Source organism: Salmo salar, chromosome 01 (assembly GCF_965601325.2).
Source record: "Salmo salar chromosome 01, fSalSal1, whole genome shotgun sequence".
NCBI lineage: Eukaryota > Metazoa > Chordata > Actinopteri > Salmoniformes > Salmonidae > Salmo > Salmo salar.
Window position 1 is genome coordinate 182,702,839 of NC_138291.1, and position 72,089 is coordinate 182,774,927.

At 45.4% G+C, this 72,089-nt stretch overlaps 1 protein-coding gene across 1 annotated transcript; it reads right to left on the reverse strand.

Annotated features, from left to right (window-relative positions):
* Positions 1-783: 783 nt before the first annotated feature.
* LOC106572488 (paralemmin-1) lies at positions 784-39,082 on the reverse strand. The gene is made up of 6 exons (XM_082957065.1): positions 38,509-39,082; positions 33,144-33,274; positions 18,836-18,950; positions 15,657-15,675; positions 13,315-13,527; positions 784-3,896 (listed from the first exon to the last, which is right to left on the reverse strand). Exons 2-6 carry the CDS (start codon positions 33,263-33,265, stop codon positions 3,052-3,054), a joined length of 1,314 nt encoding a protein of 437 aa, XP_082813191.1. The 5' UTR covers positions 33,266-33,274; positions 38,509-39,082; the 3' UTR covers positions 784-3,051.
* Positions 39,083-72,089: the final 33,007 nt, after the last annotated feature.

Genomic DNA, 72,089 nt, shown 5'->3' on the forward strand with positions numbered 1-72,089 from the left:
TCCCTGTGTTAGTCATGTTCTCCCTGTGTTAGTTAGACATGTTCTCCCTGTGTTAGTCATGTTCTCCCTGTGTTAGACATGTTCTCCCTGTGTTAGTCATGTTCTCCCTGTGTTAGACATGTTCTCCCTGTGTTAGACATGTTCTCCCTGTGTTAGACATGTTCTCCCCGTGTTAGTCATGTTCTCCCCGTGTTAGACATGTTCTCCCCGTGTTAGACATGTTCTCCCCGTATTAGACATGTTCTCCCCGTGTTAGTCATGTTCTCCCTGTGTTAGTCATGTTCTCCCTGTGTTAGTCATGTTCTCCCTGTGTTAGACATGTTCTCCCTGTGTTAGACATGTTCTCCCTGTGTTAGTCATGTTCTCCCTGTGTTAGACATGTTCTCCCTGTGTTAGTCATGTTCTCCCTGTGTTAGACATGTTCTCCCTGTGTTAGACACAGTGAGACACTAGTACTATGCGAATAGAGCTTTAGTTGGCAGTAAGTGTTCTCCACCCTCTGAAATAGGATGGTAGACTAACCTGGGAGAAAGTTTGGCCCCCTAGTTGCTCCAAGGCATTTAAATAGAGAAGAGAGAGGAGACAGGGAGAGAAAGATTGAGAAGAGAGACATAGAAATATCGAGAAGAGAGAGAGAGACAGACAGAGAGAGAGAGACAGAGACAGAGCGATATACAAATATGGAGTTTGTCAGAAACCTGAAAACCAGCTGCTGATCTGAGTTGAGTCGTAACACTGAGTGGTTCTGCAATGAGGATATCTATCTATCTATCTATCATCTATCTATCTATCTATCTATCTATCTATCTATCTATCTATCTATCTATATCTATCTATCTTCTAGTTCTCTGTGGTTTCACAAGTCGTTTCAATGGCCTTTCAATACATTCTGTTCAAAAACATTCAAATACAGTAAATCTAATATCATAATAGAGTTCCCTCCTTCACTCTGAAACCCTGGTAGTTCCCTCCTTCACTCTGATACCCTGGTAGTTCCCTCCTTCACTCTGATACCCTGGTAGTTCCCTCCTATACTCTGATACCCTGGTAGTTCCCTCCTTCACTCTGATACCCTGGTAGTTCCCTCCTATACTCTGATACCCTGGTAGTTCCCTCCTATACTCTGATACCCTGGTAGTTCCCTCCTATACTCTGATACCCTGGTAGTTCCCTCCTTCACTCTGATACCCTGGTAGTTCCCTCCTTCACTCTGATACCCTGGTAGTTCCCTCCTATACTCTGATACCCTGGTAGTTCCCTCCTATACTCTGATACCCTGGTAGTTCCCTCCTTCACTCTGATACCCTGGTAGTTCCCTCCTTCACTCTGATACCCTGGTAGTTCCCTCCTATACTCTGATACCCTGGTAGTTCCCTCCTTCACTCTGATACCCTGGTAGTTCCCTCCTATACTCTGATACCCTGGTAGTTCCCTCCTATACTCTGATACCCTGGTAGTTCCCTCCTTCACTCTGATACCCTGGTAGTTCCCTCCTATACTCTGATACCCTGGTAGTTCCCTCCTTCACTCTGATACCCTGGTAGTTCCCTCCTATACTCTGATACCCTGGTAGTTCCCTCCTTCACTCTGATACCCTGGTAGTTCCCTCCTATACTCTGATACCCTGGTAGTTCCCTCCTATACTCTGATACCCTGGTAGTTCCCTCCTATACTCTGATACCCTGGTAGTTCCCTCCTTCACTCTGATACCCTGGTAGTTCCCTCCTATACTCTGATACCCTGGTAGTTCCCTCCTATACTCTGATACCCTGGTAGTTCCCTCCTTCACTCTGATACCCTGGTAGTTCCCTCCTATACTCTGATACCCTGGTAGTTCCCTCCTCACCTCTGACATGGTTTGGTTGAGGAGCCTATCGTTAAATATGATAACTTTATGTTTCTGACAGTACAGACAGAAGGTCATAAGTAATGCCCTTCCCAGGATATATCCCAAATGGCACCCTATTCCCCATATAGTGGCACTACTATAGACCAGAGCCCTATTCCCTATGTAGTGAACTACTTTAGACCAGAGCCCTATTCCCTATATAGTGCACTACTTTAGACCAGGGCCCTATTCCCTATATAGTGCACTACTATAGACCAGAACCCTATTCCCTATATAGTGGTACTACTATAGACCAGAACCCTATTCCCTATATAGTGCACTACTTTTTACACACTTCTAAAGATGAATCTGTGATACTGTATTTGGTGTTGTATCAAGGTCGGGGCCACTCTACCCTCAAGGCTCTGGTCAAAATTCATTTTATTACATAGGGAATAAGGTCCAGTGTAGGATGGGCCCCTAGTCTGTTGGATATCCATACAGTCAGATGTCTCTGCTTGAATACGGCAACTAGACAGACCGGTGTGAATACCAACCCGTACTGGCTCATACTAAAATCTCTGCAGGTCATCTTTCTGTTGTTTTCAGGACTGCCAGATGGATATTCATCTGATCCAGGTCTGTAACATCAAACATTCCCTTGGTCAGGATAATAGCTTATTTCTTACAGACCAAATGTATCGTGTATACCATGAAACTAGTGGCTAGCCCAACCCAACCCAAACACTGTGCTGCTCTGTGTTGGAATAGTTGTCCTTGCTCTGGGGTGACGTTTTCCCCTGATCTAGAATCAGCTTCCCCTTCATCCAATCCTGACCTTCATCTGTAGTAGTATAAAATCTAAAACTGACCCTTTATTAGTGTCTAGGGGCAACTTCAACCTCCACCGTTGTCCTACTGAAGGGAGTGACAGAGTGCCTTTACTTTCCCTGGGGAGGGGGGAGGGCATCATCAGGACACAGGCTCACAAAGGTGAGTCAAAGGTCAAAGTTAAAAAGAGTGATGTCAACGCAGCCAAGTTCCAGGGGCCAGAAGGTAAGGTTCTGTTAGTAGCTGTGAGGAGGAAGAGGAAGAGGAGGAGGAGGAGGAGGGTTTCGGGAGGAGGAAGATCAGAGCCTTGATTAACCAATGAGCTCCTTCCTCCCTGCAGTCCCAGGGGGAAAAAACAGAGAGTTGTGGGTAGTGTAGTTAAAGTAATGAGGTTACATGATAGTACAGCAGCGGCAGGGCTTTTTCTTCTCTATACCTGCTGGGGAGGGGAGTTCCTTGGTGGCCGTGGCAGAGCTCTCGTCCTTCCCCTCCGACGACAGTTCGGTGGTGTCGCTGAGCGGCCGCGCGCCAGACACCAGGTCGGCGGCGTTGCCGTCCACGGTGGAGTAACCGTCTGTCACCGTTTTCTCCCGTAGCGACTTCTCATCGTCCTCATCGATCAGGACGATCTCAGCCTTGATGGTGCCGTCGAATCCCAGCAGCCTCTTGGTCTCATCCTGGTCGTCTACATTATGATAACCCATGAAGATCATAGTGATCGGCTTCTCCGCCGTAGCCTGGGGAGCCTCCGTCACCTCACCCTCGTATATCACCTCCTGGCAGGGTGGAGGCTGGGTGGTGATGGGGGCGCTTGGAGCCTGGGGCTTGGGCATCTTGTGGGCCGTGGTGCCAGAGCTAGGGACAGCTGGGGGGGTAGTGTAGGGGGTGTAGTTGGTAGGGAGGTCAGCGGAGGGGTCAGTGGACCTAGGGGAGGTTTTGGGGTCATCAGCGTCGGCGGGGTTGACGGTGACCTTAGCCTTGCCTCCCTGAGCACAGCCAGTGGTCGCCCCGACCCGCTTCATCAGCTCATCCACCTGTTGGGAGCTCCAGCGGTGAACCCCATTGTCCAGGGTAGAGGACCCCCCTGAGCGGACCTCGTAGACAACCTTCCGGCCGTCGTCGAAAACCTTGACCCCGCGGTCAGGCACCTCGTCAGGGCTGACTGCAGAAGCTGACAGGATCCTGGTGTCCCCTGTCTTTCTGTCCTTCTCCACGTTGATCTCCATGGCGTACATCACTGGGTGAAAGACAGACAGGCAGAGAGAGAGAGAGAGAGAGAGAGAGAGAGAGAGAGAGAGAGAGAGAGAGAGAGAGAGAGAGAGAGAGAGAGAGAGAGAGAGAGAGAGAGAGAGAGAGAGAGAGAGAGAGAGAGAGAGAGAGAGAAAAATAAGATATCATGTTACCACTATGGTACATCTCTGGGAGACAGACAGACAGACAGACAGACGAGATATCATGTTGCCACTATAGTACATCGCTGGGTGATTATAGATACTATTTGAAGACAGAGTTTCAGATATTTTTGGAAGATGGGCTCTGCTGTCCTAGCTACAGAGGGAAGATGGGCAGGGACTCTGCTGTTCTAGCTACAGAGGGAAGATGCGCAGGGACTCTGCTGTCCTAGCTACAGAGGGAAGATGGGCAGGGACTCTGCTGTCCTAGCTACAGAGGGAAGATGGGCAGGGACTCTGCCGTCCTAGCTACAGAGGGAAGATGGGCAGGGACTCTGCCGTCCTAGCTACAGAGGGAAGATGGGCAGGGACTCTGCTGTCCTAGCTACAGAGGGAAGATGGGCAGGGACTCTGCTGTCCTAGCTACAGAGGGAAGCTGATTCCACCATTGGGTTTCGAGGACAGAGAAGAGCTTGGACCGAACTTTCCCATCCGGACCTGAGGTGGCAGAAGGGAGTGCTCTGGTTGGGGTGTAGGGTTTGAGCATAGCCTGAATGTAGGGAGGGGCAGTTCCTCTTGCTGCTCCGTAGGCAAGCACCATGGTCTTGTAGTGGATACGAGCTTCGACTGGAAGCCAGTGGAGTGTGCGGAGGAGTGGGGTGATGTGGGAGAACTTGGGAAGGTTGAACACCAGGAGGGCTGCAGCGGGGGAGTCCTGCCAAGAGCAAGTTGCGGTAGTCCAGACGGAAGATGACAAGTGCCTGGATTAGGAACTGCTCTGCTTCCTGTATGAGGAAGGGTGGTTCTATGGATGTTGTAGAGCATGAACCTGCAGGAGAGAGCCACTGCTTTGATGTTTTCAGAGAACAACAGGGTGCTGTCCAGGGCCACGCCAAGGTTCTTGACGTCTGAGATGAAAAAACCATGGAGTTGTCCACCGTGATGGAGAGGTCTTTGAGAGGGCCGGCCTTCCTCGGAAAGAAGAGCAGCTCTGTCTTGTTGTGGTTGAGCTTGAGGTGGTGAACCGTCATCCAAGCGGAGGTATCTGCCAGCCGCAGAGATGCATGTCACTAGGGGGGAATGAGCAAAGTAGTTGAGTGTCATCCGCATTGCAATGATAGGAGAGTGAGGACAAGACAGAGCGGAGTGACTTGGTGTATAGAGAGAAGAGGAGAGGACCTAGAACCGAGCCCTGGGGGACACCAGTCGTGAGAGTGAGTGGTGCAGACACAGGTCCTCTCCACGTCACCTGGTAGGAGCGGCCTGCCAGTTAGGATGCAATCCAAGAGTGTGCAGAGCCTGAGACGCCCAGCCCTGAGAGGGTGGAGAGGAGGATCTGATAGAGCCTGAGACGCCCAGTTTTTTTGGAAAGAAAATAAAGAAGGGATACAGGTCTGTAGTTTTTGATGTCAGAGGAGTCGAGTTTTGGTTTCTTGAGGAGGGGAGCGACACTGGCATTTTGAAGTCAGAGGGGAGGCAGCCAGTGGACAGGGAAGTGAGGAATGGGAGAAGGTCTCCAGAGTTGATCTGGAGAAAGGAAGAGGTGTTGGATTCGAGTGGGTTGTCGGGCTGCTGGACCTCACTAGTCAAAGGATTTCATCTGGAGAGAGAGGGGAGAAAGAGGTCAAGGCGTTTGGGTAAATCTGTGCGAGTGGGACCAATGGACTCAATAGGCTGAGTGAATGAGGAGCAAATGTCGTCGACCTTCTTGTCAAAGTGGTTGACAAAGTCGTCCACAGAGAGGGAGCAGGGAGGGGGAGAAGGATTAAGGAAGGAGGAGAAGGCGGAAAATAGTTTCCTAGGGTTAGAGGCAGAAGCTTGAAAAAGTGGGTTTAGAAGAGTAAGTAGAGAGGAGGGAGAGGAAGGATGATAGGTTCTCCGGAAGTTTAGTTTTCCTCCATTTACACTCAGCTGCCTGCAGCCCTGTTCTGTAAGCTCGCGATGAGTCACTCAGCCACGGAGCAGGGGAGTAGGCGAACAGCCTCTAGTAAAGATGAGGTCAAGTGTATTGCCTGCCTTGTGAGTGGGATGGGACTGGGAAAGGGTCCAAAGGAGGGGAACGAGAGTTTTGGAAAGAAATGAATGGAAGGCAGTCGTCGAGAGGTTGAAGTCGCCAAGTACAAAGAGCAATGAGCCATCTTCAGGAAATGAGCTTATCAAGGTGTCAAGCTCATTGATGAACTCTCTAAGGGCACCTGGTGGGCGATAGATGACAACAATGTTAAGATTGAGTGGACAAGTGACAGTGATAGAATGGAATTGAAATGAGGCGATGGACAAGAGGGGAAAAAAAAAGAAAATCTCCACTCGGGAAAAATGTGTATCAATGTGCCACCAGAGCGATGACCAGATGCTCTCGGATTATGAGCGAAAACGTAGTCAGATGAAGAGAGAGCAGCAGTATTGTCTGAGTTGATCCAAGTCTCCGTCAAAAAGTCAAAGGGACTGAAGGGCAGCGTAGGATAGGATGAACATGGAGTTCTTGACCTTAGATCGGCTGTTTCAAACGCTGCCAGAGACGAAGGAATTCCACATGGGGTTGTGCGTGCAGGGTACACTAAATCAGAAGAGCTGTAGCCAGGGGTTGGGGAGCGTCTGTAAAGCCCACAGGGAGAGGAGCGAACAGGTATAGAAAACACACAGATAGTGAGATCTGTAAATAACTAGATAAGATATTCAAGTGAGAGAGTGATGGGGAGCTACTCTCTTTCCTTCCCGAATAGCTCAGCTGAACGGTATTAGTTTTGCAACCAGACTGCCGCTGAGAAAAACAGAGGAGACTGAAGTACTAATACTATTATTAATTGCCTTGAAGATGAAAAACCCTGATTACAGAAACAAGTCATAAATTGCCCCTCTCCTTAGTCCTGGTTGATGTGTCAACAACTGTCTTCAAGTTGTGAGCAGTCAGCAGTTTACACACACAAAGTAGGTCACTGGGAAGACAGGCAGCACTTAAAGTAGACGGCCCTAGTTAAACTTCTCACTCCTGGAGATATCAGGAGTCTTCTAGCTATAGAATGAAGCATGACAGACATACAGGCAGGGAGGGAGGTAGACAGGCAGACAGGGAGAGAGTCAGGGAGACAGACAAGCAGACAGGGAGACAGGGAGGCAGACAGGGAGGCAGACAGGGAGGCAGACAGGGAGGCAGACAGGCAGACAGGGAGACAGGGAGGCAGACAGGGAGACAGGGAGGCAGACAGGGAGGCAGACAGGGAGGCAGACAGGCAGACAGGGAGACAGACAGGCAGACATGAAGACAGGGAGACAGGGAGGCACACAGGGAGACAGGGAGACAGGCAGACAGGGAGGCAGACAGGGAGACAGGGAGGCAGACAGGGAGGCAGACAGGGAGACAGACAGGGAGACAGGGAGACAGGGAGGAAGACAGGGAGGAAGGGAGGGAGACATGGAGGCAGGGAGGCAGGGAGAGAGACAGGGAGACAGGGAGGCAGGGAGACAGACAGGGAGACAGGGAGACAGGCAGACAGGGAGACAGACAGGCAGACAGGGAGACAGGGAGATAGACAGGGAGGCAGACAGGGAGACAGGGAGACAGGGAGACAGACAGGGAGGCAGACAGGCAGACGGAGGCAGACTTGGAGACAGGGAGACAGGGAGGCAGGCAGACAGGCAGACAGACAGGCAGACAGGGAGACAGACAGACAGACAGGCAGACAGACAGACAGGCAGACAGACAGGCAGACAGACAGGGAGGGAGACAGACAGGCAGACGGAGGCAGACTTGGAGACAGGGAGACAGGGAGGCAGGCAGACAGGCAGACAGACAGGCAGACAGGGAGACAGACAGACAGACAGGCAGACAGACAGACAGACAGACAGACAGACAGACAGACAGACAGACAGACAGACAGACAGACAGACAGACAGGGAGGGAGACAGACAGGCAGACAGGGAGGGAGACAGACAGACAGACAGACAGACAGACAGACAGACAGACAGACAGACAGACAGACAGACAGACAGACAGACAGACAGACAGACAGACAGACAGACAGACAGACAGACAGACAGACAGACAGGGAGGGAGACAGACAGGGAGGGAGACAGACAGGGAGGGAGACAGACAGGCAGACAGGGAGGGAGACAGACAGAAGGCAGACTGAAACAGTGACAGTGCAGTACAGCAGGACATGTGTTTTTCCAATTACCTTAAAAAGTAACTTCATTACAAAATTATCTTCAAGGGATTTTCTCAATATGTTTTGAAATAATAGAGTTTATCTTTTCCATGTTATGTCTAACGTATGGCATTTATTACACAACTCCACGACTTAATTACGGCAAGACGTTCCACTAGCGAGACACCTTGACAACATCCGGTGAAATCGCAGAGCTCGAATTTCCAACTACAGAATTATAAATATTTAACTTTTATGAAATCACAAGTGTAATACATCAAAAATAAAGCTTAACTCATTTTAGATGGAAAACAGATGAAAACTAAACAGTACAGTATTTCACTGTAGATAAGACTGGCTGCTAACAATAGTCAATTATACTGTATTCAACCAACCACCATCTTTGTTCAATTCACTTCTGCTCACTGTGGCACATAGTTACATGGTCAGTGTTAATATATTACAGTCTGTTAGTCCTGTGATCAGAGCCCAGCACATTAATCACTGTTTCAGGAAAAGTGCCGGTTTTAGCATGCCGGCTAATTTGGAACTGGAGTCCCTGGACAGGTTATTAAAAACAATAACAATAACAATACAGACAGACCATGAGGAGTGAGCACATGCAGAGAAACACAGAATAAGAGACACACAGCACGCAGACAGAGAAACAGAGACACACACAGCACGCAGACAGAGAAACATAGAAACACATAGCACGCAGACAGAGAAACATAGAGACACACAGCACGCAGACAGAGGAACATAGAACAGGAAACACACAGCACGCAGACAGAGGAACATAGAAACACACAGCACGCAGACAGAGGAACATAGAAACACACAGCACGCAGACAGAGAAACATAGAAACACATAGCACACAGACAGAGGAACATAGAAACACACAGCACACAGACAGAGAAACATAGAAACACACAGCACACAGACAGAGAAACATAGAAACACACAGCACACAGACAGAGAAACATAGAAACACACAGCACGCAGACAGAGAAACATAGAAACACACAGCACGCAGACAGAGGAACATAGAAACACACAGCACACAGACAGAGAAACATAGAAACACACAGCACGCAGACAGAGAAACATAGAAACACATAGCACACAGACAGAGAAACATAGAAACACATAGCACGCAGACAGAGAAACATAGAAACACATAGCACACAGACAGAGAAACATAGAAACACACAGCACACAGACAGAGAAACATAGAAACACACAGCACGCAGACAGAGAAACATAGAAACACACAGCACACAGACAGAGAAACATAGAAACACACAGCACGCAGACAGAGCAACATAGAAACACACAGCACACAGACAGAGAAACATAGAAACACACAGCACACAGACAGAGAAACATAGAAACACACAGCACACAGACAGAGAAACATAGAAACACACAGCACGCAGACAGAGAAACATAGAAACACACAGCACGCAGACAGAGGAACATAGAAACACATAGCACGCAGACAGAGGAACATAGGAAACACACAGCACGCAGACAGAGGAACATAGAAACACACAGCACGCAGACAGAGGAACATAGAAACACACAGCACGCAGACAGAGAAACATAGGAAACACACAGCACGCAGACAGAGGAACATAGAAACACACAGCACGCAGACAGAGGAACATAGAAACACACAGCACACAGACAGAGAAACATAGAAACACACAGCACGCAGACAGAGAAACATAGAAACACACAGCACGCAGACAGAGAAACATAGAAACACACAGCACGCAGACAGAGAAACATAGAAACACACAGCACACAGACAGAGAAACATAGAAACACACAGCACGCAGACAGAGAAACATAGAAACACACAGCACGCAGACAGAGAAACATAGAAACACATAGCACGCAGACAGAGAAACATAGAAACACATAGCACGCAGACAGAGAAACATAGAAACACACAGCACGCAGACAGAGGAACATAGAAACACACAGCACGCAGACAGAGGAACATAGAAACACACAGCACGCAGACAGAGGAACATAGAAACACACAGCACGCAGACAGAGGAACATAGAAACACACAGCACACAGACAGAGGAACATAGAAACACATAGCACGCAGACAGAGCAATAGCACAAAAAACAACAGTGTTTCCACACCTCACAAGCTACAGACAACAGACAACATGGAAAGCGACAATACACAGCTAGGGATTATGTTCACTAGTCTGATTGACCTTTAGCCATGTCTTCATGTTTTTATGTGAAAGTGTGATAGGTGATGCAGTTATGTGTGTCTGATGGCAGTGTACTCCAGACATGTGAAGCTCTCACAGAGAAAGCAGATTGACTAAAAGTGCTTTTCCTTAAGGGAACTTATACAGTCACCTCTCATGGCAGACCTTGTGGATCTGCTGCCATATGTTTGGGTTTTCTGTTTAACAAAAGTACTGAGTGGAGGGGGAGCCAGGCCATTTAGGATCTTGAATACAAGACATGCGTCGGTGTATTGCACAAGATTTTCCCAACTCAGGAGCTCATGCTTTCTGAGGATGTAACAGTGATGGTGGCTATTGAGCTTCCTATCGAGCACTTTGAGAGCCTGTTTGTAGACAGACTGAATAGGTTTTAATGTTGTACAGCAAGCTTGGGCCCAACTAGTCAAGCCGTATGTTAAGTGGGGAGACTATCATAGATTTGAAGTACAGTTTTGCTACCTCTGTAGTCAAACAATTTCGTATAAATCGGAAATTTGCGAGGTTGAATTTGGTTATTAGAATTACCTTTTTCACCTTCTTTTTAAAAGAGAGATTGGAATAAATTATGATGCCAAGGTACTTAAAATCAGATACCACCTGGAGCTTCTCCCCTGATACACAGACATCTGGTTCAGTAGCATCAGATACCACCTAGAGCTTCTCCCCTGATACACAGACATCTGGTTCAGTAGCATCAGATACCACCTGGAGCTTCTCCCCTGATACACAGACATCTGGTTCAGTAGCATCAGATACCACCTGGAGCTTCTCCCCTGATACACAGACATCTGGTTCAGTAGCATCAGATACCACCTGGAGCTTCTCCCCTGATACACAGACATCTGGTTCAGTAGCATCAGATACCACCTGGAGCTTCTCCCCTGATACACAGACATCTGGTTCAGTAGCATCAGATACCACCTGGAGCTTCTCCCCTGATACACAGACATCTGGTTCAGTAGCATCAGATACCACCTGGAGCTTCTCCACTGATACACAGACATCTGGTTCAGTAGCATCAGATACCACCTGGAGCTTCTCCCCTGACACACAGACATCTGGTTCAGTAGCATCAGATACCACCTGGAGCTTCTCCCCTGATACACAGACATCTGGTTCAGTAGCATCAGATACCACCTGGAGCTTCTCCCCTGATACACAGACATCTGGTTCAGTAGCATCAGATACCACCTGGAGCTTCTCCCCTGATACACAGACATCTGGTTCAGTAGCATCAGATACCACCTGGAGCTTCTTCCCTGATACACAGACATCTGGTTCAGTAGCATCAGATACCACCTGGAGCTTCTCCCCTGATACACAGACATCTGGTTCAGTAGCATCAGATACCACCTGGAGCTTCTCCCCTGATACACAGACATCTGGTTCAGTAGCATCAGATACCACCTGGAGCTTCTCCCCTGATACACAGACATCTGGTTCAGTAGCATCAGATACCACCTGGAGCTTCTCCCCTGATACACAGACATCTGGTTCAGTAGCATCAGATACCACCTGGAGCTTCTCCCCTGATACACAGACATCTGGTTCAGTAGCATCAGATACCACCTGGAGCTTCTCCCCTGATACACAGACATCTGGTTCAGTAGCATCAGATACCACCTGGAGCTTCTCCCCTGATACACAGACATCTGGTTCAGTAGCATCAGATACCACCTGGAGCTTCTCCCCTGATACACAGACATCTGGTTCAGTAGCATCAGATACCACCTGGAGCTTCTCCCCTGATACACAGACATCTGGTTCAGTAGCATCAGATACCACCTGGAGCTTCTCCCCTGATACACAGACATCTGGTTCAGTAGCATCAGATACCACCTGGAGCTTCTCCCCTGATACACAGACATCTGGTTCAGTAGCATCAGATACCACCTGGAGCTTCTCCCCTGATACACAGACATCTGGTTCAGTAGCATCAGATACCACCTGGAGCTTCTCCCCTGATACACAGACATCTGGTTCAGTAGCATCAGATACCACCTGGAGCTTCTCCCCTGATACACAGACATCTGGTTCAGTAGCATCAGATACCACCTGGAGCTTCTCCCCTGATACACAGACATCTGGTTCAGTAGCATCAGATACCACCTGGAGCTTCTCCCCTGATACACAGACATCTGGTTCAGTAGCATCAGATACCACCTGGAGCTTCTCCCCTGATACACAGACATCTGGTTCAGTAGCATCAGATACCACCTGGAGCTTCTCCCCTGATACACAGACATCTGGTTCAGTAGCATCAGATACCACCTGGAGCTTCTCCCCTGATACACAGACATCTGGTTCAGTAGCATCAGATACCGCCTGGAGCTTCTCCCCTGATACACAGACATCTGGTTCAGTAGCATCAGATACCACCTGGAGCTTCTCCCCTGATACACAGACATCTGGTTCAGTAGCATCAGATACCACCTGGAGCTTCTCCCCTGATACACAGACATCTGGTTCAGTAGCATCAGATACCGCCTGGAGCTTCTCCCCTGATACACAGACATCTGGTTCAGTAGCATCAGATACCACCTGGAGCTTCTCCCCTGATACACAGACATCTGGTTCAGTAGCATCAGATACCACCTGGAGCTTCTCCCCTGATACACAGACATCTGGTTCAGTAGCATCAGATACCACCTTTGTAAAGGAGATGTAGACAGTTTATTTTTCACTGAGCCACTTTGTACCTTCCTATTATTGAGTCTGTGGGTTGTCACATTGTACCTCCCTATCTCTCCGCTAGCTAGCTACTACCCGTTACCGCTCCCTGGTCCTAGTACTGTCCTCCCTTGGCTCTGGTCCAAACCTCACAACTCCCCCCCCCCCCCCCCCCCACCCAGCACCTACCAGGTTTCTTTGGCTGCTCCCCAGAGGCAGGTGCTGTTGAGGCTGTGGCCTGATGAGGAGAAGTGGTGGAGGAGTCTCTGATGTCTGGCTGCTGGTCGGGGAGCTGGTCGGGGAGCTGGTCGAGGAGCTGGTCGGGGAGCTGGTCGAGGAGCTGGTCGTGGAGCTGGTCGAGGAGCTGGTCTGGCTGCTGGGGTGAGGCGTTACTCACAGCATCTGGTTGGGGCGGAGAGCAGGAGAGGAAGTCAGACTGGACCCTCCCACCCCACCCCAGCACACACTCAATCTCTCTCTCTTTGTATCGGTCCCTTTCTCACTCTCTCCCCCCTCTCTCTCTCCCTCTCTCCCTCTCTGTATTCCTCTCTCCCTATCTCCCTCTCTGTATTCCTCTCTCCCTCTCCCTCCCCCTCTATCTCTCTTCCCCCCTTTCTCCTCTGTATCTCTCTCTCTGTATTCCTCTCTCCCTCTATCTCTCTCTCCCTCTCTTCCCCCTCTCCCCCCCCCCTCTCTCTCTCTCCCTCTCCATATCTCTCTCTCTGTATTCATCTCTCCCTCCCCCCTCCCATGTATCTCTCTTCCCCTCTCCCCCCTCTCTCTCTCTGTAACTCTTTCTCTTCTTTCCCCCAGCCCAGTGCTACGTTCAGCAGAATGTGTAGAGAGGTGTATTAGAGGGGATCAGAGCGGCCCTGGGTTGGGGGGATTCCCTGTGAATAGGTGGATCAGGGGAAACAAAGTACAGGGCTACTGTCTTATGTTGGAGCAATCAATGGTACCGCTGAGGTAGGAGGGAAACGATCCAAGGGGTTAATGTGGCAGAGAGAGAGAGAGAGAGAGAGAGAGAGAGAGAGAGTAGAGAGAGTAGAGAGAGAGAGAGAGAGAGAGAGGGAAAGAGCAGAGAGAGAGAGAGAGAGAGAGAGAGAGTAGAGAGAGATAGAGAGACAGAGTAGAGATAGTAGAGAGAGAGTAGAGATAGTAGAGAGAGAGAGAGAGAGAGAGAGAGAGAGAGAGAGACAGAGAGTAGAGATAGTAGAGAGAGAGAGAGAGTAGAGATAGTAGAGAGAGATAGAGAGACAGAGTAGAGATAGTAGAGAGAGAGAGAGAGAGAGAGACAGAGAGTAGAGATAGTAGAGAGAGATAGAGATAGAGAGACAGAGAGTTGAGATAGTAGAGAGTGAGAGTTGAGAGAGAGAGAGAGGGAAAGAGCAGAGAGAGAGAGAGAGTAGAGATAGGAAGAGAGAGGGAGAGACCAGAGAGAGAGACCAGAGAGAGAGAGAGAGACAGAGAGTAGAGATAGTAGGGAGAGAGCAGACAGAGAGTAGAGATAGTAGAGAGTGAGAGTTGAGAGAGAGAGAGAGAGAGGGAAAGAGCAGAGAGCGAGAGAGAGTAGAGATAGGAAGAGAGAGGGAGAGACCAGAGAGAGAGACCAGAGAGAGAGAGAGAGACAGAGAGTAGAGATAGTAGGGAGAGAGCATACAGAGAGTAGAGATAGTAGAGAGTGAGAGTTGAGAGTGAGAGGAGAGATAGAGGGAAAGAGGGAAAGAGCAGAGAGAGAGAGAGAGTAGAGATAGGAAGAGAGAGGGAGAGACCAGAGAGAGAGAGAGAGAGAGGGAAAGAGCAGAGAGAGAGAGAGAGAGAGTAGAGAGAGTAGAGAGAGAGAGAGTAGAGAGAGTAGAGAGAGAGATAGTAGAGAGAGAGAGAGAAGAGAGAAGAGAGAAGAGAGAGTAGAGAGAGAGAGAGAGAGTAGAGAGAGAGAGAGAGAGAGAGAGAGAGGGGGAGAGAGAGAGAGAGAGAGAGAGAGAGAGGGAAAGAGCAGAGAGAGAGAGAGAGAGAGAGAGAGAGAGAGAGAGAGAGAGAGAGAGAGAGGGAAAGAGCAGAGAGAGAGAGAGAGAGAGAGAGAGAGAGGGAAAGAGCAGAGAGAGAGAGAGAGAGAGAGAGAGAGAGAGAGAGAAGAGAGAGAGACAGAGAGAGAGAGAGAGAGGGAAAGAGCAGAGAGAGAGAGAGAGAGAGAGAGAGAGAGAGAGAGAAGAGAGAGAGAAGAGAGAGTTGAGAGAGAGAGAGAGAGAGAGAGAGAGGGAAAGAGCACAGAGAGAGAGAGAGAGAGAGAGAGAGAGAGAGAGATTTACAAAGCCCTGTAACAGTGAGGGGGAGTGTTTAAAAACCTTATTTAACCTTTATTTAGCTAGGCAAGTAACGTTAACAGCCAGTAGGAGTGTGTGTGTGTGTGTGTGTGTGTGTGTAGGTGGCACACGGCATGGGGCTGAGTGTTTTCATTGATGCTTTCATGTGCTGTCCTCTGGAATCACTTCAATACAACATCAACAGTATGTAAATAATATATCACTCACCATGCTCATTCTGGAGACTCTGGAGAGAAAAAAGACATGAAGAGACACGATGAGACATGAAGAGACATGATGAGACATGATGAGACATGATGAGACATGAAGAGACATGAAGAGACATGAAGAGACATGATGAGAATGAAGAGACATGAGACATGAAGAGACATGATGAGACATGATGAGACATGAAGAGACATGATGAGAATGAAGAGACATGAGACATGAAGAGACATGATGAGACATGATGAGACATGAAGAGACATGATGAGACATGAAGAGACACGATGAGACACGATGAGACATGAAGAGACATGAAGAGACATGAAGAGACATGATGAGACATGAGACATGATGAGACATGATGAGACATGAAGAGACATGATGAGACATGAGACATGAAGAGACATGAAGAGACACGATGAGACACGATGAGACATGAAGAGACATGAAGAGACATGATGAGACATGATGAGACATGATGAGACATGAAGAGACATGATGAGAATGAAGAGACATGAGACATGAAGAGACATGATGAGACATGATGAGACATGAAGAGACATGATGAGACATGAAGAGACATGATGAGACATGAAGAGACATGAAGAGACATGAAGAGACATGATGAGACATGATGAGACATGATGAGACATGAAGAGACATGAAGAGACATGATGAGACATGAAGAGACATGAAGAGACATGATGAGACATGATGAGACATGAAGAGAAAAGACAAACATTTCTAAATGATTTATAAATTGCTTTACTGATTGTAAAGTGCTTCACCGATTACTGGAATAATTTCAACAATCAGTAAAGCAATTCATAAAGCACCAATAGCTTTACTGACTGTAAAGTGCTTTACTGATTGTATTGACAGTGCATTGAAGCCGAAATCTCAAAAGAAAAGAAAAACTCCCACATGTCAAGTATGACTTTATTGAGCTCATCTATTGGCAACTGGGCATTAAACTTACCATTAACATTATATTGGTTTGATACGATTTCTTTTCATATACAATTGTATCAACTAATACAACACTAGAATATCCTCTATGGGCTAGGTGGGACGCTTGCGTCCCACCTACGTAACAGCCATTTGCAGCCTGTGGCGCGATTTTCAAAACCTTAAAAATCCTATTACTTCAATTTCTCAAACATATGACTATTTTACAGCTATTTAAAGACAAGACTCTCGTTAATCTAACCACACTGTCCGATTTCAAAAAGGCTTTACAACGAAAGCAAAACATTAGATTATGTCAGCAGAGTACCAAGCCAGAAATAATCAGACACCCATTTTTCAAGCCAGCATATAATGTCACCAAAACCCAGAAGACAGCTAAATGCAGCACTCAGATCTTCATCAGATGACACACCTAGGACATTATGTTATACAATACATGCATGTTTTGTTCAATCAAGTTCATATTTATATCAAAAACCAGCTTTTTACATTAGCATGTGACGTTCAGAACTAGCATACCCCCCGCAAACTTCCGGGGAATTCGCTAACATTTTACTAAATTACTCACGATAAACGTTCACAAAAAGCATAACAATTATTTTAAGAATTATAGATACAGACCTCCTCTATGCACTCGATATGTCCGATTTTAAAATAGCTTTTTGGTGAAAGCACATTTTGCAATATTCTAAGTACATAGACCAGGCATCACGGGCTCGCTATTTAGACACCCGGCAAGTTTAGCACTCACCATAATCATATTTACTATTATAAAAGTTTGATTACCTTTTGTTGTCTTCGTCAGAATGCACACCCAGGACTGCTACTTCAATAACAAATGTTGGTTTGGTCCAAAATAATCCATCGTTATATCCGAATAGCGGTGTTTTGTTCGTGCGTTCCAGACACTATCCGAAATGGTAAAGAAGTGTCGCGCGCATGGCGCAATTCGTGACAATAAAATTCTAAATATTCCATTACCGTACTTCGAAGCATGTCAACCGCTGTTTAAAATCAATTTTTACGCCATTTTTCTCGTAGATTAGCGATAATATTCCGACAGGGAATCTCCTTTTCGGCAAACAGAGGAAAAAATCACAAAGGCGGGGGCGGTCGGGTCACGCGCATAAGCCCAGAGTCCCTTGATCGGCCACTTGAGAAAGGCGATAATGTGTTTCAGCCTGGGGCTGGAATGACGACATTCTGTTTTTTCCCGGGCTCTGAGCGCCTATGGACGACGTAGGAAGTGTCACGTTAGAGCAGAGATCCTTTGTAAAAGATAGAGATAGAGGCAAAGAAGTTCCAGAAATGGTCAGACAGGCCACTTCCTGTAAAGGAATCTCTCAGGTTTTGACCTGCCATTTGAGTTCTGTTATACTCACAGACACCATTCAAACAGTTTTAGAAACTTTAGGGTGTTTTCTATCCATATGTAATAAGTATATGCATATTCTAGTTACTGGGTAGGAGTGGTAACCAGATTAAATCGGGTATGTTTTTTATCCAGCCGTGTCAATACTGCCCCCTAGCCCTAACAGGATATGAGCTAGCGTTCCACAGGTCTGCAGTTCGATGAGAGAGCAGTCTGTGGAGTGTTCACGCAGTCACAGGTCTGCAGTTCGACGATAGAGTTGTCTGTGGAGTGTTCATGCAGTCACAGGTCTGCAGTTCGACGAGAGAGCAGTCTGTGGAGTGTTCATGCAGTCACAGGTCTGCAGTGCAACGATAGAGCAGTCTGTGGAGTGTTCATGCAGTCACAGGTCTGCAGTTCGACGAGAGAGCAGTCTGTGGAGTGTTCATGCAGTCACAGGTCTGCAGTTCGACGATAGAGCAGTCTGTGGAGTGTTAATGCAGTCACAGGTCTGCAGTTCGACGATAGAGCAGTCTGTGGAGTGTACCATGCAGTCACAGGTCTGCAGTTCGACGATAGAGCAGTCTGTGGAGTGTTAAAGCAGTCACAGGTCTGCAGTGCAACGAGAGAGCAGTCTGTGGAGTGTTCATGCAGTCACAGGTCTGCAGTGCAACGATAGAGCAGTCTGTGGAGTGTTCATGCAGTCACAGTAGGCAGACACTACTAAGGTTGTGTCCTAAACGGTACCCTAATCCCTAGGCTTCTGGTCCAAAAAGTGCACTATAAAGGGAATAAGGAGCCATTTTCGACTTAGCCTTTAAAGTGATATGTTGTGTTGGTAAATAGATCAATGTTCTCTTACTTTCTGTAGGTCTTCTATGGACCTCTCTGTTTTCCTCAGTCTCTCTCTGAGTGTCTGCTCTTTAGCTGAGATCTGACACTCCTCGCTCTCCAACAGACCAATCTCTGACTCCAACCTAGAATGACAGAACAGGAAGAACAACATCTCTGTTAATACAGATCTATAATATAGAATGACAGAACAGGAAGAACAACATCTCTGTTAATACAGATCTATAATATAGAATGACAGAACAGGAAGAACAACATCTCTGTTAATACAGATCTATAATATAGAACGACAGAAAAGGAAGAACATCGTCTCTGAAAATACAGATCTATAATATAGAATGACAGAACAGCAACAGAACACATTCCCTGTCACTATCATTAACACTGGAAACAATTCATCACAATACCGATCAATTAGATTCATGTACAACACATCTCACTGCTCTGAGTCCTGTAGAACACAGCTCACTGCCCTGAGTCCTGTAGAACACAGCTCACTGTTCTCCTCATAATATGATGTGCATGTGCATGTGCATGTGTTGTTTGTTTGTTTGTTTGTTTGTTTGTTTGTTTGTTTGTGTGTGTGTGTGTGTGTGTGTGTGTGTGTGTGTGTGTGTGTGTGTGTGTGTGTGTGTGTGTGTGTGTGTGTGTGTGTGTGTGTGTAGTCACTGAGACACGTGTAGTCACTGAGACATTGGTGCGATGCCAGAGTTAGAGGTGGCAAAGCTTGACACCAACCAGAGTCACTATCCAAACTTCTACCTGTTCAGACTGGGATAGAGTCCAGTAGACTTCTACCTGTTCAGACTGGGATGGAGTCCAGTAGACTTCTACCTGTTCAGACTGGGATGGAGTCCAGTAGACTTCTACCTGTTCAGACTGGGATGGAGTCCAGTAGACTTCTACCTGTTCAGACTGGGATGGAGTCCAGTAGACTTCTGTTCAGACTGGGATGGAGTCCAGTAGACTTCTACCTGTTCAGACTGGGATGGAGTCCAGTAGACTTCTACCTGTTCAGACTGGGATGGAGTCCAGTAGACTTCTACCTGTTCAGACTGGGATGGAGTCCAGTAGACTTCTGTTCAGACTGGGATGGAGTCCAGTAGACTTCTACCTGTTCAGACTGGGATGGAGTCCAGTAGACTTCTACCTGTTCAGACTGGGATGGAGTCCAGTAGACTTCTACCTGTTCAGACTGGGATGGAGTCCAGTAGACTTCTACCTGTTCAGACTGGGATGGAGTCCAGTAGACTTCTGTTCAGACTGGGATGGAGTCCAGTAGACTTCTACCTGTTCAGACTGGGATGGAGTCCAGTAGTCTTCTGTTCAGACTGGGATGGAGTCCAGTAGACTTCTGTTCAGACTGGGATGGAGTCCAGTAGACTTCTACCTGTTCAGACTGGGATGGAGTCCAGTAGTCTTCTACCTGTTCAGACTGGGATGGAGTCCAGTAGTCTTCTGTTCAGACTGGGATGGAGTCCAGTAGACTTCTACCTGTTCAGACTGGGATGGAGTCCAGTAGACTTCTGTTCAGACTGGGATGGAGTCCAGTAGACTTCTACCTGTTCAGACTGGGATGGAGTCCAGTAGACTTCTACCTGTTCAGACTGGGATGGAGTCCAGTAGTCTTCTGTTCAGACTGGGATGGAGTCCAGTAGACTGAGACAGCTCAGATCGACATGCAGGGTTTTTATATAATGTGTATATAATGTGTATATAATGTGTATATATGCAGGGTGTATATAATGTGTATATAATGTGTATATATGCAGGGTGTGTATAATGTGTATATAATGTGTATATATGCAGCGTGTATATAATGTGTATATATGCAGGGTGTGTATAATGTGTATATAATGTGTATATATGCAGCGTGTATATAATGTGTATATATGCAGGGTGTATATACTGTGTATATAATGTGTATATGCAGGGTGTATATACTGTGTATATATGCAGGGTGTATATACTGTGTATATAATGTGTATATGCAGGGTGTATATACTGTGTATATATGCAGGGTGTATATACAGTATATATAATGTGTATATGCAGGGTGTATATACTGTGTATATATGCAGGGTGTATATACTGTGTATATAATGTGTATATGCAGGGTGTATATACTGTGTATATATGCAGGGTGTATATACTGTATATATAATGTGTATATGCAGGGTGTATATACTGTGTATATATGCAGGGTGTGTATAATGTGTATATAATGTGTATATATGCAGGGTGTATATACTGTGTATATATGCAGGGTGTGTATAATGTGTATATAATGTGTATATGTGCAGGGTGTATATACTGTGTATATAATGTGTATATAATGTGTATATAATGTGTATATATGCAGGGTGTATATAATGTGTATATATGCAGGGTGTATAATGTGTATATAATGTGTATATATGCAGGGTGTATATAATGTGTATAAATGCAGGGTGTATATAATGTGTACATATGCAGGGTCTATATAATGTGTATATATTCAGGGTGTATATACTGTGTATATAATGTGTATATACTGTGTATATATGCAGGGTGTATATACTGTGTATATATGCAGGGTGTATATACTGTGTATATATGCAGGGTGTATATAATGTGTATATAATGTGTATATAATGTGTATACTATGCAGGTGAGTGATTGTATCTGTACTGTCATGTTGAAAACTCTTGATGAAGTTCATGGTCTTTATTTTAGCTGTTCCTATAACTCTACAGAACCTTGAATGTAATTAATCTGAACTGAGCAGGAAAATCCTTTTAGCATGCAACACACACACACACACACACACACACACACACACACATTCCAGATTTCCCAGAGGACCTGGATCTGGGTAATTCTTAATGCTGACAGCCAATCAGGAAGCAGCGTTCGGAGGAATCCGCTCTGCCTCCTCCCTGGTCATTTCCTGCCATTGTTTAGTCCTGGAGGTTCTAGAACACCTCTGAGGTTCCATGGTCAGACATAACAAAGACAAAGGACGCTTCCCACGATATCAACACTCATTCCACACTAAATCGTGAATAGTGGAGAATAGACTATTGTCTCAGCTACTTGACATCGATTGGCTTGTTGATATCTAGTCTGAAGGGGAGGTTGTTGTGGGTTGTAGGCCGTGAACTTTCTCCACGGTGCTGTATTGTGATGTGGTGGCCAGGGTTAATATGATATCTGCACTGTGGGCCATGGTGAAAAGTAGTGCACTATATAGGGCATAGGGTGCCATATAGGACATTACCCATATCAGCTGTCTTGTCTGCCATTACACCTGTCTCTCTGTCTTGTCTGCCATTACACCTGTCTCTCTGTCTTGTCTGCCATTACACCTGTCTCTCTGTCTTGTCTGTCATTACACCTGTCTCTCTGTCTTACATCATGTTTGTCCCTGGTACATGACAAGAAGACAATGAAGCCTGATGGGTTTGTACAAGGGCGATCAGAGGTCTCAGCCAAGACCTTCAGCCCGATGAGAGGTCTCAGCCAAGACCTTCAGCCCGATGAGAGGTCTCAGCCAAGACCTTCAGCCGATGAGAGGTCTCAGCCAAGACCTTCAGCGCGATGAGAGGTCTCAGCCAAGACCTTCAGCCCGATGAGAGGTCTCAGCCAAGACCTTCAGCCCGATGAGAGGTCTCAGCCAAGACCTTCAGCCCGATGAGAGGTCTCAGCCAAGACCTTCAGCCCGATGAGAGGTCTCAGCCAAGACCTTCAGCCCGATGAGAGGTCTCAGCCAAGACCTTCAGCTCGATGAGAGGTCTCAGCCAAGACCTTCAGCCCGATGAGAGGTCTCAGCCAAGACCTTCAGCCCGATCCCTTTCCAAATGACTAGATATCTGACTAGATATATATTTAGTCTCTTCAGCTTGAAGGCTCTACCATGGATGCTTCTCATTAGCTCTGGTCCAGGGCGTTAGTGCAGCTCTACCATGGATGCTTCTCATTAGCTCTGGTCCAGGGCGTTAGTGCAGCTCTACCATGGATGCTTCTCATTAGCTCTGGTCCAGGGCGTTAGTGCAGCTCTACCATGGATGCTTCTCACTAGCTCTGGTCCAGGGCATTAGTGCAGCTCTACCATGTATGCTTCTCACTAGCTCTGGTCCAGGGCATTAGTGCAGCTCTACCATGGATGCTTCTCATTAGCTCTGGCCCAGGGCGTCACCCAGCCCGCTTCAGCCCTGTCCCCATTCACATCCAATCCAAGAGGAAATGCTTTACAATAGATGCTTCCGTTCCTTATGCTTCTAAGATCAACACTGAATGTATCTGCAGTATATTTGTGAATAATGGTATACAGAGACAAAAACAGCAACAGAGACAGAGACAGAAACAGAGACAGAGACAGAGACAGAGACAGAGACAGAGAATTGATGTAAACCCACTGTATAACCTTTTCCCCGTCTCACGTTCACCAGCCATCAGAGACTGACAGGAGATAGACGGCCTCTGCTGCTCTCTAGTGGTGTAACTGGTAACTACTGCTACTCAGAAGCACTTGAGCACCGATGACTAGTCAAACCAGTCAGATGGAGAGAGGACCACAAAGCTTCCTGTGAGAAGCCTGATTAGAAAGGTCTGCAGAGAGAAACCACCTCAATAAGCAGTGTCACATTGTGTATTTAGTGTGTCTTTAACTGGAACACTGAGAGCATAGCTAGAACACTGAGGATACAGCTAGAACACTGAGAGGATACAGCTAGAACACTGAGAGGATACAGCTAGAACACTGAGAGGATACAGCTAGAACACTGAGAGGATACAGCAAGAACACTGAGAGGATATAGCTAGAACACTGTGAGTACATCTAGAACTCTGAGATTATAGCTAGAACACAGTACATCTAGAACTCTGAGATTATAGCTAGAACACAGTACATCTAGAACACTGAGGATATAGCTAGAACACTGAGAGTACATCTAGAACACTGAGGATACAGCTAGAACACTGAGAGGATAGCTAGAACACTGAGAGGATACAGCTAGAACACTGAGGATACAGCAAGAACACTCTGATGATACAGCTAGAACACTGAGAGGACACAGCTAGAACACTGAGAGGATACAGCTAGAACACTGAGATTATACAGCTAGAACACTGTGAGTACATCTAGAACACTGAGATTATAGCTAGAACACAGTACATCTAGAATGCTGAGGATACAGCTAGAACACTGAGAGGATACAGCTAGAACACTGAGAGGACACAGCTAGAACACTGAGAGGATACAGCTAGAACACTGAGAGGATACAGCTAGAACACTGAGATTATACAGCTAGAACACTGTGAGTACATCTAGAACACTGAGATTATAGCTAGAACACAGTACATCTAGAATGCTGAGGATACATCTAGAACACAAGGTATGCAGCTAGAACACTGAGTTTATAGCTAGAACAATGTGATGACACAGCTAGAACACTGAGAGGATACAGCTAGAACACTGAGAGGATACAGCTAGAACACTGAGAGGATACAGCTAGAACACTGAGAGGATACAGCTAGAACACTGAGGATATAGCTAGAACACTGATAGGATATAGCTAGAACACTGAGGATATAGCTAGAACACTGAGGATACAGCTAGAACACTGAGGATACAGCTAGAACACTGAGGATATAGCTAGAACACTGAGGATACAGCTAGAACACTGAGGATACAGCTAGAACACTGAGGATACAGCAAGAACACTGAGGATACAGCAAGAACACTGAGGATATAGCTAGAACACTGAGGATACAGCTAGAACACTGAGGATACAGCTAGAACACTGAGGATACAGCTAGAACACTGATAGGATACAGCTAGAACACTGAGGATACCGCTAGAACACTGAGGATACAGCTAGAACACTGAGGATACAGCTAGAACACTGAGGATACAGCTAGAACACTGAGGATATAGCTAGAACACTGATAGGATATAGCTAGAACACTGAGGATACCGCTAGAACAATCTTGGTTTCATCAGACCAGAGAATCTTGTTCATCATGGTCTGAGAGTCCTTTAGGTGCCTTTTGGCAAACTTCAAGCGGTCTGCCTGGTGCCTTTTACTGAGGAGCGGCTTCCGTCTGGCCACTCTACCATAAAGACCTGATTGGTGGAGTGCTGTGGAGATGGTTGTCCTTCTGGAAGGTTCTCCCATCTCTACAGATGATCTCTGGAGCTCTTTCAAAGTGACCATCAGGTACTTGGTCACTTCCCAGATTTAGTCCTTTCTCCCCTGATTGCTCAGTTAGGGCCTGGTGGCCAGCTCTAGGAAGAGTCTTGGTGGTTCCAACCTTCTTCCATTTAAGAATGACGGAGGCCAATGTGTTTTTGGAGACCTTCAATGCTGCAGAAATGTTGTGGTACCCTTCCCCAGATCTGTGCCTCAACGCAATCCTGTCTCGGAGCGCTATTGACAATTCCTTCGACCTCATCACTTGGTTTTCGCTCTGACAACTGTGGGACCTTATATAGACAGGTGTGTTCCTTTCCAAATCATGTCCAATCAATAGAATTTACCACAGGTGGACTCCAATCAATTTGTAGAAACATCTCAAGGATGATCAATGGAAACATGATGCACCTGAGTTCAATTTCGAGTCTCATAGCAAAGTGTCTGAATACGTAAATAAGGTTTTTCTGTTTTTTACTTTTAATACATTTGCTAAAATGTCTAAAAACCTGTTTTCGATTTGTCATTATGGGGTATTGTGATGTCATTATGGGGTATTGTGATGTCATTATGGGGTATTGTGATGTCATTATGGGGTATTGTGATGTCATTATGGGGTATTGTGATGTCATTATGGGGTATTGTGTGTAGATTAATGAGGAAAATATTAATTTAATCAGTTTTAGTAAAAGGCTGTAACGTAACAAAATGTGACTAAAGACAAGGGGTCTGAATACTTTTCGAAGGCACTGTATTGTAACTCCACCAGTCCTATTTATGATACCATTTACAAAAATATTACCGTTTTGTCTTCTTCTAAAATAATGTTTATTTTTTTTTGCAATTAGTATATTTGAGTTTTATCATAACATGTCTTGAATTATTTGTTCTGTCTTTTCTGGGGGATTAAATTGAAATTACGACCAGCTTTCTATGGCTTCTTTTAAATATAGCGATATTTTGGAGATTATTTCATTTTCAAATAACCGAAAGTGAGAGGTTGTAATCTGCATAAAGGAAGAGGTCGTAATCTGAATAAAGGGAGAGGTTGTAATCTGAATAAAGGGAGAGGTTGTAATCTGAACAAAGGGAGAGGTTGTAATCTGAATAAAGGGAGAGATCGTAATCTGCATAAAGGGAGAGGTTGTAATCTGAACAAAGGGAGAGGTTATAATCTGAACAAAGGGAGAGGTCGTAATCTGAACAAAGGGAGAGGTCGTAATCTGAACAAAGGGAGAGGTTATAATCTGAACAAAGGGAGAGGTTATAATCTGAACAAAGGGAGAGGTTGTAATCTGAATAAAGGGAGAGGTCGTAATCTGAACAAAGGGAGAGGTTTTAATCTGAATAAAGGGAGAGGTTGTAATCTGAACAAAGGGAGAGGTTGTAATCTGAATACAGGGAGAGGTTGTAATCTGAACAAAGGGAGAGGTCGTAATCTGAACAAAGGGAGAGGTTTTAATCTGAATAAAGGGAGAGGTTGTAATCTGAACAAAGGGAGAGGTTGTAATCTGAATACAGGGAGAGGTTGTAATCTGAATAAAGGGAGAGGTCGTAATCTGATAGAGGGAGAGTTTGTAATCTGAATAAAGGGAGAGGTTGTAATCTGAATACAGGGAGAGATTGTAATCTGAATAAAGGGAGAGGTTGTAATCTGAATAAAGGGAGAGGTTGTAATCTGAATAAAAGGAGAGGTTGTAATCTGAATAAAGGGAGAGGTCGTAATCTGAATAAAGGGAGAGGTTGTAATCTGAACAAAGGGAGAGGTTATAATCTGAACAAAGGGAGAGGTTGTAATCTGAATAAAGGGAGAGGTTATAATCTGAACAAAGGGAGAGGTCGTAATCTGAATACAGGGAGAGGTTGTAATCTGAATAAAGGGAGAGGTTGTAATCTGATAGAGGGAGAGGTTGTAATCTGAATACAGAGAGAGGTTGTAATCTGAATAAAGGGAGAGGTCGTAATCTGATAGAGGGAGAGGTTGTAATCTGAGTAAAGGGAGAGATTGTAATCTGAATAAAGGGAGAGGTTGTAATCTGAATAAAGGGAGAGGTCGTAATCTGATAGAGAGAGAGGTCGTAATCTGATAGAGGGAGAGGTTGTAATCTGAGTAAAGGGAGAGGTTGTAATCTGAGTAAAGGGAGAGGTTGTAATCTGAATAAAGGGAGAGGTTGTAATCTGAGTAAAGGGAGAGGTTGTAATCTGAGTAAAGGGAGAGGTTGTAATCTGAGTAAAGGGAGAGGTTGTAATCTGAGTAAAGGGAGAGGTTGTAATCTGAGTAAAGGGAGAGGTTGTAATCTGAGTAAAGGGAGAGGTTGTAATCTGAATAAAGGGAAAAAGACCATTATTGAACATGGGGTGAGGCATTCTTACTGATCTGCTAGAGAACCATTTCAGATTTAAGTATAATTTTTGTGACTGAAGCCTTTAGTGAGGTCTAACGCTTTCATATTTAATCATTTCTGCCCTCCAAATTCGTAATCATTATATAAATAGGCCTGTTTAATTTAGTCTGGCTTGCCGTTCCAAATAAAGTGGAATATTTTTTGCTCATAAAATGTTAAAAACAAGTTGTTAGGTGTAGGGAAGGCCATAAGTAAATAGGCAAACTGTGATATGACTGAAGAGTGAATCAGGATTATTTTTCCACTAATAGTCAGCTATTTACCTTTCCATGGTAACAAGATCTTATCTATGTTTGGTAACTTTCTATTAAAATGTATTGTAGTGAGATTCTATCTTTCTTTTGGGAAAGTACACACACACACACACACACACACACACACACACACACACACACACACACACACACACACACACACACACACACACACACACACACACACACACACACACACTTAGTGAGGTCTGCACAACGCATCACTGGGGGCAAACTACCTGCCCTCCAGGACATCTACAGCACCCGATGTCACAGGAAGGCCAAAAAGATCATCAAGGACATCAACCACCCGAGCCACTGCCTGTTCACCCCGCTATCATCCAGAAGGCGAGGTCAGTACAGGTGCATCAAAGCTGGGACCGAGAGACTGAAAAACAGCTTCTATCTCAAGGCCATCAGACTGTTAAACAGCCATCACTAACATAGAGTGGCTGCTGCCAACATACTGACTCAACTCCAGCCACTTTAATAATGGAAAAATTGATGTAATAAATGTATCACTAGCCACTTTAAACAATACCACTTTATATAATGTTTACATACCCTACATTACTCATCTCATATGTATATACTGTACTCTATACCATCCACTGCATCTTGCCTATGCCACACGGCCATCACTCATCCATATATTTATATGTACATATTCTTATTCATTCCTTTACACTTGTGTGTACAAGGTAGTCGTTGTGAAATGGTTAGATTACTTGTTAGATATTACTGCACGGTCGGAACTAGAAGCACAAGCATTTCACTACGCTTGTATTAACATCTGCTAACCATGTGTAGGTGACAAATAAAATTTGATTTGATTTGACTTAATTTGCTCACACAGACATAACATTTAAATTGACTCTACAAACACTCACAATTATCATACGCTGCTATTACTCTGTTTATCATATATCCTGTTGCCTAGTCACCTTCCCCCTATACACATCTACCTCCATCACTCCAGTATCCCTGTCCCCTTCCCCTATACATATCTACCTCCATCACTCCAGTATCCCTGTCCCCTTCCCCCTATACATATCTACCTCCATCACTCCAGTATCCCTGTCTCCTTCCCCCTATACATATCTACCTCCATCACTCCAATATCCCTGTCCCCTATACATATCTACCTCCATCACTCCAGTATCCCTGTCTCCTTCCCCCTATACATATCTACCTCCATCACTCCAGTATCCCTGTCTCCTTCCCCCTATACATATCTTCCTCCATCACTCCAGTATCCCTGTCTCCTTCCCCCTATACATATCTACCTCCATCACTCCAGTATCCCTGTCTCCTTCCCCCTATACATATCTACCTCCATCACTCCAGTATCCCTGTACACTGTTAATATGGAACTGGAACTGACCCTGTATATAGTCACCTTACCCATGTTGTGGTCCACACATCTCTACCTTCCACACATCTCTACCTTCCACACATTTCTCCCTTCCACACATCTCTACTTTCCACACGTCTCTACCTTCCACACATCTCTATCTTCCACACATCTCTACCTTCCACACATCTCTACTTTCCACACATCTCTATCTTCCACACATCTCTACCTTCCACACATCTCTCCCTTCCACACATCTCTATCTTCCACACATCTCTACCTTCCACACATCTCTCCCTTCCACACATCTCTCCCTTCCACACATCTTTCCCTTCCACACATCTCTCTCTTCCACACAACTCTACCTTCCACACAACTCTACCTTCCACACAACTCTCCCTTATTCTAGCCTCTCTCAGCCTATTGCGGACAGTCTGAGCACTGATGGATGGATTGTGCATTCCTGGTGTAATTTGGGCAGTTTATTGTTGCCATCCTGTACCTGTCCCACAGGTGTGATGTTCGGATGTACTGATCCTGTGCAGGTGTTGTTACACGTGGTTTGCCACTGCGAGGACGATCAGCTGTCCGTCCTGTCTCCCTGTAGCCCTATCTTAGGCGTCTCACTGTACGGGCATTGCAATGTATTGCCCTGGCCCCATCTGTAGTCCTCATGCCTCCTTGCAGCATGCCTAAGGCACGTTCACACAGATGAGCAGGGACCCTGGGAATCTTTCAATTTGAGTCAGAGTCAGTAGAAAGGCCTCTTTAGTGTCCTAAGCTTTCATAACTGTGACCTTAATTGCCTACCGTCTGTAAGCTGTTAGTGTCTTAACGACCGTTCCACAGTGTTTAAACTCTTTACAATGAAGATCTGTGAAATTATTTGGATTTTTTACAAATTATATTTGAAAGACAGGGTCCTGAAAATGGGACGTTTCATTTTTTGCTGAGTTGACTATTTTTTATTTCTGAACTGGTAGTTGATGCACGCTTCCCTTCACTGTTCAAGGCAACCGGATATCAGCGCATCACCCACCACTTTACAATGTGAGCCGGAGGCATTCTGAAAACGTTCTTAATTGTTTGAAACCTGAATGTTTTATTTCACATTATGAGGTATGTCTTACCTTGCTTCAAAGTAGCTTATAGGCAAAATCCGACCATGGAAACATGGAGACAATTGTTTGATAAAGACTTCATAGGCAGCACGTGATTTTCAAGTTTGAGGAAGTTAACAATTTATCCTACCATTTCTACTGTTCTGCGTGCCAGTTATGATTTTCATATGCACATTTTGATGGAACAGTTTCACTTCAATAATAACGTTTTTTCATTTCTTAAAATCATTGTCACGTGGTTAATCATAAAAATCTGAATTAAAAAATGATACAAATCTAAAAGTTAAAAGTCAACTAATGCGAGATCAGAAAGAAATGAGCTCATGGAACTCATAGCCTATAGGCCAATGCAGCAGTAGGCATAAATCTTCCATTGCTCTTTCACACCGAGGAAGGTGATTATCGAGGGGGAGATTGTTTGAAAGATTTTTCAAATAGACTACTGTGAGGAACTATAGTTTTAATGTATTCTCATTCACAATGGATGTTAATTTAAAAAAAGCATTCCTTAATTTCTGTGCAGCAGGCCAGGTAGGCTACTTCTACGGTTGCTCAGGCACACACTCTCCCTCAACGTTATCAGGACAGAGAAACCAGGCCCATGCTCCCCCAACGGTATCAGGACAGAGAAACCAGGCCCATGCTCCCCCAACGGTATCAGGACAGAGAAACCAGGCCCATGCTCCCTCAACGGTATCAGGACAGAGAAACCAGACCCATGCTCCCTCAACATTATCAGGACAGAGAAACCAGACCCATGCTCATTCCTCACATGGAGCACTCCAAACAAAAAACAATAAAAAAAAATGACAAAACTTGTAAATGATGGTTATGAAATAAACCCAAACTTATTTCTCACAAGTGTAGCAGGTTGTGAACGCTGCGAACAACGTTTCCACTCAGCGAATGAAAAAGTTAAATAGCTAAAGGCCTAATTAGTAATACCTGCATTAAGATAAATTCATGTAACCAAATGACAGGGATTAACAGTACATTTACTACTGGTGACATATGTAATGGGGAACTGGTCAAAATAAAAGGCAAACAAATTCACACAATGAAACAATGAATGTGCATGAAATGGCGGGAGACAGCTGAGCCATTCTGGAGACAACAGATCCTGTTTTCCCATTGTCTTGGTCCTAAATCTGTCTTCCCATTGTCCTGGTCCTAAATCTGTCTTCCCATTGTCCTGGTCCTAAATCTGTCTTCCCATTGTCCTGGTCCTAAATCTGTCTTCCCATTGTCCTGGTCCTAAATCTGTCTTCCCATTGTCCTGGTCCTAAATCTGTCTTCCCATTGTCCTGGTCCTAAATCTGTCTTCCCATTGTCCTGGTCCTAAATCTGTCTTCCCATTGTCCGTATGGCTAGAGGCCATCTCCTCTCATACTGCTGGATCATAGTAGGAAAATGGAATAAGAAAACAAGCTAGTTTTCTTCCGTTTCATTCCTAGTGAACACGACCCTGATGTAGGCTTATGAAATGGCTCTGATCGCTGGTAAGGAAAAAAACTGACCTCAGATATCCAGGTGTTTTGAAGTTGGAGGAAGAAACTGACTGTGATGAGCTGAACAGACCAACGGAGACAACACACACACACACACACACACAGACAACGAGAGAGCACGAGAGAGTGCGCAAGAGCAAGAGAAAACACGAGAGAGGAAGAGAGAGAGAGAGAGGGAGACCAACAGGTCCTTGAAGATGTGTTAATTAGAAGCTAAACGAATCAGGACTCTCAGGATCAGAAATGATGTTTCTGTGTTCAGATCCATCTACATGACAGCTATGATAGAGGCCTACAGGATATTACATTTGATCTATACTGAACGAAATCAACACTGCATGTATGAGTGCAACCGTCAATGGTGTTCAGCAACAGTAATTTCCATGTGTTATCAGTTACTTCCTATGTATGTGTGTACCTGTGAATAGTGTCCCCCAGTCAGTTCCTGTGTATGTGTGTACCTGTGAATAGTGTCCCCCAGTCAGTTCCTGTGTATGTGTGTACCTGTGAATAGTGTCCCCCAGTCAGTTTCCTTCCTATGTGTGTACCTGTGAATAGTGTCCCCCAGTCAGTTCCTGTGTATGTGTGTACCTGTGAATAGTGTCCCCCAGTCAGTTTCCTTCCTATGTGTGTACCTGTGAATAGTGTCCCCCAGTCAGTTCCTTCCTATGTGTGTACCTGTGAATAGTGTCCCCCAGTCAGTTCCTTCCTATGTGTGTACCTGTGAATAGTGTCCCCCAGTCAGTTCCTTCCTATGTGTGTACCTGTGAATAGTGTCCCCCAGTCAGTTTCCTTCCTATGTGTGTACCTGTGAATAGTGTCCCCCAGTCAGTTTCCTTCCTATGTGTGTACCTGTGAATAGTGTCCCCCAGTCAGTTCCTGTGTATGTGTGTACCTGTGAATAGTGTCCCCCAGTCAGTTCCTGTGTATGTGTGTACCTGTGAATAGTGTCCCCCAGTCAGTTTCCTTCCTATGTGTGTACCTGTGAATAGTGTCCCCCAGTCAGTTCCTTCCTATGTGTGTACCTGTGAATAGTGTCCCCCAGTCAGTTCCTTCCTATGTGTGTACCTGTGAATAGTGTCCCCCAGTCAGTTTCCTTCCTATGTGTGTACCTGTGAATAGTGTCCCCCTGTCAGTTCCTGTGTATGTGTGTACCTGTGAATAGTGTCCCCCTGTCAGTTTCCTTCCTATGTGTGTACCTGTGAATAGTGTCCCCCAGTCAGTTCCTGTGTATGTGTGTACCTGTGAATAGTGTCCCCCAGTCAGTTCCTTCCTATGTGTGTACCTGTGAATAGTGTCCCCCAGTCAGTTTCCTTCCTATGTGTGTACCTGTGAATAGTGTCCCCCAGTCAGTTCCCTTCCTATGTGTGTACCTGTGAATAGTGTCCCCCAGTCAGTTCCTTCCTATGTGTGTACCTGTGAATAGTGTCCCCCAGTCAGTTTCCTTCCTATGTGTGTACCTGTGAATAGTGTCCCCCTGTCAGTTCCTGTGTCTGTGTGTACCTGTGAATAGTGTCCCCCAGTCTCTTCCCCTGCTCTTCGTCCTTCTCCAGCTGTCGTCTTCGTCCATCGTCTTCATCGTTAGTTCCAGGGGGCGTGCCTTGTAGGAGCCAGCGCTCTCTCATGGCTTTAGACTGAAGGTGAGAGACAAGAGGGAGAATATATTAAAGGCCTATAACATAACAATCATAATATTAATACCGTAAAGGCTAACATTAACATTTATCATGGTTTAAGACTGGACACAAGAGACAGTGTGAGGAGAATCATTCAGAAGATCCACATTATGAGCCCAGATTGACAAGCCTGTTTCCCCCCCCGTCGCATATTAGCTTGTTGACTGTTTGGCATCAACCTGATTCCTGGTCTACGGATGGAGACAAATGGATCAAATTCAACATTCACTCCAACCTCAATCAGAATGGTGAATATCCTATAATCTCACTCACTCACTCACTCACTCACTCACTCACTCACTCACTCACTCACTCACTCACTCTTCTCGGTTGATTTAGTTCATTACGTAAACTCACTGAAGAGAGAGGCTGAGAGGAGCTAAGCAGGCTGGTTTATCTCCGGAGAAACTCTTCTTTGTGTAAATCTCTCTCTCTCTCTCTGTGTTTATTCTGTCTCGCCCACAGAGCTGATGTTGTAATAGTCGAGGGTTTATCACACTGACTAAATCTCAGAGGGTTTGTTGACAGACTCTCTTCAAGTGCAGCTGAATTTGATTATTTGAGAAGTAATTTCCATTAAATGTTGGGCTCTTTTGCAACAGGGTAATATACGATCTCCTGCACGGTAACCAAGCGCTGGGCATCTGATAAGACAAGCTCAGTCCCGAATGGCAAACGTATTCGCTATAGTGCACTAGTGTTGACCAGGGCCCCCAGGGCTCTGGCTGAAAGTAATGCACTATAGACACTAGTAAATAGGGAACCATTTGGGATTTATCCACAGTCAGCTCTGAGTGTGAAGTGTTAACAGGACTGGAATGAGAGAAACTCCTCTGTGTTCTGACTGCCTCTCTATCTGTGGGAAATATGGGTTCTGACTGCCTCTCTATCTCTGGGAAATCTGGCTTCTGACTGCCTCTATCTCTGGGAAATATGGGTTCTGACTGCCTCTATCTATGGGAAATCTGTGTTCTGACTGCCTCTCTATCTGTGGGAAATCTGGGTTCTGACTGCCTCTATCTATGGGAAATATGGGTTCTGACTGCCTCTCCAACTGTGGGAAATCTAGGTTCTTACTGCCTCTCTATCTATGGGAAATATGGGTTCTTACTGCCTCTCTATCTCTGGGAAATCTGTGTTCTGACTGCCTCTCTATCTCTGGGAAATCTGTGTTCTGACTGCCTCTCTATCTGTGGGAAATCTGGGTTCTAACTGCCTCTCTATCTGTGGGAAATCTGGGTTCTAACTGCCTCTCTATCTGTGGGAAATCTGGGTTCTAACTGCCTCTCTATCTGTGGGAAATCTGGGTTCTAACTGCCTCTCTATCTGTGGGAAATCTGGGTTCTAACTGCCTCTCTATCTATGGGAAATCTGGGTTCTGATCAAATGCCATACAGTGTCTTCAGAACCTATTCACACCCCTTGCCTTTTTCCACATTTTGTTGTCTTACAGAATAAATTGAGATGTTTTGTCACTGGCCTACATACAATACCCCATAATGGGGGAAGGTAGCCTAGTGGGGCAGCAGGTAGCCTAGTGGTTAGAGCGTTGGACTAGTAACCGAAAGGTTGCAAGATCAAATCTCTGAGCTGATAAGGTGAAAAACTTTTGTTCTGCCCCTGAACAAGGCAGTTAACCCACTGTTCCTAGGCCGTCATTGAAAATAAGAATTTGTTCTTAACTGACTTGCCTAGTTAAATAAATAATGTCAAAGTAAAAATGTCTGGAGTCAAGTATTCAACCCCTTTGTTATGGCAAGCCTAAATGTGCTTAACAAGTCACATAATAAGTTGCATGGACTCACTGTATGAAATAATAGTGTTTAACTATATGTTTTAATGACTACCTCATCTCTGTACCACACACATACAATTATCTGTAAGGTCCCTTAGTCAATCAGTGAATTTCAATCAGAGATTCAACCACAAAGACTAGGGAGGTTTCAATGCCTCATTAAGAAGGGCACGATGGGTAAAAAAAAAAAGAATGACATTGAATATCTCTTTAAGCATGGTGAAGTTATTAATTACCCTTTGGATGGTGTATCAATACAGCCGGTCACTACAAAGATAGAGGCGTCCTTCCTTACTCAGTTGCCGGAGAGGAAGGAAACTGCTCAATTGTCATTTTAAAACAGTTACAGAGTTGAATGGCTGGGATAGGAGAATACTGACAGAATGAAAGAAGGAACAGAATAAATATTTTCCAAAACATGCATCCTGTTTGCAACAAGGCATGAAATTAAATCTGCAAAAAACTGCAGCAAAGAAATTAACTTTCTGTCCTGAATACAAAGCGTTATGTTTGGGGCAAATCCAACACAACACATCACACATCTCTTCATATTTTCAAGCATGGTGGTGGCTGCATCATGTTATGGGTATGCTTGTCATCAGCATGGACTTGGGAGTTTCTTAGGATAAAATAAACAAAATTTCCAACAGACACTGGGAGACAAATTCACTTTACAGCAGGAAAATATTCTTAAACACTGGAGTTGCTTACAATGAATGCTCTTGATTGGTCTAGTTAGAGTTTTTGCTCAAAAATCAAAATGGCAAGAATTGAAAACGGATGTCTAGCACTGATCAACAACCAACTTTACGGAGCTTGAAGCATTTAAAAATAAATATTTTACAATCCAGGTGTGGAAAGCTCTTAGAGATTTACCCAGAAAGACTCACAGCTGTAATCACTGCCAAAGGTGAATCTAACATGTATTCACTAAGGGGTGTGAATAATTATGTAAATTTGATGTTTATGTATTTCATTTTCAATAAATTTGCAAATATTTCTAAAAACATGTTCTCACTTTATCATTATGGGGTATAGTTTGTAGATGGGTGAGAAAAAACATCTATTAAATTAATTTTGAATTCAGGTTGTAACACAACAGAATGTGAAATAAGTCAAGAGGTAAGAATACTTTCAGAAAGCACTATAAAAATCAGCATGTTTGAAGTCCGGCCTGGTTGTAGTTTAGTTGTCACGTCCTGACCAGTAAAATGGGTTATTCGTCATTGTAGTTTGGTCAGGGCAGGGAGTGTTTTTGGTTTAGGTTCTATGTTTTCTATTTCTATGTTTAAATCTAGTTTTCTATTTCTATGTTGGGTTTTTGGTAGGACCTCCAATTAGAAGCAGCTGGTTGTCGTTGTCTCTAATTGGAGGCCATATTTAGTTGAGGTTTGTTTCCCTTGTGTTTTGTGGTTATTTTCTGTATAGCCTGGGAGCCTTATGGAACTGTTATAGTCGTATGTTTATTTTTGTTGAAGTGTTTTCTTTAAATAAATTAAGAAGATGAGCACTTTACCCGCTGCGCCTCCTTTCGACAACTATGACATTACTGAACAAGCAGTACAGTTCTATCAGCTAATCCTGGTCCTTTGTTAGCTTTCTCTCATAATAGCAGAACATACAGTAGGTGACATATATGTTTCGCACGCGCACACACACACGCACACGCACACATCTACACACACGCACACATCTACAGTGAGCTCCAAAAGCATTGGGACAGAGACATTTTGTTTGTTTGTTTTGTCTCTGTACTCCAGCACATTGGATATGTAATGATACAATGGCCATGAGGACTGTCCGATGTAATGTGAAGGTATTGTCCTTCATATCGGGTGAACCGGTTAGAAATTTCAGCACCTTTTGACTACTTTAATACACATAAGTGAATTTGTCCTTATACTTTTGGTCCCCTAAAATGGGGCGGGGAGACTATGTACAAAAAGTGCTGTGAATTCCAAGCGGTTCAGGATGAAAATACCCTCAAATTAAATCGGACAGTCTGCACTTTAACCTCATAGTCATTGTATCATTTCAAATCCAAAGTGCTGGAGTACCGAGTGAAAACAACAAAAACGTAGTCACTGTCCCAATACTGTTGGAGCTCAGTGTATATATGTTTACCTTGAGATGTTGGAGCTGTTGGAGCTCAGTGTATATATGTTTACCTTGAGGTGTTGGAGCTGTTGGAACTCAGTGTATATATGTTTACCTTGAGCTGTTGGAGCTGTTGGAGCTCAGTGTATATGTGTTTACCTTGAGGTGTTGGAGCTCAGTGTATATATGTTTACCTTGAGGTGTTGGAGCTCAGTGTATATATGTTTACCTTGAGGTGTTGGAGCTCAGTGTATATATGTTTACCTTGAGCTGTTGGAGCTCAGTGTATATGTGTTTACCTTGAGGTGTTGGAGCTCAGTGTATATATGTTTACCTTGAGGTGTTGGAGCTGTTGGAGCTCAGTGTATATGTGTTTACCTTGAGGTGTTGGAGCTCAGTGTATATATGTTTACCTTGAGGTGTTGGAGCTCAGTGTATACGTGTTTACCTTGAGGTGTTGGAGCTGTTGGAGCTCAGTGTATACGTGTTTACCTTGAGGTGTTGGAGCTGTTGGAGCTCAGTGTATATATGTTTACCTTGAGGTGTTGGAGCTGTTGGAGCTCAGTGTATATGTGTTTACCTTGAGGTGTTGGAGCTCAGTGTATACGTGTTTACCTTGAGGTGTTGGAGCTGTTGGAGCTCAGTGTATATATGTTTACCTTGAGGTGTTGGAGCTGTTGGAGCTCTGTGTATACGTGTTTACCTTGAGGTGTTGGAGCTCAGTGTATATATGTTTACCTTGAGCTGTTGGAGCTGTTGGAGCTCAGTGTATATGTGTTTACCTTGAGGTGTTGGAGCTCAGTGTATATGTGTTTACCTTGAGGTGTTGGAGCTGTTGGAGCTCAGTGTATACGTGTTTACCTTGAGGTGTTGGAGCTCAGTGTATATATGTTTACCTTGAGCTGTTGGAGCTGTTGGAGCTCAGTGTATATGTGTTTACCTTGAGGTGTTGGAGCTGTTGGAGCTCAGTGTATACGTGTTTACCTTGAGCTGTTGGAGCTCAGTGTATACGTGTTTACCTTGAGGTGTTGGAGCTGTTGGAGCTCAGTGTATACGTGTTTACCTTGAGGTGTTGGAACTCAGTGTATATATGTTTACCTTGAGGTGTTGGAGCTCAGTGTATACGTGTTTACCTTGAGGTGTTGGAGCTGTTGGAGCTCAGTGTATACGTGTTTACCTTGAGGTGTTGGAACTCAGTGTATACGTGTTTACCTTGAGGTGTTGGAGCTGTTGGAGCTCAGTGTATACGTGTTTACCTTGAGGTGTTGGAGCTGTTGGAGCTCAGTGTATACGTGTTTACCTTGAGGTGTTGGAGCTGCAGCACCAGATCGTCCAGCTGTCTCCTCTTGTCTTCAATCTCTGACTGTCTTTTCCTTTTCTCCTGCAGAACAACACAACACTTGATGACCAAAGGATCATGGTTAAATCCCTTTTACTAGTCGTATGTACAGGATGCACATGGTATACAGCGTTCAACAAAGTGTGTGTGTGTGTGTGTGTATGTGTTATAGAGGGTTGTCGTGGAGTGTGTGTGTTATAGAGGGTGGACGTGGAGTGTGTGTGTATGTGTGTGTGTGTTGTAGAGGGTGTGTGTGTGTGTGTGTGTGTGTGTGTGTGTTGTAGAAGGTGGTCGTGGAGAGAGAATTAAGCATCAGATTAAGGATAATTGTAACCTCAATCAGAACAGAAACAAGATGGAGGACAGCGTTGTAATGCGTGACTTCACTAGAGTGATTCTCTGACTAATGGCTCGTTCTGGTCCAGAAATACACAGCAGACAGGACACCCGGTTCCCTATGAGCACAGACTATGAGGTTAAAGTGAACGCTGTCCTCCATCTATCAGGGTCTGTGACTGTGCATTTCTCAGCATTAGAGGATCCCATGTGGTCGTCCCGTGTGGCTCAGTTGGTAGAGCACAGTGTTTGCAACGCCAGGGTTGTGGGTTCGATTCCCATGGGGGACCAGTACGGGAAGAAAAAAAAAATGTATGAAATGTATACTTTCACCACTGTAAATTGCTCTGGATAAGAGCGTCTGCTAAATGACTAAAATGTAAATGTGATTTCAGAACTAAATGTCTGTTTAGCTGATGTGTTTTTGTGAATGGACATGTGTTCAGCCCACGGCCGTCAGATGTTCCTTATAGTGTCGGGTATGGAGAGATAGTGTCTGTCTGCCTTATAGTGTTGGGTATGGAGAGATAGTGGCTGTCTGCCTTATATGGTATTAACCACATGGTATTAACCACATGGTATTAACCACACTGTATTAACCGCTGTATTAACCACACTGTATTAACCACATGGTATTAACCACACGGTATTAACCACACGGTATTAACCGCTGTATTAACCACACTGTATTAACCACATGGTATTAACCACATGGTATTAACCACACTGTATTAACCGCTGTATTAACCACACGGTATTAACCACACGGTATTAACCACATGGTATTAACCACACGGTATTAACCACATGGTATTAACCACATGGTATTAACCACACGGTATTAACCACACGGTAATAACCACACGGTATTAACCACACGGTATTAACCACACGGTATTAACCACATGGTATTAACCACACTGTATTAACCGCTGTATTAACCACACTGTATTAACCACACGGTATTAACCACATGGTATTAACCACACTGTATTAACCGCTGTATTAACCACACGGTATTAACCACACGGTATTAACCACATGGTATTAACCACACGGTATTAACCACACGGTATTAACCACACGGTATTAACCACACGGTATTAACCACATGGTATTAACCACGCTGTATTAACCACATGGTATTAACCACACTGTATTAACCACACGATATTAACCACACTGTATTAACCACACGGTATTAACCACACGGTATTAACCACATGGTATTAACCACATGGTATTAACCACATGGTATTAACCACGCTGTATTAACCACATGGTATTAACCACACTGTATTAACCACACGGTATTAACCACACGGTATTAACCACACGGTATTAACCACACGGTATTAACCACATGGTATTAACCACACGGTATTAACCACATGGTATTAACCACATGGTATTAACCACGCTGTATTAACCACATGGTATTAACCACACTGTATTAACCACACGGTATTAACCACACTGTATTAACCACACGGTATTAACCACACTGTATTAACCACACGGTATTAACCACACTGTATTAACCACACTGTATTAACCACACTGTATTAACCACACTGTATTAACCACACGGTATTAACCACACTGTATTAACCACACGGTATTAACCACACGGTATTAACCACACGGTATTAACCACACTGTATTAACCACACTGTATTAACCACACGGTATTAACCACACTGTATTAACCACACTGTATTAACCACACGGTATTAACCACACTGTATTAACCACACTGTATTAACCACCTTTCATTTTCCATCGGTTTTGTCTTCTACACATCTGGTTTTCATTCCCCAATTACATGTTCATGTATTTAACCCTCTGTTTCCCCCATGTTTATTGTGCGTGATTGTTTTATTGTTCATGTCGGTTCATGATGGCTGGTTTTTTGACGGGTGCTGTTTTCACCCGTGCGTAATATTTATCGTTTGTATTAAGTGTATTTGTTACCTTGTGCCTTGATTTATGAGTAAAGTATGTTGCTCACTCATTTTGCTCTCCTGCGCCTGACTTCATGCACCAGCTACACACACCTTCTGACAGAGAGAGAGGGGAGAAAGAAAGGAAGAAAGAAAGAAAGAAAGAAAGAAAGAAAGAAAGAGAGAGAGAAAGAAAGAAAGAAAGAAAGAAAGAAAGAAAGAAAGAAAGAAAGAAAGAAAGAAAGAAAGAAAGAAAGAGAGAGAGAAAGAAGAGACAGCAGGACAAGGAAAGGGAGAGGGGGATTCCCACTGAGAGGAGAAACAGTTTAAAACAGGACCTCTTTACAACAGACCTCTTTACAACAGACCTCTTTACAACAGACCTCTTTACAACAGACCTCTTTACAACAGACCTCTTTTACAACAGACCTCTTTTACAACAGACCTCTTTTACAACAGACCTCTTTACAACAGACCTCTTTACAACAGACCTCTTTACAACATACCTCTTTTACAACAGACCTCTTTACAACAGACCTCTTTTACAACAGACCTCTATACAACAGACCTCTTTACAACAGACCTCTTTACAACAGACCTCTTTTACAACAGACCTCTTTTACAACAGACCTCTTTACAACAGACCTCTTTTACAACAGACCTCTTTACAACAGACCTCTTTTACAACAGACCTCTTTACAACAGACCTCTTTACAACAGACCTCTTTACAACAGACCTCTTTTACAACAGACCTCTTTACAACAGACCTCTTTACAACAGACCTCTTTTACAACAGACCACTTTACAACAGACCTCTATACAACAGACCTCTTTTACAACAGACCTCTTTTACAACAGACCTCTTTACAACAGACCTCTTTTACAACAGACCTCTTTACAACAGACCTCTATACAACAGGGCTTCTTTGTTTGGATCTCTGTTTCTGGGCCTCAACACAGATCACAGCCCTGATCTCTCACTCTAATTAACTCAGTGCATTTAGCTGCTGCCCCAGTGGGTCCACTACACCACTTCTCATCAATGTCTGCTAACCACACTACTCTGCCCTGCTGCCCTGGGACACATGATCACATGATCTAGCCCAGGGAGGGCCACTCTGATGCACTAGCGGTTCTGGGGGGTGGGGCCAGGGAGGGCCACTCTGATGCACTAGCGGTTCTGGGGGGTGGGGCCAGGGAGGGCCACTCTGATGCACTAGCGGTTCTGGGGGGGGGGGGGGCCAGAGAAGGCCACTCTGATGGAGGTGGGGGCTACAAAATATCTGAACTCATGAGGGGCTTGCGGGTCTGCGTACCCACATCCATACCCACACATGTAGTCGGGGTGTGGGGGGCCCGTGGGGTGTGGGGGGTCCGTGGGGTGTGGGGGGTCCGTGGGGTGTGGGGGGTCCGTGGGGTGTGGGGGGGTCCGTGGGGTGTGGGGGGGTCTATGGGGTGTGGGGGGTCAGTGGGGTGTGGGGGGTGTGGGGGGTCCGTGGGGTGTGGGGGGGTCCGTGGGGTGTGGGGGGGTCCGTGGGGTGTGGGGGGTCCATGGGGTGTGGGGGGGTCCGTGGGGTGTGGGGGGTCTGTGGGGGGTCCGTGGGGTGTGGGGGGTCCGTGGGGTGTGGGGGTCCGTGGGGTGTGGGGCGTCCGTGGGGGGTGGGGGGTCCGTGGGGTGTGGGGGGGCCGTGGGGGGGCCGTGGGGTGTGGGGGGTCTGTGGGGTGTGGGGGGTCCGTGGGGTGTGGGGGGTCCGTGGGGGGTGGGGGGGTCCGTGGGGGGTGGGGAGGGGCCGTGGGGTGCGGGGGGTCTGTGGGGTGTGGGGGGTCCGTGGGTGGCTGTTGACCATTTCTCTGGATTCCTTCCTGTATAACTCATCGTTTGAGAACATTTTGTCCAAATCGGATGCTAGGAACTATAGTTATTGAATAAAGAAAACACAGTACTATAAATATAGTAATACCACAGTATTTACACCATTATAAACTATAGTATTTATTTCATATTGGCCAGTCACTAATTGATTGCATTAGTTAACCATGTAAAAGTCCACCATGTAATTACCATATAATCCCAGGGGCTCTGCAGAGAGAGAGAGGCTTCCTGGATGACTGTTCTGCTGCTATCTGGGTCATGAGAAGGAGCAGTTATTACCCTACAGTCATTATTACCTTGGTTTGGGTTAAGTTGGTTGGAGCTTGGCGCTTCGGTACCCTGTGTTTTAGTGCTTAGCCCTAAACCTCAGTCAGAAGCAAACCTGGGTTCAAATAGTATTTCAAATATTTCAAATAGTTTCAGCATGTTCTTTAGCATGCCTGAAGTTCCAGGTGGGCGGGGCTCACACGTTTGGAAGTTTCCTATTGGTTCCATTGCAACAGACAACCCATAATGAAGCTACTATAAAGTACTAACAATGATTTCAAATAGTATGTGAACCCAAGTTTGCATTGCGGTGATGTGGGAAGTCTCTAGAGCTCTGATATTGTCACAGGCTGGCTGATCGGCCAACTGCACTCTACCGGCTTTTTCACATGGTCCAATCAGCAGAGAGTTCCTTTCCCTCTATACCTCTAATTAACTGGCCTGTGGGGGAGGAGGGTGGTTGTGTGTGTGTGTGTGTGTGTGTGTGTGTGTGTTGAGACCAGGGGAGCCATGCAGTCCGGGCCTCGCTCCTCTCAAAACAAATCAAATCTTATTGGTCACATACACGTGTTTAGCAGATGTTATTGCTGGTGTAAAGAAATGCTTGTGTTTCTAGCTCCAACAGTGCAGTAATATCTAACAAATAATATCTAACAATTTCACAACAATACACACAATACCCCAAAAATCTAAAGAAAAGGAATGAAATTAAGAATATATAAATACAGGCCTCCCAAGTGGTGCAGTGGTCTAAGGTACTGCATCGCGGTGCTAGCTGTGCCACTAGAGAACCTGGTTCAAGTCCAGGCTCTGTCGCAGCTGGCCGCGACCGGGGAGACCCATGGGGCGGTGCCCAGTGTCGTCTGGCTTAGGGGAGGGTTGTTCTTGTCCTATCGCGCTCTAGCGACTCCTGCGGCAGGCCTCGAGCTTAATGATGAGCTCTACTCCACTCCTCTCCTAGGTGTTTGCAGAGCGAGAGCCCTCTGACATGCCTTTCCCTCTTCAGAACCCCCTCATACCCCCTCTTTTGACCCCTCCTACCCCCTCTTCACCCCTCCTACCCCATCTGTCAGACCGTCTCCTAACCCCTCCGTCCCCATTCCTTCTTCAGCAGGAGCCCCTGTTAGTGTTGTGGACTGGGGTAGGAGCTACACGCGGAGTGGCTACGGGACAAGCGTTACCGGATAGGGGATAATTATAGCAGCAGCTGCCACTCTTGGCCTTCTCTACCATCACATAGTTTAGTTTGAGGGGTGTGGCCGTAGAGCACGTCGGAACTCTGGTCAAGTGGTCAGGTGGGCTCTACCCTCCTGTAACTTTCTAACTTGTGCCTGTGAAAACTTTTGCATTTCCACTACCTCAAAGATCTTAGAGCAAAGATGGGAAATATATACTGCTCAAAAAAATAAAGGGAACACTTAAACAACACAATGTAACTCCAAGTCAATCACACTTCTGTGAAATCAAACAGTCCACTTAGGAAGCAACACTGATTGACAATAAATTTCACATGCTGTTGTGTAAATGGAATAGACAACAGGTGGAAATTATAGGCAATTAGCAAGACACCCCCAATAAAGGAGTGGTTCTGCAGGTGGGGACCACAGACCACTTCTCAGTTCCTATGCTTCCTGGCTGATGTTTTGGTCACTTTTGAATGCTGGCAGTGCTTTCACTCTAGTGGTAGCATGAGATGGAGTCTACAACCCACACAAGTGGCTCAGGTAGTGCAGCTCATCCAGGATGGCACATCAATGCGAGCTGTGGCAAGAAGGTTTGCTGTGTCTGTCAGCGTAGTGTCCAGAGCATGGAGGCGCTACCAGGAGACAGGCCAGTAAATCAGGAGACGTGGAGGAGGCCGTAGGAGGGCAACAACCCAGCAGCAGGACCGCTACCTCCGCCTTTGTGCAAGGAGGAGCAGGAGAAGCACTGCCAGAGCCCTGCAAAATGACCTCCAGCAGGCCACAAATGTGCATGTGTTTGCTCAAACGGTCAGAAACAGACTCCATGAGGGTGGTATGAGGGCCCGACGTCCACAGGTGGGGGTTGTGCTTACAACCCAACACCGTGCAGGACGTTTGGCATTTGCCAGAGAACACCAAGATTGGCAAATTCGCCACTGGCGCCCTGTGCTCTTCACAGATGAAAGCAGGTTCACACTGAGCACATGTGACAGAGGTGACAGAGTCTGGATACGCCGTGGAGAACGTTCTGCTGCCTGCAACATCCTCCAGCATGACCGGTTTGGTGGTGGGTCAGTCATGGTGTGGGGTGGCATTTCTTTGGGGGGCCGCACAGCCCTCCATGTGCTCGCCAGAGGTAGCCTGACTGCCATTAGGTACCAAGATGAGATCCTCAGACCCCTTGTGAGACCATATGCTGGTGCGGTTGGCCCTGGGTTCCTCCTAATGCAAGACAATGCTAGACCTCATGTGGCTGGAGTGTGTCAGCAGTTCCTGCAAGAGGAAGGCATTGATGCTATGGACTGGCCCGCCCGTTCCCCAGACCTGAATCCAATTGAGCACATCTAGGACATCATGTCTCGCGCCATCCACCAACGCCACGTTGCACCACAGACTGTCCAGGAGTTGGCGGATGCTTTAGTCCAGGTCTGGGAGGAGATCCCTCAGAAGACCATCCGCCACCTCATCAGGAGCATGCCCAGGCGTTGTAGGGAGGTCATACAGGCACGTGGAGGCCACACACACTACTGAGCCTCATTTTGACTTGTTTTAAGGAGATTACATCAAAGTTGGATCAGCCTGTAGTGTGGTTTTCCACTTTAATTTTGAGTGTGACTTCAAATCCAGACCTCCATGGGTTGATAAATTGGATTTCCATTGATTATTTTTGTGTGATTTTGTTGTCAGCACATTCAACTATGTAAAGAAAAAAGTATTTAATAAGATTATTTCTTTCATTCACATCTAGGATGTGTTGTTTAAGTGTTCCCTTAATTTTTTTGAGCAGTATATGTCACAACAAGGAAAGCTTGTTGGTAGATGTATGTTTTTGAAACAACCTCATCTGTATACTTGATGTACTAGCTAGGAGTTTCTTCTGATGATATGACCCAGAAACACTCCTGGCCCTACTCAATTCTCAAGGCATTACAGACTGACTGCTTCTCCAGTAGTCAAATCTACTCCAACTTTATTTATACAGCACATTTCAGACATGGAATGCAACACAATGTGCTTCACAGGAAAAAAAACAAAGGAAAACAATCAAAATTAAATCTTAAAGATTTACATTAAACATAAGAGTATAAAAAAACTAAAGAATAACAATAAAAACTGAACAACTAAAATTCCCCCTGAGGAAAAGCAAAGCTCAAAAGGTGTGTTTTAAATCTTCTTCAGGACAGGGTCTATCTTTCTCCATTTCCGTATGACTGATGTGCCCAAAGTAAACTGCTTGTTGCGAAGGCCCTGAAAAACCAACAATGAAATAAATATTTTTTTGAAAGCCCATGCTCTTACAATGGAAAGTATAGGGGCATTCTGAAATCTAACTCTCAGGATGCATTTCCTATGGCTTCCACTGGGTGTCAGCACTCAATGTTCAAGGTTTCAGGGTTGTTTCTTCCAAAACGAGGAAGAATAATACATTTTACCACAGGGACACAGACTTGGAAATTTGTTTATGTGCGCAAGGAAGAGGACACAAAACTGATAATATAATTTTCCTATTGAACATACTTCTTTCCGTATGAAATATTATAGTTTAAGACATTTTAGGGTATCTGAGGATTAAATGGAAATGTATTTTGAATGTTGAAACAAAGTTTAGGGGAAGATTTGTGGATTCCTATCTTGGCATGTTCAACGAGTGGATTACTCAAATCGATGGCGCCAACTAAACTGACTTTTTGGGATATAAAGAAGGATTTTATCTAACAAAACAACACTTCATGTTATACCTGGGACCCTTTGGATGACAAATCAGAGGAAGATTTTCAAAAAGTAAGTGAATATTTAATCACTATTTGTGAATTTGTGAAACCTGTGCCAGTGGAAAAATATTTTGATGTGGGGCGCAATCCTCAAACAATCACATGGAATGCTTTCGCTGTAATAGCCACTGTAAGTCAGACAGTGCAGTTAGATTAACAAGAATTTAAGCTTTTAACCAAAATAAGACACTTGTATGTTCCTAAATGTTTAATATCCATAATTGTTTTGATTATTTATTTGAATTGCGCGCTCTCCAGTTTCACCGGAAGTTGTCCCGCTAGCCTTAAGAAGTTTTTAAGATCTCTTTTAAATATGTCCACAGTTTTGGCCTTCCTCAGGATCTCTGGCAGATAGTTAAAAGGCTGTCTCTCCATGCCTCTTGGTCCTGGGCTTTGGGATAGTTAAAAGGCTGCCTCTCCATGCCTCTTGGTCCTAGGCTGGGATAGTTAAAAGGCTGCCTCTCCATGCCTCTTGGTCCTGGGCTTTGGGATAGTTAAAAGGCTGCTCTCTCCATGCCTCTTGGTCCTAGGCTGGGATAGTTAAAAGGCTGCTCTCTCCATGCCTCTTGGTCCTAGGCTGGGATAGTTAAAAGGCTGCTCTCTCCATGCCTCTTGGTCCTGGGCTTTGGGATAGTTAAAAGGCTGCTCTCTCCATGCCTCTTGGTCCTGGGCTTTGGGATAGTTAAAAGGCTGTCTCTCCATGCCTCTTGGTCCTGGGCTTTGGGATAGTTAAAAGGCTGCTCTCTCCATGCCTCTTGGTCCTGGGCTTTGGGATAGTTAAAAGGCTGCTCTCTCCATGCCTCTTGGTCCTAGGCTGGGATAGTTAAAAGGCTGCTCTCTCCATGCCTCTTGGTCCTAGGCTGGGATAGTTAAAAGGCTGTCTCTCCATGCCTCTTGGTCCTAGGCTTTGGGATAGTTAAAAGGCTGTCTCTCCATGCCTCTTGGTCCTAGGCTGGGATAGTTAAACGGCTGCTCTCTCCATGCCTCTTGGTCCTGGGCTTTGGGATAGTTAAAAGGCTGTCTCTCCATGCCTCTTGGTCCTGGGCTTTGGGATAGTTAAAAGGCTGTCTCTCCATGCCTCTTGGTCCTAGGCTTTGGGATAGTTAAAAGGCTGCTCTCTCCATGCCTCTTGGTCCTGGGCTTTGGGATAGTTAAAAGGCTGCTCTCTCCATGCCTCTTGGTCCTAGGCTTTGGGATAGTTAAAAGGCTGTCTCTCCATGCCTCTTGGTCCTAGGCTGGGATAGTTAAACGGCTGCTCTCTCCATGCCTCTTGGTCCTGGGCTTTGGGATAGTTAAAAGGCTGTCTCTCCATGCCTCTTGGTCCTGGGCTTTGGGATAGTTAAAAGGCTGTCTCTCCATGCCTCTTGGTCCTAGGCTTTGGGATAGTTAAAAGTCCAGTGCCAGAGGACCTGAGGGACCTAATGGGTACATTAAATTACATTTTTTAACTGGTGTGTTGTCTTTATTGGATGTGATTCAAAATGTGCGGCTAGATTCTTTCTCTGTGCTTTGGCTCAAACAATAATTACCTTGGCCTTGTCTTGATTTAGCTGGAGGAAGTTGAGCCATCCCAGAGTATCTAGTAACATACAGTAATGGACTAGGACTAGTAGTAACTAGTATCACTCAGTAATAGACTAGGTGTGTGTGCGTGTGTGTGTGTGTGTGTGTGTGTGTGTGTGTGTGTGTGTGTGTGTGGTGTCTGTGTGTGTGTGTGTGCGTGTGTGTGTGTGTGTGTGTGTGTGTGTGTGTGTGTGTGTGTGTGTGTGTGTGTGTGTGTGTGCGCGCGCGCGCGCGCGTGTGTGTGTGTGTGTGTGTGTGTGTGTGTGTGTGAAGGGGGATAAGCGGGAAACTCCATTCCTCTCACTGTGTGGTCTGTCACACATTAACACGTTTCACACCAGTTTAATCCTGATAAAGCTCGAGTAACCTTCCAGACTCACCACCCAGGGACTTGCAACATATAGTTAAATCACTAAAGAGGAACAATGGGTTCATTTTGAAGATGCACATTCCCAGAATATTTTGTCTATTTTCAAAGGACATGAACAACTTCATAGTTAACTACGATTTGGAAGAAAATGAAACCAATATCACTCCCTACAAACACAACCCTATGGAACGATCCTTGGATAGATTTTCACAATTCACTGATACATTGACCCACATGAAATACTTAAGGCATAGAAACCGTAAATTACTTGTTAACAGGAAATACACATTTTTTTTGGGGGGGGGGGGGGGGGATTGACCAATGTAGATATTTTCAAATACATATAACTTCAAAGTTTCATATCACAACATTTTGATTTTAAATATTTGGGATATCAGGACAATCTTGACGGGAATTCTATGAGTCAGAACATTATATTTGGTAACTTTTTACAGTAAGGTTTCATAGCTAGGAAACGTTAGCCAGCTAGCTAGTCAAACATATGGTTTCTATATGTTTGATACCATTGATTCCATCCATTACAATGAACCTGTCCTATTATACCTCCTTCCACCAGCCTCCTCTGACTTACATAGAACAAAAAAATATAAACTCAACAAGCAACAATTTCAAAGATTTTTCTTAGTTACAGTTCACATGTAAAAATCTGAAAATGTAAATAAATTCATTAGGCCCTAATCTATGGATTTCACATGACTTGGAATACAGATATGCAACTGTTGGTCAGAGATATCTTAAAAAAAAGGTAGGGGTGTGGATTAGAAAACCAGTCAGTATCTGGTGTGACCACCATTTACCTCATGCAGCGTGATACATCTCATTTGCATGATCAGGCTGTTGATTGTGGCCTGTGTAATGTTGTTCTACTCCTCTTCAATTGCTGTGCGAAATTTCTGGATATTGGCGGGAACTGGAACTTTTTAGTACATGTCGATCCAGAGCATCCCAAAAAACAGAAGGTAAGATCTCTGATATATCAAGAACCTTAAAGAAAACAACAAACCAAGGGTGCATTCGTAAATTCACTCTGGAGTGCCAGTTTGTAAATTCACTCTGGAGTGCCAGTTCGTAAATTCACTCTGGAGTGCCAGAGAGTGCTCTGGGCGTTCGGAAATTCAGAGAGTTTTGCTTTCGGAGCATTTAGAGTGCACACTGGATGCTCTGGCTGAGGAGTATGGTTGATCCAAGCATTCTGACCTCTCATCGGCAGTCAAGCACCCAAGCTATCTGGCTAAAGTTAGCTTGCTAGCTACTTCTAGACATAAATGAGAGAACACCCCACTCTGACCCTTTTACTTGCCCTAGCAGTGCTGGTTAGGCTGTTTTCATGTTATCCAGAGCGTTGGTGACTGCAACTGTGCTGCTGGCAACAATTTAATTAAGCTTTTTTTTGCCAATGTTTACTGACACCGGCCATATTCAACGGGTGTTGAGTGTTCGTAAATTCATCATTTATTCAATTCATCAGTTATCCTCCGAAATCGGAGTAGATAGCCAGAGTGAATTTATGAACACGCCCAAAGCCATAGACCCAGTCGGAATTAGAACGTCTCCACCTGTGGGGAAAACAACCTGTGGTTACCTAGGTTACCCCATTGGCTCACACAAAAAACCCTGACTTTTTTCATACGCAATGTTGTCTGCTTGTTTTCTTTAGTCAACTACAAAAACTAAATTTAAGGAAAGTACAACGTCTAAATATTAATTTGAAACATTGCCTGCTCCCTAGTGTTCTCACCAGAAAAACGTAATATCCCTCATGCCCCTTTTCAAGACGATGCTAGCAGCCACTTGAGTGAGCGAGAGCTAGTTATTGTAGTTACAAATGTTTTCCACACACATAGCTAAGTGTAGCCTACTGGGACACCTCCTCCCCACATTTCATCTCACAACGAATAACCTGAAGCCACGGGGCTCTTCTCACAGGCGCCCTACTATTGAACGTTTACTTTTGCAGTGAGGTGAGCAAAACATTCCAGAAATTTAGCTATAAACAACTTTGAGATGGTGGATCCATCACATGACAGGGATCTGGAATCTTCTATTGACCAACACTACTATTCCAACAGCAACATGGATTGCAGGGATGCCTTAACTCAGGCTGGCCATAAAAACCCCGGCAATACACTTGTCTCTGCCAAACAGCCTGCCAAAAGATGTAGGAACTCATCCAGCGACATTGATTTAAATAAACTCCACCGGCAATGACCTCAACAATGCTTCTAAAGTAAGTGATCTGATCTCCATAAATCAAAAGCTGGTTATTTTAGATGAAATGAGAAACAACCAAGATGATCTGAATATCACCCTCGCACTTCAATAACAATCAACTTGAGGATATGCGCAAAGAGAAATAAAACGCTAGAGGGCACTGTTGGCAAACAGAGAAAACAAAGTAAACTATGTATCCGTGACAACAGAGCCCTTAAAGAGAGTGCTGGATAAACAGACACGCAGTATGCGGGATAACTTAATATTATCTGGCATAGAAGAGGTCGAATCTAGAATGAGGGAAAGGGGAAAGGGGGATACAAAGTCAGTTGTAGAACTGAATGCTTTCAACTGAAATGTGTCTTCTGCATTTAAATCAACCCCTCTGAATCAGAGAGGTGTGGCGGGACTGCCTTAATCAATATCCACGTCGTTGGTGCCCAGGGGACAGTGGGTTAACTGCCTTGCTCAAGGGGCAGAACGACAGATTTTTAGCTTGTCAGCTCTGGGATTTGATCCAGCAACCTTTTGGCCTGAGGCATCTGTGCACGAGTTCATGCACTACATGATCAAAAGTATGTGGACATCTGCTCGTCAAACATCTCATTCTAAAATCATGGGCATTGATCTCGAGTTGGTCCCCCCTTTGCTGCAATAACAGCCTACATTCCTCTGTGAAGACTTTCCACTAGATGTTGGAACATTGCTGCTGGGATTTGCTTCCATTCAGCCCCAAGAGCATTAGTGAGGTCGGCCACTGATGTTGGGCGATTAGGCCTGACTCACAGTCGGTGTTCCAATTCATCCCAATGGTGTTCGATAGAGTTGAAGTCAGGGCTCTGTGAAGGCCATTTCTGTATGGATAAACCATTTCTGTATGGACCTCACTTTGTGCAGGGGGGCATTGTCATGCTGAAACAGGGAAGAGCCAAACTGTAAGCAGGTCTATTCTGGGCTCCATTTTTAACAGTGAAACCCTGAGGTCATGCTCAGCATGGAGTCTGTTTCTGTACTTGTTTTTTAAGTATGCCAGAGTTGAGAACCCTGACTCACATAGGTTATGTGATGCCAAACTGGACCAGAACATCTACTGCTTTCTCAGTCAGGCAGGAGACCGCTTCCTGCTGTAGATGAACAACCCAGAACTGAGTGTTTGTCTCAAAAAGCATCTTGCTTCAATCAGTTTATTCCAGTTCCGAATAAAAAGGATTCGTATTTTAACAGCAACCGTTCAATCCTAGACTAGTTTTCAACAATAATTTCTACATTAAGATGTACAGTAGGCCTGATCATTTTTCATCTGTGCTGTTACTTGGCGGATGCACTATTAGTAGCTCGCTAGCTTGCTTTGGCTAACATTAACGTTAGCTAGACAGATAGCTTGCTTTTGCTGTGTACAAGGGGATTGTTTGGAAGAGAAACTCACATCGACTACTACCAGAGATGGTGCTCTCTTATTTCTGCTTATCGTCACCTGTTATAAAATGACAATAATGCCTTGCTAGCTGACTTACTCTTCCGCTATTCGAAGCACTGTTTCCTGAGGCATTCTGCCCTGTTCTCAAATAACTCCCTGGGTTTACTCAGAGGAGCGCGTTATTAGCACGTTTCAACCACTCCTACAAAAATGGTAGACTATCAGATAATCAGCAAGAAGGTCTGATTTCACGGAAACAAGACCAAGGTGGTAAGTTTAAAGATCCAATCTATCTAAATACTGAATAACACTTCAGTGTTGATGCAGAAATCCTGGCAAAATGCATAGAATTCAAAATGTATTGTCGGATATTATTCAATCTAATCGGACAGGTTTCTTACATGGACGATACATCAGAGATAATATAAGACGAGTACTGTAAACAATAGAAACACTATGAAAAATCTGGCGAACCAGGTCTGGTATTCATAGCTGATTTTGAAAAGGCTTTTAATAAAGTACAACTGGAATTTATATATATAATTTATATATAATTTATATATATTATATATATATATATATATATATATATATATATATATATATATATATATATATAAGCCTGGAGTATTTCAACTTTGGAGAATCTCTTATGCAATGGGTTAAAGCTATGTAGAGTAACCCTAGGTATAAAATAATAAATAATGTCTACATCTCAAAAAGTATTAAACTGTCAAGAGGAATAGAACAAGGTTGTCCGCTATCGGCGTATCTATTTATTGTGGCCATCGAAATGATAGCTATTACAATCGGATCCAACAGTAATATCAAGGGGTTAGAAATTCAGGGTTTAAAAACAAAGGTGTCATTGTATGCTGCTGATTGTATGCTGACGATTCATGTTTTCTTTTAAATCCACAATTTGGAGCGAGATCCTTTTTATATTCATGGCTGTTAGCGTAAAGGGTCAATATCAGGGGATATCTTTATCTACAGTACCAGTCAAAAGTTTGGACACATCTACTTATTCCAGGGTATTTCTTTATTTTTTTTAAATGTTCTACATTGTCAACACATTGAAATAACACATATGGAATTATGTAGTAACCAAAAAACAATGTGTTATATCAAAAAATATATTTTATAGTTGAGATTCTTCAAAGTAGCCACCCTTTGCCTTGATGACAACTTTGCACACTCTTGGCAAACTCTCAAATCAGCTTCATGAGGTAGGAATGCATTTCAATTAACAGGTGTGCCTTGTTAAAAGTTAATTTGTGGAATTTCTTTTCTGATTAATGCGTTTGAACCAATCAATTGCGTTGTGACAAGGTACAGTAGGGGTACAGAATATGGCAGTGGTTAGAGCGTTGGACTAGTAACCTGAAGGTTGCAAGATTGAATCCCTGAGCTGACAAGTTCAAAATCTGTTGTTCTGCCCCTGAACAAGGCAGTTAACCCACTGTTCCTAGGCCGTCATTGAAAATAAGAATTTGTTCTTAACTAACTTGCCTATTTAAATAAAGGTAAAATAAATATAGCCCTATTTGGTAAAGTCCATTGTATGGCAAGAACAGCTCAAATAAGCAAAGAGAAATGACAGTCCATCGTTACTTTAAAACATGAAGGTCAGTCAATATGGAACATTTCAAGAACTTTCTTTCTTCAAAAGAAAGTTGAAAAGTTTGAAAGTTTCTTCAAGTGCAGTCGCAAAAACCATCAAGCGCTATGATGAAACTGGCTCTCATGAGGACCATCATAGGAAAGGAAGACCCAGAGTTACCTCTGCTGCTGAGGACGAGTTCATTAGAGTTAACTGCCCAAATAAATGCTTCACAGTAACAGACACATCTCAACATCAACTGTTCAGAGGAGACTGCTTTAATCAGGCCTTCATGGTCGAATTGCTGCAAAGAAACTACTACTAAAGGACACCAATATGAAGCAGAGACTTGTTTGGGCCAACAAACATGCGCAATGGACATTAGACCGGTGGCAATCTGTCATTTGGTCTGATGAGTTCAAATGTGACATTTTTGGTTCCAACCGCTGTGTTTGTGTGAGATGTATGGATGATCTCCGCATGTGTGGTTCCCACAGTTCCCACGGTGAAGCATGGAGGAGGAGGTGTGCGGTCAAAAGTAGTGCACTATATAGGGAATAGGGTGCCATTTGGCACACATACTCTCTCTCTCTATGCCAGGGGAGCTAACCCTTAGCTAACCCTTAGAGCCAGGGCAGATGAGAAACATCTTGACTATCTATCTATCTATCTATCTATCTATCTATCTATCTATCTATCTATCTATCTATCTATCTATCTATCTATCTATCTATCTATCTATCTATCTATCTATCTATCTATCTATCTATCTATCTATCTATCTATCTATCTATCTATCTATCTATCTATCTATCTATCTATCTATCTATCTATCTATCTATCTATCTATCTATCTATCTATCTATCTATCTATCTATCTATCTATCTATCTATCTATCTATCTATCTATCTATCTATCTATCTATCTATCTATCTATCTATCTATCTATCTATCTATCTATCTATCTATCTATCTATCTATCTATCTATCTATCTATCTATCTATCTATCTATCTATCTATCTATCTATCTATCTATCTATCTATCTATCTATCTATCTATCTATCTATCTATCTATCTATCTATCTATCTATCTATCTATCTATCTATCTATCTATCTATCTATCTATCTATCTATCTATCTATCTATCTATCTATCTATCTATCTATCTATCTATCTATCTATCTATCTATCTATCTATCTATCTATCTATCTATCTATCTATCTATCTATCTATCTATCTATCTATCTATCTATCTATCTATCTATCTATCTATCTATCTATCTATCTATCTATCTATCTATCTATCTATCTATCTATCTATCTATCTATCTATCTATCTATCTATCTATCTATCTATCTATCTATCTATCTATCTATCTATCTATCTATCTATCTATCTATCTATCTATCTATCTATCTATCTATCTATCTATCTATCTATCTATCTATCTATCTATCTCAGGGGAGCTAACCCTTAGAGCCAGATGAGAAACGGCTTGATTCTGGTCAAAAGTAGTGCACTTTATAGGTAATAGTGTTTCATTTGTGACACTCCCTGTAGCATGATTACCATTACAGACTCTATACTTATCCTTTACAGAAACCCTCCTCTCCTCAGTCATTTCACATTCACTTCAAACCTGGGTTCAAATAGGATTTAAAATACATTAAAATATTGTATCTCTACTTGATTGAGATGTGTAGTGCACTTTATAGGTAATTATTAACTATTGTACTTGATTGAGATGTGCTAGCAGACGTTTAGTGGAAAATGTTGAATGGGATTTACTTCATAATAAACAACCCTCTTAGCACTGCGCTCCATGTACAGTGTTGGAGTAAATATACCTTGGGCAGTGTTGGAGTATATATACCTTGGGCAGTGTTGGAGTATATATACCTTGGGCAGTGTTGGAGTATATATTACCTTGGGCTGTACAGTGTTGGAGTATATATACCTTGGGCTGTACAGTGTTGAAGTATATATACCTTGGGCTGTACAGTGTTGAAGTATATATACCTTGGGCTGTACAGTGTTGGAGTATATATACCTTGGGCTGTACAGTGTTTGTTGGAGTATATATACCTTGGGCTGTACAGTGTTTGTTGGAGTATATATACCTTGGGCTGTACAGTGTTGGAGTATATATATCTTGGGCTGTACAGTGTTTGTTGGAGTACATATACCTTGGGCTGTACAGTGTTGGAGTATATATACCTTGGGCTGTACAGTGTTGGAGTATATATACCTTGGGCTGTACAGTGTTGGAGTATATATACCTTGGGCTGTACAGTGTTGGAGTATATATACCTTGGGCAGTGTTGGAGTATATATACCTTGGGCTGTACAGTGTTGGAGTATATATACCTTGGGCTGTACAGTGTTGGAGTATATATACCTTGGGCTGTACAGTGTTGGAGTATATATACCTTGGGCTGTACAGTGTTGGAGTATATATACCTTGGGCTGTACAGTGTTGGAGTATATATACCTTGGGCAGTGTTGGAGTATATATACCTTGGGCTGTACAGTGTTGGAGTATATATACCTTGGGAAGTGTTTGTTGGAGTATATATACCTTGGGAAGTGTTTGTTGGAGTATATATACCTTGGGCTGTACAGTGTTTGTTGGAGTATATATACCTTGGGAAGTTTGTTGGAGTATATATACCTTGGGCTGTACAGTGTTGGAGTATATATACCTTGGGCTGTACAGTGTTGGAGTATATATACCTTGGGAAGTTTGTTGGAGTATATATACCTTGGGCTGTACAGTGTTTGTTGGAGTATATATATCTTGGGCAGTTTTGGAGTATATATACCTCGGAATGACAGGGACGTAACAACATGGCCAAAATAGTAATTCCATCTGTTGCTTGCTGCTCCTCCCTGGTTCTGTTTCTCTCTGTGTGTGTGTGTGTGTGTCTGTGTGTGTGTCTGTGTCTGTGTGTCTGTGTCTGTGTCTGTGTGAGTGTGTGTTTCTCTGTGTGTGTGTTTCTCTGCGTGTGTGTCTGTGTGTGTTTCTCTGTGTGTGTGTCTGTGTGTGTTTCTCTCTCTCTCTGTGTGTGTGTGTTTCTGTGTGTGTGTGTGTTTCTCTGTGTGTGTGTGCGTTTCTCTGTGTGTGTGTGTGTTTCTCCCTGTGTGTGTGTGTGTGTCTGTGTGTGTGTGTTTCTCTGCGTGTGTGTGTGTGTCTGTGTGTGTGTGTGTCTGTGTGTGTGTTTTGATTCAGAGTCTCTGCTCTTCACTCCAGCTAACTGTCGTAGCTGGAGAGGTAGCTAAGAGTCCTCTTTCATAAAAACCAACAGCCGCTCACTATCCACCAAAATCAGACTTTTTTTGTTGTTGTTGATATTTTCCTTATCCACCAACTCTCCAACACACATTTTCCTCCCTCAACAACCCAAAGGTACATCAGATAAACATTGAACAATACGAAACACATCAGTAGAGAGAGAAGAGAAAGATGACACAGTGCTATATTAACCAGACCATCCCCTGGCATGGCACAGTACTATATTAACCAGACCATCCCCTGGCATGACACAGTGCTATATTAACCAGACCATCCCCTGGCATGACACAGTGCTATATTAACCAGACCATCCCCTGGTACAGTGCTATATTAACCAGACCATCCCCTGGCACAGTGCTATATTAACCAGACCGTCCCCTGGCACAGTGCTATATTAACCAGACCATCCCCTGGTACAGTGCTATATTAACCAGACCATCCCCTGGCACAGTGCTATATTAACCAGACCATCCCCTGGCACAGTGCTATATTAACCAGACCATCCCCTGGCATGGCACAGTGCTATATTAACCAGACCATACCCTGACACAGTGCTATATTAACCAGACCATCCCCTGGCACAGTGCTATATTAACCAGACCATCCCCTGGCATGGCACAGTGCTATATTAACCAGACCATCCCCTGGCATGACACAGTGCTATATTAACCAGACCATCCCCTGGCACAGTGCTATATTAACCAGACCATCCCCTGGCACAGTGCTATATTAACCAGACCATCCCCTGGCACAGTGCTATATTAACCAGACCACCCCCTGGCACAGTGCTATATTAACCAGACCATCCCCTGGCACAGTGCTATATTAACCAGACCATCCCCTGGCACAGTGCTATATTAACCAGACCATCCCCTGGCACAGTGCTATATTAACCAGACCATCCCCTGGCACAGTGCTATATTAAGCAGACCATCCCCTGGCACAGTGCTATATTAACCAGACCATCCCCTGGCACAGTGCTATATTAACCAGACCATCCCCTGGCATGGCACAGTGCTATATTAACCAGACCATACCCTGACACAGTGCTATATTAACCAGACCATCCCCTGGCACAGTGCTATATTAACCAGACCATCCCCTGGCATGGCACAGTGCTATATTAACCAGACCATCCCCTGGCATGACACAGTGCTATTTTAACCACCTACGGACTGAGGTGAGAGAGCTGGCTGCTCTACGGACTGAGGTGAGAGAACTGGCTGCTCTACGAACTGAGGTGAGAGAGCTGGCTGCTCTACAGACTGAGGTGAGAGAGCTGGCTGCTCTACAGACTGAGGTGAGAGAGCTGGCTGCTCTACGGACTGAGGTGAGAGAGCTGGCTGCTCTACGGACTGAGGTGAGAGAGCTGGCTGCTCTACAGACTGAGGTGAGAGAGCTGGCTGCTCTACGGACTGAGGTGAGAGAGCTGGCTGCTCTATGGACTGAGGTGAGAGAATTTCAAGAGGCACACATGCCACTGAAGAAGGAGGTGAGAAAGCTGAGGTGTGACAGAGAGCAGGATGCTTCCCCAGAGAAGCCAGCAGAACAGCCCACCCCAGACCCGGACCCGAACCCCAACACAACAATGGGACAGACAACACAGACCCCACCACCCTCCTAACAGCGTCCCTGTCAGCTCCCCTGATAGAGCCCCCCAGATAGCTCTCTTGACAACCCCCACACATCCACTGAGAACACACAAAAGCCAGAGATTGTGCTCCTCGTTGACTCAAATGGCAAATTCATTCAAGAGGAAAAACTTTTTCCCAAACACAAAGTGGCTAAGCTCTTGTGTCCAAATGCTAGGCCCTGGAGCTGTTGTCAGAGGATAGACTAGGGTCCCCCAGCCACATCATAAGGGGCACAAATGACCTGAGGGCCCAGCAGGAAAGGGTGGCCACAGCACTGAAGGGAGTGATTGAAAAAGCTTCTTCCACTTTCCCCAACGCACAAGTGGTTATCTCCACCCTGCCACCATACAGCAGGTGAATGCAAGCAATTCCAGGGACTGAGTCTCAAAACGTAATGTCTCCCCTGGCCCACTAGTCCACCCTGGACTTGAACAGCCTTTATGACCAGGTCCACCTCTACAAGGCAACCATCCCAACTTTTTCCAGGACCCTGAAGGACGTCACCCTCAACCGTAGCCCCAACACCTCACACAGGAGCAACAGAGCAACGGACACCACGCCCAGACCAGCGAGACACCCTCCCAGACCTACAAAAATCCCTCCCGAAGGACCTGCACTGAGAGAACCCACGCCAAGAGGACCAACACCCAGACCACAGCATCACCAGCAACACCCCAACCAGTTAAAACCACCCCAAACAAACCCTGGCCACACCCTATATAGGCCCCCCATAGCAGACCTATGCCCCTTCTGCCCCCCCCCCCCCCCATGCCCCCGCCCCTGGGGCAAGGACCTCAACATGACAGCAGGACATACGCCCAGGGTGTGATCAGAGCAACTGGCCCAACCCCCACTATTACACCCACCCAACCCCCACTATTACACCCCCCCAAGCCCCATCCTGAAACAGGCCCAACCCCCACTATTACACCCAGCCCCCCTAAACCCCATCCTGTAATCTAAGAGTTATGTATCAGACGCTCAGCATGCTCTGCTCGCACCTACTGTGATGGTCCGGGCCTAAACCACTGGGTAGCAACACTAGACACTATGGAACAAAGCTTTCACTATCTCATCCTGGAATATACAAGGTCTGAGGTCATCTGCCTTTGGCCTAAAGAGCAGGAACCTGGACTTCATCAAAGAAATTGGAAATACAGACATTGTCATCCTACAAGAAACCTGGTATAAAGGAGACGGACCCACTGGTTGTCCTCTGGGTTACAGAGAGCTGGTAGTCCCATCCACCACACTACCAGGTGGGGTGGTATAGAGGAGACGGACCCACTGGTTGCCCTCAAGGTTACAGAGAGCTGGTAGTCCCATCCACCACACTACCAGGTGGTATAGAGGAGATGGACCCACTGGTTGTCCTCTAGGTTACAGAGAGCTGGTAGTCCCATCCACCTAACTACCAGCAATGAAACAAGGAAGAGACTAATTTGGTATAGAGCAGACCTAACCCACTCTATTAAATTAGTCAAAACAGGAACATTTTACACCTGGCTAGAAATGAATAAGGAAATGATCTTCACAGAGAAAAATGTCCTCCTGTGTGTTACATATACCCCCCCCCCCCCCCCCCCAATAGAATCTCCATACTTTAATGTACTAGTGTAGAAATGTACTAGTCTGTGGCGACTTAAATGCCAGAACTGGACAAGAACCTGACACCTTCAGCACACAGGGGGACAAACACCTACCTGGAGGTGACAGCATTCCCTCCCCCATATGCCCCCCTGGACACAACTACGACAACATCGCCAACAAAAATGGGTCACCACTCCTGCAGCTCTGTTGCACGCTGGGTATGTACATAGTCAATGGTAGGCTTCGAGGAGACTCCTATTGTAGATACACATATAGCTCATCTCTTGGCAGTAGTACTGTAGACTACTTTATCACTGACCTCAACCCAGAGTCTCTCAGAGTGTTCACAGTCAGCCCACTGACACCCCTATCAGATCACAGCAAAATCACAGTCTACTTGAACAGAACAATACTCAATTATGAGACATCAAAGCCAAAGGAACTGAGTAATATTAAGAAACGCTATAGATGGAAGAAAAGTAGTGTGGAAATCTACCAAAAAAACAATTAGGAAATAATACATTCATTCCCTTCTAACAATTTCCTGTACAAAATGTTTCACTTTAATATTGAAGGTGTAAACTTGGCAATAGAAAACCAAAGCAGTATATTTGACCTCTCAGCTTCCCTATCAAATCTGAAAATGTCAAACAGAAAATAGAAGAAAAATAACAATGATGACAAATGGTTTGATGAAGAATGCAAAAACCTAAGATAGAAATTGAGAAACCTGTCCAACCAAACACATAGAGACCCAGAGAACCTGAGCCTACACCTTCACTATGGTGAATCACTAAAACAATACAGAAATACACTACGGAGAAAGAAGGAACAGCACGTCAGTAATCAGCTCAATGTAATTGAAGAATCCATAGACTCTAACCACTTCTGGGAAAACTGGAAAACTCTAAACAAACAACAACACGAAGAGTTATCTATCCAAAATGGAGCTGTGTGGGTAAACCACTTCTCCAATCTTTTTGGCTCTATAACAAAGAACAAACAGCAAAAACATATACATGATCAAATACAAATCTTAGAATCAACTATTAAAGACGACCAGAACCCACTGGATTCTCCAATTACATTGAATGAACTACAGGACAAAATACAAACCCTCCAACCCAAAAAGGCCTGTGGTGTTGATGGTATCCTCAATGAAATGATCAAATATACAGACCACATATTCCAATTGGCTTAAATACTTAAACTTTTTAACATCATCCTCAGCTCTGGCATCTTCCCCAATATTTGGAACCAAGGACTGATCACCCCAATTCACAAAAGTGGAGACAAATTTGACTCCAGTGACTGGGATATGCGTCAACAGCAACCTTGGGAAAATCCTCTGCATTTTCATTAACAGCAGACTCGTACATTTCCTCAGTGAAAACAATGTACAGAGCAAATGTCAAATTGGCTTTTTACCAAATTACCGTACGACAGACCACGTATTCACCCTGCACACCCTAATTGACAAACAGACAAACCAAAACAAAGGCAAAGTCGTCTCATGCTTTGTTGATTTAAAAAAAAGCTTTCGACTCAATTTGGCATGAGGGTCTGCTATACAAATTGATGGAAAGTGGTGTTGTGGGAAAACATACGACATTATGAAATCCATATACACAAACAACAAGTGTGTGGTTAAAATTGGCAAAAAACACATTTCTTCCCACAGGGCCGTGGGGTGAGACAGGAATCTTAAGCTCCACCCTCTTCAACATATATATCAATGAATTGGCGAGGGCACTGGAACAGTCTGCAGCACCCGGCCCTCACCCTACTAAAATCTGAAGTCAAATGTCTACTGTTTTCTGATGATCTGGTGCTTCTGTCCCCAACCAAGGAGGGCCTACAGCAGCATCTAGATCTTCTGCAGAGATTCTGTCAGACCTGGACCCTGACAGACCTGGGCCCTGACAGACCTGGGCCCTGACAGACCTGGGCCCTGACAGACCTGGGCCCTGACAGACCTGGGCCCTGACAGACCTGGGCCCTGACAGACCTGGGCCCTGACAGACCTGGGCCCTGACAGACCTGGGCCCTGACAGACCTGGACCCTGACCGTAAATCTGAGTAAGACAAAAAAAATGGTGTTCCAAAAAAGAGTCTGTGAACTGAGAGACAAGGCAAGAAGGGCCTTCTATGCCATCAAAAGGAACATAAAATTTGACATCCCAATTAGGATCTGGCAAAAAATACTTGAATCAGTTATAGAACCCATTGCCCTTTATGGTTGTGAGGTCTGGGGTTCGCTCACCAACCAAGAATTCACTAAATTGGACCAACACCAAATTGAGACTGCATGCAGAATTCCACCGCAAAAATCTCTGCATCTTTGTCAGAGGCAATGAGTTCTATGAGTGTCCTGCTGCTGTGTGACCAATCTGAGTGCCTGTGAATGCCAATGTGGGTATGACTGTAATTAACAATAATGATATGTCTGTGTGTGTGTGTGTGTGTGTGTGTGTGTGATTCTGTGTGTGTGATTCTGTTTGTGTGTTTCTGTGTGTGTGTGTGTGTGTGTGTGTGTGTGTGTGTGTGTGTGTGTGTGTGTGTGTGTGTGTGTGTGTGTGTGTGTGTGTGTGTTTATATACAGGGGTACCGGTACAGAGTCAATGTGGAGGCTAAATACAGGGGGTACCGGTACAGAGTCAATGTGGAGGCTATATACAGGGGGGTACCGGTACAGAGTCAATGTGGAGGCTATATACAGGGGGTACCGGTACAGAGTCAATGTGGAGGCTATATACAGGGTGTACCGGTACAGAGTCAATGTGGAGGCTATATACAGGGGTACCGGTACAGAGTCAATGTGGAGGCTATATACAGGGGGGTACCAGTACAGAGTCAATGTGGAGGCTATATACAGGGGGTACCGGTACAGAGTCAATGTGGAGGCTATATACAGGGTATTACGGTACAGAGTCAATGTGGAGGCTATATACAGTGGGTACCGGTACAGAGTCAATGTGGAGGCTATATACAGGGTGTACCGGTACAGAGTCAATGTGGAGGCTATATACAGGGTGTACCGGTACAGAGTCAATGTGGAGGCTATATACAGGGGGTACCGGTACAGAGTCAATGTGGAGGCTATATACAGGGTATTACGGTACAGAGTCAATGTGGAGGCTATATACAGTGGGTACCGGTACAGAGTCAATGTGGAGGCTATATACAGGGTGTACCGGTACAGAGTCAATGTGGAGGCTATATACAGGGTGTACCGGTACAGAGTCAATGTGGAGGCTATATACAGGGGTACCGGTACAGAGTCAATGTGCGGGGGGTACAAGTTAGTCGAGGTAATTGATTTAATATGTACATGTAGGAAGGGGTAAAGCGACTATGAATAGATAATAAACAGTGAGTTGCAAAAGCTTATAGCCTATTGATGAACTGTTCAGCAGTCTTATGGCTTGAAGGTAGAAGCTGTTTAGAAGCCTCTTGGACCTAGACTTGGCGCTCCGGTACCGCTTGCTGTGTGGTAGCAGAGAGAACAGTCTATGACTTGGGTGGCTGGAGTCTTTCACAATTTTTAGGGCCTTCCTCTGAAACCACCTGGTATAGAGGTCCTGTCAGGAAGCTTGGCCCCAGTGATGTACTGGGCCGTTCTCAACCCTCTGTAGCGCCTTGCGGTCGGATGCCGAGCAGTTGCCATACCTAGTGGTGACGCAACCAGTCAGGATGCTCTCGATGTTGCAGCTGTAGAACTTTTTGAGGATCTGAGGACCCATGCCAAATCTTTTCAGTCTCCTGAGGGGGAATAGGTTTTGTCGTGCCCTCTTCACAACTGTCTTGGTGTGCTTGGACCGTGATAGTTTGTTGGTGATGTGGACGCCAAGGAATTTGAAGCTCTCAACCTTAATCTACTTTACTGTAATTGTTTTCATATAGTAAGATGTTTCATTCTACAGACAGAGCACCGACTGCTAGTACACACACACACACACACACACACACACACACACACACACACACACACACACACACACACACACACACACACACACACACAGACTACAGCTCCTAGCAGAGCTTGATGTAGATGAATCATAATAACTTGACAGATTCAATTAACGATATTAAATGTATTCTCTCTCCAAGCCTGCTCTGAGTAAAATATTCATGACAGACCATCAAATTCATATATCTTCTAACATATAACATATCGAAGTAGGCATCAATCAATAGCTAGCCAGAATATGACTTATTGTTTTCCACAGTAATGTTGTTTACTCTGGGTTGGAGGGGGAAACTATCCTTTAGCTGTATGAATGGTAACAGTCGACGTGAGGAGGTTGTGAGAAATCTCTCCTGGTAGATTCAACAACCCTAAGCCTCACAATGACTTGTTTCATAATAACTTGTTTTTCTTCACAAGAGTAATAAGCTTTCTTTCACTCCCTCTGTTTATTTGGTCTGTGTGTGTGTGTGAGTGTGTGTGTGTGTGTGTGTGTGTGTGTGTGTGTGTGTGTGTGTGTGTGTGTGTGTGTGTGTGTGTGTGTGTGTGTGTGTGTGTGTGTGTGTGTGTGTGTGTGTGATATCTACAGCAGCACATCTGGAAGGCATTACTGTGCTGAGACAGATTAACTGTCTGGTGACGTAGAGCTTAGTTGGAGAGAGAGAGACAGAGAGAGGGGGAGAGATGCTGAGAGAGACAGAGAGAGGGGGAGAGGGGGAGAGATGCTGAGAGAGAGAGACAGGGGGAGGGAGAGAGATGCTGAGAGAGAGAGACAGAGAGAGGGGGAGAGATGCTGAGAGAGAGAGACAGAGGGAGGGGGAGAGATGCTGAGAGAGAGAGACAGAGAGAGGGGGAGAGATGCTGAGAGAGAGAGACAGAGGGAGGGGGAGAGATGCTGAGAGAGAGAGACAGAGAGAGGGGGAGAGATGCTGAGAGAGAGAGACAGGGGGAGAGAGGGGGAGAGATGCTGAGAGAGAGAGACAGAGAGAGGGGGAGAGATGCTGAGAGAGAGAGACAGAGAGAGGGGGAGAGAGGGGGAGAGATGCTGAAAGAGAGGGAGGGAGACAGAGAGAGGGGAAGAGATGCTGAGAGAGAGAGACAGGGGGAGAGAGGGGGAGAGATGCTGAGAGAGAGAGACAGGGGGAGAGAGGGGGAGAGATGCTGAGAGAGAGAGACAGGGGGAGAGAGGGGGAGAGATGCTGAGAGAGAGAGACAGGGGGAGAGAGGGGGAGAGATGCTGAGAGAGAGAGACGGGGAGAGAGGGGGGAGAGATGCTGAGAGAGAGAGACAGAGAGAGGGGGAGAGATGCTGAGAGAGAGAGAGAGGGAGAGAGAGGGGGAGAGATGCTGAAAGAGATGGAGGGAGACGGAGAGAGGGGAAGAGAGGGGGGAGAGATGCTGAGAGAGAGAGACAGAGAGAGGGGAGAGATGCTGAGAGAGAGAGACGGGGAGAGAGGGGGAGAGATGCTGAGAGAGAGACAGGGGGAGAGAGGGGGAGAGATGCTGAGAGAGAGAGACGGAGAGAGGGAGAGAGAGGGGGAGAGATGCTGAAAGAGAGGGAGGGAGACAGAGAGAGGGGAAGAGAGGGGGAGAGATGCTGAGAGAGAGAGACAGAGAGAGGGGAGAGATGCTGAGAGAGAGAGACGGGGAGAGAGGGGGAGAGATGCTGAGAGAGAGACAGGGGGAGAGAGGGGGAGAGATGCTGAGAGAGAGAGACGGAGAGAGGGAGAGAGAGGGGGAGAGATGCTGAAAGAGAGGGAGGGAGACAGAGAGAGGGGAAGAGAGGGGGAGAGATGCTGAGAGAGAGAGACGGAGAGAGGGAGAGAGAGGGGGAGAGAGGGGGAGAGATGCTGAGAGAGGGAGACAGAGAGAGGGCTGAGAAGAGAGAGAGAGAGAGAGAGAGAGAGAGAGAGAGAGAGAGAGGGGGGAGATGCTGAGAGAGAGAGAGAGAGAGAGTGAGAGTGAGAGAGAGAGAGAGAGAGAGAGAGAGAGAGAGAGAGAGAGAGAGAGAGAGAGAGAGAGAGAGATGCTGAGAGAGTGGGAGGGAGAGAGTCATGTCTGGCTCTACCAGGTGTCTCTCTCTCTCTCTCTCTCTCTTGTTCTGTATTCTGCGGTTTAATACGGAGCATAGCTCCAGTAGTTGTATGAACAACCAGGCCTTTCTTCATCAGAGACTCTCTCTCCATCTGGTAACATTACAGCAGACAGCCAATCACTGATCACTCAGCATCTGAGTTTATAAATGTGCAGTGGTGAGGAGACGGGTGAGGCCCTCATCGTGAGGGTGGAGGGATTAGGAGGAGGGGTGAGGGTGAGTAGAGGGGTGAGGGTGAGTAGAGGGGTGAGGCCCTCATCGTGAGGTTGGAGGGGGTGAGAAGAGGGGTGAGGCCCTCATCGTGAGGTTGGAGGGGTGAGGAGAGGGGTGAGGCCCTCATTGTGAGGTTGGAGGGGTGAGGAGAGGGGTGAGGAGGAGGGGTGAGGAGGAGGGGTGAGTAGAGGGGTGAGGCCCTCATCGTGAGGTTGGAGGGGTGAGGAGGAGGGGTGAGTAGAGGGGTGAGGCCCTCATCGTGAGAGGTGGAGGGGTGAGTAGAGGGGTGAGGCCCTCATCGTGAGGGTGGAGGGGTGAGGAGAGGGGTGAGGCTCTCATCGTGAGGGTGGAGGGGTTAGGAGGAGGGGTGAGTATTTCATACTGTGGAGGGGTGAGTATAGGGGTGAGGGTGAGTAGAGGGGTGAGTATCTCATACTGTGGAGGGGTGAGTATAGGGGTGAGGGTGAGTAGAGGGGTGAGTATCTCATACTGTGGAGGGGTGAGTATAGGGGTGAGGGTGAGTAGAGGGGTGAGTATCTCATACTGTGGAGGGGTGAGTATAGGGGTGAGGGTGAGTATAGGGGTGAGTAGAGGAGTGAGTATAGGGGTGAGTATAGGGGTGAGGGTGAGTAGAGGGGTGAGGAGGGTTGAGGGTGAGTAGAGGGGTGAGGAGGGGTGAGGAGGGGTGAGGGTGAGTAGAGGGGTGAGGAGGGGTGAGGAGGGGTGAGGGTGAGTAGAGGGGTGAGTAGAGGGGTGAGGAGGGGTGAGGAGGGGGGTGAGTAGAGGGGTGAGGGTGAGTAGAGGGGTGAGGAGGGGTGAGGAGGGGTGAGGGTGAGTAGAGGGGTGAGGAGGGGTGAGGGTGAGGGTGAGTAGAGGGGTGAGGAGTGGTGAGGGTGAGGAGGGGTGAGGAGGGGTGAGGCTGAGTAGAGGGGCTAGGAGGGGTGAGGGTGAGTAGAGGGGTGAGTAGAGGGGTGAGGAGGGGTGAGGGTGAGTAGAGGGGTGAGGAGGGGTGAGGAGGGGTAAGGAGGGGTGAGGAGGGGTGAGGAGGGGTGAGGGTGAGTAGAGGGGTGAGGAGGGGTGAGGAGGGGTGAGGAGGGGTGAGTACCAACCTATTTCCTCATCAGACGTGGACTGAGATTGAGTATCAGTGGCTTTGCTTTCTAAGGCTCTAATACCAGATTCTACATGCTTTCTCTGATTGGCTGTAGACTAGTTAATGTGTTCCCTGGCGTCTCCTGTATTAATGTCCCCTGGCTTCTCCTGTATTAATGTTCCCTGGCTTCTCCTGTATATTAATGTCCCCTGGCTTCTCCTGTATTAATGTCCCCTGGCTTCTCCTGTATATTAATGTCCCCTGGCTTCTCCTGTATTAATGTTCCCTGGCGTCTCCTGTATTAATGTCCCCTGGCTTCTCCTGTATTAACGTTCCCTGGCTTCTCCTGTATTAATGTTCCCTGGCTTCTCCTGTATTAATGTCCCCTGGCTTCTCCTGTATTAATGTCCCCTGACTCTTCCTGTATTAATGTCCCCTGGCTTCTCCTGTATATTAATGTCCCCTGGCTTCTCCTGTATTAATGTTCCCTGGCTTCTCCTGTATATTAATGTCCCCTGGCTTCTCCTGTATTAATGTCCCCTGGCTTCTCCTGTATTAATGTTCCCTGGCTTCTCCTGTATTAATGTCCCCTGGCTTCTCCTGTATTAATGTCCCCTGGCTTCTCCTGTATTAATGTTCCCTGGCGTCTCCTGTATATTAATGTCCCCTGGCTTCTCCTGTATTAATGTCCCCTGGCTTCTCCTGTATATTAATGTCCCCTGGCTTCTCCTGTATTAATGTCCCCTGGCTTCTCCTGTATATTAATGTCCCCTGGCTTCTCCTGTATTAATGTCCCCTGGCTTCTCCTGTATTAATGTTCCCTGGCTTCTCCTGTATTAATGTTCCCTGGCTTCTTCTGTATATTAATGTCCCCTGGCTTCTCCTGTATTAATGTCCCCTGGCTTCTCCTGTGTATTAATGTCCCCTGGCTTCTCCTGTATCAATGTTCCCTGGCTTCTCCTGTATATTAATGTTCCCTGGCTTCTCCTGTATATTAATGTCCCCTGGCTTCTCCTGTATTAATGTTCCCTGGCTTCTCCTGTATAATAATGTCCCCTGGCTTCTCCTGTATTAATGTTCCCTGGCTTCTCCTGTATATTAATGTCCCCTGGCTTCTCCTGTATTAATGTCCCCTGGCTTCTCCTGTATTAATGTTCCCTGGCTTCTCCTGTATTAATGTTCCCTGGCTTCTCCTGTATTAATGTTCCCTGGCTTCTCCTGTATTAATGTTCCCTGGCTTCTCCTGTATATTAATGTCCCCTGGCTTCTCCTGTATTAATGTTCCCTGGCTTCTCCTGTATATTAATGTCCCCTGGCTTCTCCTGTATCTTAACTTAATGATCCGTCCCTATTTTTCAATTTTCGCCTAAAATGACATACCCAAATATAACTGCCTGTAGCTCAGGCCCTGAAGCAAGGATATGCATATTCTTGATAACATTTGAAATGCAAGAGAAAGGCCAATTTGTTATTGAAGTAGCAGTCCTGGGAGTGCATTGCCGCCAGCACGGTCTGCGCACAGAACAAGACCCCTCGGCAAGCTTCTTCTCCAGGGCTTCTCCAACCACTGCCTGTCCCTCACTGTCCCTGGTCCCATATATCCCTGGATTTTGTAAAGTGTCTCCCCCTGTCTGAGGGCAACACTGCCATCCTGACTGTGGTTGACCACTTCATTCCTCTCCCCAAACTACCCTCTCCCCAAGGAGACGGCCCAGCTTATGGTGCAACACGTCATCCGGATCCACGGATTCCCGGTGGACATGGTCTCTGACCAGGATCTGCAGTTCTCGTCCCGGTTCTGGAAGGTGTTCTGCACACTCATTGGGTCGTCGGCCAGCCTGTCCTCTGGATTCGACACCCAGTCCAACAGCCAGTCGGAGTGAGCCAACCAGGACTTAGAGATGACTCTTCACTGCCTGGTCTCCGCCAACCCTACCACCTGGAGTCAGCAACTGGTATGGGTTGAGAACGCTTACAACACCTTTCCTTGCTCTGCCACGGGTCTCTCACACTTCTAGTGTTCCTTGGGCTATCAGCCTCTGCTCTTCCCTGAGCAAGAGGAGGAAGTCAGCAATCTGATGTTTATCTGCCGCTGCCGCCGTACCTGAAAGAGAGCCCCGGCCGCTCTGTTGAAAACCACTTCCAAGTATAGGCAACAAGTGGATTGCCACTGGACCCTGGCTCACCCCTCTTCCCCATGTCATCGATGACCATCCGGCATACACGGTGAGACGCCTCCTCAGTGTTCGACCACGAGGCAGGGGTTTCCAGTACCTGGTTGACTGGGAGGGTTTTGGCCTGGAGGAGAGGTGCTGGCTCCCCGCTAGAGATATCCTGGACCCAGCCCTCATCGCCGACTTCCACCGCCGGCACCCGGTTGACCAGGTATGCGCCCAGTCAGCAGCAGAGGACCACGTCAACGGAACCTTGGTAGAGGTGAGTGCAGACAGGGGGAGGCCAGGGTGCTGTAACCCCGGATAAAGCAGCAATAAAAGTTGGCGAACCGCAGGTAGGACACCATGGGGGGTGGGGGGGACTGTCACAGCCTGATCTGATTCATCTGTCTTTGTGATTCTCTCTCCCCCTCTAGGTGTCGCCCTCCTGGTTTTGACCCTTGCCTGTCCTGACTCTGAGTCCGCCTGCCTGACCACTCTGCCTGCCCTGATCCTGAGCCTGCCTGCCGTCCGATAACGTTGCCCCACCTCTGGTTTACCTGCCTGTCTTGACCTGTCTATTGCCCCTGTTGGATTATTAAACCATTGTTAATTTAACGTTGTCTGCATCTGGGTTTTTACCTTGATTCCTGATAATGTGAACTGGCCATGACTGACCCAGCAGACCTGACCTTATCTTATTATAGACATAATATGACATTTGAAATGTCTTTATTCTTTTGGAACTTCTGTGAGTGTAATGTTCACAGTTCTTTTTTTTATTGTTTAATTCACTTTAGTTTATTATCTACTTCACTTGCTTTGGCAATGTTAACATGTTTCCCATGCCAATACAGAGCAATGTTAGCATATGTTTCCCATGCCAACACAGATCAATGTTAGCATATGTTTCCCATACCAATACAGAGCAATGTTAGCATATGTTTCCCATACCAACACAGATCAATGTTAGCATATGTTTCCCATACCAATACAGAGCAATGTTAGCATATGTTTCCCATGCCAATACAGAGCAATGTTAGCATATGTTTCCCATACCAATACAGAGCAATGTTAACATATGTTTCCCATACCAATACAGAGCAATGTTAGCATATGTTTCCCATACCAATACAGAGCAATGTTAACATATGTTTCCCATACCAATAAAGCCCTAACATATAATGTAATGTTATTGACAGGGAAGGAGGGAAAGAGAGGGAGAATGGGAGAAGCATGGGAAGGCATGGAGAAGGATCACTATGACAATATTACTGACCCAACCCTATGATTAATATTCCTGATGAACCATCCACACACACAGAGAGAGGGAAAGACATAAGGGAAGGAGAGAGAAGAGAGGGAGAGGAGAGAGAGAGAAGAGGAGGGAGAGGAGAGAGAGAGAAGAGGAGAGAGAGAAGAGGAGAGAGAGAGAAGAGGAGGGAGAGAGATGAGAGAGAAGAGGAGAGAGAAGATGAGAGAGAGAGAGATATGAGAGAGAGAGAGAGATATGAGAGAGATATGAGAGAGAGAGAGAGAGAGAGAGAGAGAGAGAGAGAGAGATATGAGAGAGAGAGAGAGATGGAGAAGAGAGATGGAGAGAGAGAGAGAGAGAGAGAGAGATATGAGAGAGAGAGAGATAGAGAGAGAAAATGATGACACATTTAGCAGCAGCGTTTCCCTGTGTAACTGACAGACTGAGTTAGTGTCCTACACATCCAGAGATGCCGTTGCCACAGCAACCCCGGGGTGATGTCCATCCGTGTGATGAGGATGAGGATGGAGGGAGGAATATAGAAATGATATAGCGACTCACCGTGATGATACTATCCTGCACAGAGGTGTGACTATCATGGCAGCTTGGATGTAGCCGGCAGCCTCGGCTTGGCTCTTTCTCTCCTCTCTTCCGAGGAGCTTCTTCAACTCTGAAATGACTT

Bases quoted from the DNA above. Each gene is read 5' to 3' on its own strand.
- LOC106572488 (XM_082957065.1), bottom strand. From the start codon at position 33,265: ATGAGAGAGCGCTGGCTCCTACAAGGCACGCCCCCTGGAACTAACGAT. The intron at 18,951-33,143 runs GTACACACAGAC...CTGTCATTCTAG, and splicing joins CTGGGGGACACTATTCACAG to GTTGGAGTCAGAGATTGGTC. The intron at 3,897-13,314 runs GTAGGTGCTGGG...TCTTTCACCCAG, and splicing joins GGAGCAGCCAAAGAAACCTG to TGATGTACGCCATGGAGATC.